Here is a 72,089-nt window from a genome sequence, read left to right as displayed (position 1 = left end):
ACTATCTTGCTTAGTAATGGAAATTCTGGTCCCCATTGTGGTTGGTTGTAAGCCAAGGACTGCCGACATGTGAGAAGATCTTTGAACAAGAACTAGCAAAATCTAATAGACCGTATACGGAAATTCAATACAAACCAGCTGACAAATTTCAAGTTAATTTTATATTTTTTAAAAAAATGAGGCTCCCATTCAGTCTTCCTACTGTTTAGCTTCTGATTTCTTTTATTCCCCTCTTCTCTGGTCTTTCTTTTTTTAAGGATAATTCTTTTACAGAACCAGTTGAATGGCATCAGATCCACAGGCATCACATGGTCTATGAAGGCATTGCCTTCATGTATGTATGTATGTATGTATGTATGTATGTATGTATGTATGTATGCATCAGGGGTGAGTTGCTGCCGGTTTTACTATCAATTCGCAACCCCTGCACGTGCCAGACACACTCTGCACATGTGTGCACTGTCCAATGTAAATTGTTCTTCGCATATGCACAGAACAATTTACAGTGAAATGTGCATGCGCAGTCACTAAAAAACAAAATGGCGGCACCCCAGTGGCAGAGAGGGAACCAGTCAGGGGGGTTGGCAGGCCTGGTTCGCAGAACCGGCAGTGAACCTAGGCCTGAATTCTACCATCGGTTCAGCCAAACCGGGCCAAACCGGGAGCAACCCACCTCTGGTATGTATGTATGTTTAGGCACTTCATTTTATCAAAACAAACAAACAAACAAACAAAACAAAACAAAACCCAACATGTCTACTAGTGGCAATACTAATAATATACATAGTGCTTATAACAATGATTACAGTTATTATTAACTTATTTGTAGTCATATAAACTATACTAGCATGCTTATAGTCATAAATAATATTCATCTTTTACATACAAATAACAATACTTTCTTCTTCTTCTAACTTCTTTCACTTTTCCTTCCGTGTCCAACTTTTTAATCTCAGCAAGAAGATTTCCTTCCAGCTCTCCTTGCCTGGAGGAAGTTCATCAGGGATTATTTTGGCTATGGCCAACTTGAAGACATCATCCAGATCAGTGACGTGCAGTGAGGTTTATAGCTGGTGAGGCAGCATTTTTTTTAGACTTGTGGACTTCAACTCCCAGAATTCCACAGTCAGGCATGCTCAGTTGCGACCTGCCGCCCTCCGCCCTGGGATTCGGCCACGGCACCGCCTGCCAGAGCTGCGCGGAATCCGGGGTGTGCTTGTCGGGCGAGGGCAGCTCAGATGGGGAGCGGACGGAGCGGAGGAAGCCTCTCTCCCCCCTCCCCGCTTCCTGCACCCGAAAGAACAAAGGGAACCTCTGCCGCCACCCGGGCAATCTGGCCAGCCTCTCTCGCGGCGGCTCTCTGGTGCCGAGCTTGGGAGTCCCTGGAGGAACTGGTGGGGGCTGCAAGCACCGCAGGCCGGACTGGAGCCTCGAGTCTAGGGCAGCGAGTCATTCGATAGGAAACTTGCCTCTTGGAAGGAATGACTCGGCTTGGCTCCTGCTTTGTCTCTCCTGCCTCTTCGCTTCTCCGTTCGGTCGTTGGGCGGCAGATCGAAAGCGGGAGCCAAGCTGGGTCATTCCTCCCAAAAGGCAAGTTTCCTATCGAATGACTCGCTGCCCTGATGATGAGAGGTTAGGCTGTGCCTCACTTGCCTCACGTGACTGCACGTCACTGATCCAGATGTTGCCTCCTAAATCAAGCTCTGGCTCATTCCTTCCCTTCATTCCAGAGACTTTTGGACCAATCTATTTAAGAAAAGAGTAAAGAGGATCTATGGCTCAGATGAAGCTAAAGATTAGAAATTGAATTATAAAGATTTGGAGACAATGTAAATAAGCCCAGGAACCAACCCAGATTGGTTCCACAGGGCAAAATAGAAGTAGGGGATGAAGGCTAATAAGGAAAAGAAAAGGAAAGTTAAATTCGAGACACACTCCCTTTGATGCTTATATTTTCCTTCTTGCCATTTGGTGGGCATTTCACGAGCTACCTGTAAATCTTGCTTCAAAACAGCATCTTTATTCAAAATAAGGCAGAGGAATATAAATTACACTCCCTGGATTGAATTGTTCACAGCATACATGCCAATCAACGGTGATGATATTCATTTAGCTGCTGGCAATTAATCTTTAGCAAAATGGAGTTCTGTAGTAAATCTTAATTATGACCAGATGTGTTTCAATGCAGACTTTCAACCCTTCAATTGCCCAATATGGCCTCACTTGCTTTTTGAATATAGATCATTAATTAACTCAGTAAATAATCACAGGCATGCTTTAAGCATAATGAGGGATCTATTAACTCCGCTCCAAATTCTGCGGCAGGAGAAATTGGTGGGAAAGCAAACAGTTCTTAGCACAGGAAGAGGCATCAGTGGGTCTCCTGTAGCTGTTTTCTAGTGGGTTTCAACAGTTGTGAGTCAGTGCATTGCAACTGCTGTTTCATTGCCAGGTCAAAGATACAACAATGGGTCAGGAATACTTTGTGTGAATTAGGACTTCTCATTTCAACCTCGAGATGCAAATATTTTCCATTTTTTAAAAATCTTTATGGATGCCCAGCACTTAAGAAAGTCTTATTGTCAAACAGAAGTCCATGTAAATGCATTTACAGATGGTAATTAGATCGGGACAAGGGGAAATAAGTGGGTTATCCTGGGAAGCCATGATCTGTAAGCCAAGCAGATGTCTGTGTTGTATAGACTTTTTCTCATATGGTTCTGTGGAGATTTTCCCTCACTGGACTTTTAAGAACCTCCAAGAAAATTTGAGGAAACATTTTAATGGTACACACATTGTATATTTCATTTACACAAGGAACTGATTCCATTTCATTATTTTTCATGTTGTTCTCAAAGGCCACGTTATTTCTTACATTATCACCACACTATTTTCCCCCTCCTCTCTCTAAAGTGATCTCACCTTCCAATGCTTTTTATGGTGTGACCTATAATTTCAGAGAGCTGCTAATCTCTCTAAATCTTTCCTGACAGACACAAAAGGCTTTCTAGAGAGTGTTTTCCACACCCAATAATTTCCCCTGTGGCCTTTCATGTGTTGCAAAGCCACAACCTCTAGGTTTTTCATTGACCATGTTTTCTGGGGTGGCTAGGAGCTGCTATTTCAGAGACCATGGAACTTAACCTTCCAGTGAGACACGTAAGTAGCCCTTTAGATCTGTTTCAGCAAGTCAGCTCTCTCTTCTATTTCATCTGAAGATTATGCAGAGGCCAGGTTATGTCTGGATGAAGCTCTGATTCTGGATATGTCCATCAAGCATTTATTAAAAATCTCATCACACAAGATAAAGTGATGAAGGTCAAAACTAAAATAAAGAAGGTGACGCTGACAATAAGTCTGTTGACCTCAGGGGTCAACGAGTTAAGAGGAAGATCAGATTAAACCCAGGTTTGGAAAACTGGAGGGAGGGGACCCGTTAGTGCAGTGCAAGCTGTCTCAAATGTACTAGAAAGGTTTTCAAGAAAGAGTTGCAAAATGGGACCAGTGAAGGTACAAAAGAAAAAACTAACATTGAGAAGAAAATTATTCCAAGTATGCAATCCACAGGGCTTACAGACCTTTGAAATGCTTTGCCCAAGTTTGCCTTTAGGCTTAGTTTAGCTCCCAAGTTTACCTCTTTATGAATTCTGATGGTCATAATTTGGTCACTGACAGATGAGGTTTCCAGGACTCTGGTCTGTTTCTTGCTTACAGTAAACACCTCTCATCATTTGTATCATATCCTGAACAAGAGACAGCAAAGTCCTCAGACTGGAAAAGGCCTTTGTGTCACCAGTGTAGCTCACTGGCACCAAAGAGATGAGTTTCCAACCTGATCGGCTCCTATTTGACAATATCTAATTTACCCTGACTCATTCCTCTGACATTCCATGTGGCTAGCTAATGTGACAGCCTGGTCCATATAATCACCATGAGTTGGACACAACTGATCATCATCATCATCATCATCATCATCATCATCATCATCATCATCATCATCATCATGAATATTCCACACTTGGAATACTGTATTCAGTTTTGGTCTCCACCATAGAAAAAAGATGTGGAGATGCTAGAAAGAAGAGCAACAAAGATGATTAGGGGACTGGAGGCTAAAATATATGAAGAACAGTTGCAGGAACTGAGTATTTCTAGTTTAATGAAAAGAAGGACTAGGGGAGACATGAAAAGAAGAAGGAGGAGGAGGAGGAGGAGGAGGAGGAGTCAAGCTATTCTTCAAAGCACCAGAAGGCAGGACAAGAAGCAATGGATGGAAACTAATCAAGGAAATAAGCAACCTAGAACAAAGGAGGAATGTCCTGACAGTTAAAACAATTAATCAATGGAATGACTTGCCTCCAGAAGTTGTGAATGCTCCAACACTGGAAATTTTTAAGAAGTTGGATCTGAAGTGGCGTAGGGTTTCCTGCCTAAGCAGTGTGTTGGATTAGAAGACCTCCAAGGTCCCTTCCAACTCTGTTATTCTATTCTATTCTATTCTATTCTATTCTATTCTACTCTACTCTACTCTACTCTACTATACTCTACTCCACTCTACTCTACTCTACTTTACTCTACTCTATCCTTTCCTATTCCATATTTCTATTCTATTCTATTCTATTCTATTCTACTCTACTCTACTCTACTCTACTCTATCCTTTCCTATTCCATATTTTTATTCTATTCTATTCTACTCTACTCTGCTATACTCTACTCTACTCTGTCCTTTCCTATTCCATATTTCTATTCTATTCTATTCTACTCTACTCTGTTCTATCACCATCTCTTTACAGAAATGTATAGATCATAATCCAGTTGAGCATACCTCTACTTGGTCTATTGGCCTCTTCCAAATTTGTATTTAAATAGACCTCTGGAATGACTCCTCTTTCCTTTGGCAATTGCCTGACAAGGAAGAAGCTGTGATACTACATTTAGTGCAAAATTGTGGGGCAGGTGTTAGCATCTTGTCAGAACTGATAGGCCACTGCTGTTCAGAACTGCTTCTTTAAAAAATTGGTGGTCTCATTCACTTTTCATTGCTAAAGGAGCCCCATTAGAATTTGTTCAGCATCTGAATTTTCATCTGGAGGCGAACCGTATATATTTTCAAAGAGGGCTAGCATATTACAATGGAAATCTGGCATGTCCATTAAATGTTAACATGCTATTAATTTTATCTGCAGCTCCCAGAAATGTCTGAATGTGGTTTGGATGAGTATGTTACAATGCTGTTGCTTTTTTAGACAAGTCTCCTTTTTTTATGGCCACATAATCATATTATGAAGTCACATTGTGAGGTTAATTCATTTATTTCTGGCAGGATATGTAAAGCAGGGGAAATGAGAATATTGCTGCTGGGAAGAAGAGACTGTGACAATGGGTATAAGGAAATCAGTGGATAATGAGAACGCCGAAACTTGGCTAATGATGGAAAGAAGTGAAACATATATATATATATATATATATATATATATATATATATATATATATATATATATATATATATATATATATATATATATATATATATATATATATATATATATATATATATATATATATATATATATATATATATATATAATATATATATATATATATATATATATATATATATATATATATATATATATATATATATATATATAGTGTGTGTGTGTGTGTGTGTGTGTGTGTGTGTGTGTGTTTACCGATGAATCCTGATAAAGGGGGAAAAAGGGTTGTGTGATGTATTAGACTCTGTGTGATGAACGTAAGAGATGGAGCTGAATGTACTGTAGGTGTAATGTTCCTTAGCTTTGAAATTTGGTCTTTTGCAGGTAGAAATCCACAACTGATGTACATGTTGAGGCAGGTACTAAAAGATAGTATCTGTATATTTACAAAGACATGTTCAATGCCTCCTCCAAGTCCATGGGTATCAACATCACCTCCTGGGAAACCCTTGCACAAGATTGATCAACTTGGTGCATGCTGATCCATCAAGGCTGACAGATATCTGAAGACAGAAGAACAACCACAGCACAAGAGAAGCAAGTATTCTGCAAAGCCAGAGCTGCAAATGCTGCAGCAATGGTGCCCACACATATCTGCCTGACATGTGGCAGAACATTTCATGCCTGGATAGGCCTTACCATGCGGACACATCATGGACAGCCCACAACCTGTTAGATGTCAAGGTCCTCTTTGAACACGATGGACGAGCATCAAAAAGATCTATGTATTACATCATTGGAAATTACCAATTGAGAAGATAAAGTCTCTAAATGGAGACTATGGAGATTCTCAGTCATCCAGGTCATAGTTGCCCCAAAAGGGCTTTTTCAAAAGACAACTGGACTTTGTTTTTCGTTGAAGACAGTTTGCTTCTCATCCAAGAAGCTTCTTCAGTTCTGAAGAAGCTCCTTGGATTGTCAGAACTGAAGAAGCTGCTTGAATGAGAAGTGAAATGTCTTCAAGCAGAAGCAAAGTCCAGTTGCCTTTTTGAAAATCACCTTTGAGATAAGGATTCTAACTTGGTCATGTCCAATTTAGGTAATAGGTAACATTGCAATCTAACACTGCAATTTAAAGCGATGCAACATAATCCCACGGGGTCATCACACAATGAAACCACATGGTTTGGCAAATATTATTTCCTTTTAAAATATGTGGATGAAATGCTATTAAAAGTAGGGCAGGTGGAAAGAGAAAGGGCTGGCTTTACCTTCTCATCACTGATTCCTCAGTGGGAAGACAGACGTTGCTCCCCTTTTGAACTGGTACCTGATTCTACCTAGTGACTCTCCCTCCACTGAGATACAATTTGATGTTTTCTTCAACAGGATTACTTGTCTTTGAAGCATTAACTTTTTACCTGAGTAACTTTCACCACATCAACTTTCAAATAGATTGTCTTTAAAGTGAAAGGGAGACAAAAATTGTCTTGAATCCAAGAGTTTCAGCTCCACGGTTTGTGTTGAAGTTGACCATTTCGCTAAAAGATGTGAAGGAACATTATTTCTATGATGTGCACTAAATTTTATTCTTGGCTCCTTATTAGAGAAATCTGATTTGCTTTGAGAGTGGAAAGGAGCTGCATTTTGTGCAAAATGGGTTAATCTGTTCTAAAAAACAGTGCTTTGCCAGCTGCCCTTTTAAACATTAATGAGGCAGTCTCTTTCTTTAATCTGGGGAGAAACTGAGCAGTTGGCTTTTGACCCCAAAAAACCCTGCATGGTTATTTTTAAGGGGGGAGGAGAAGTGTTGCAAACTTTCAACTTGCATGTTAGCCTCAGTTCATGGAGTTTTAAAAAAAGAAATGTAACTTAGCTTCCTTCTAGATATCACTATTAAGTAGAAATGGATTCTCAGGGCAAAATTGAGGGATTTGGTCTTTATAGGAAGTTTGAGTAAATATTTATAACTGCTTGAGCAATGTCCATGACTTACTTTGCAAAGTTTAGAAAGCTCTTATCTTTGTGAAATGCGAAGAAATCATTACAAGAAAGAAGAACAGATCAATGTTTACTGTGATAGCTAAACACCACATTCTCACAAGTACCTGTTCTTTTTTCAGTGGAAAAAAAAAAGGGACATGGGAGCCTTCCTTGGAAGTTTTTAATTAGTCCAGATTGGTTGCAGGTATTTTGACCTAGGCTTCTCAAGAGCATGAAGCAGACTCCTTGTCCTGACAAAAACCCCTTTTATTAATTTACTGTGAATTCTGCTCATTCACATCCAGCAAAGTCTTTCAAGGGAGGATTTACAGTCACAGACCTTATCTGGCTTGAACAGCTGCCAGGCCAATATCTGCAAAACTTGGCAAGGAATCTCGGGGAGTCACGAACCAATTAAGCCAACTAATTGTCTCCTGCAAACTGCACTCCCCTTTCGCTCCTCTTTTATTTCCTCTGGGAGGGGCCATTCATCATCCACCTACGGCCTTACTCCCAAGTCGACCCCTGTTCTTTAGTTGTTCCCTTCATCTGGCAACTGCACATATGCACACTGGGAACAGACTCCAGCTGTTCTTCTGTCCCACTGATGTCTGACTCTGAAGGCAGCTGATAACTGTTGGAGTCAGGTAAATTGGAGTTTTATTTCATTACTCCAATCTCTTTCCCTCCAAATAGAGAGTAATTGTTCTGGTAAATTTAAGCAATGTAAACCATGAGCTGACTCTGCCCCTGTGTCTTATTGTACAATTACTTTAATAACCTGTCTCATTTGTATTAAAGTGAAGTAGCAAAACCTCTACAAAAAGTACGAAATAAAACAAAAATATAGAGAACTCAGTAAAAACTGAGGTGCAAAAATAGCAAATTTCTGTCAGAGAATTAAAAATAAAATTCCCAAGATTGAATGACCACATATAAAACTATGATTTCTCCAGCCTGTGGACTACGGTGATGTCCAGTTCTACTTGCTGTATTTTGAAAAAAATATGTAATAGATCTTGAAAAAGAACAAAAAGGCAGCCAAAACAATCAACAATACCTTCCACAGAAGACAGCACAAAAAATAACCATCTGGGTTAATATTAGTGAGAGAATAACAAGTGTGTGTAAGTGAGTCATTTGATGAGGATTCATATAATGATGCTGAATAAAATGAATAAAATGAGTTTTAGGATGTCTATGGAGATTCTCAATTATCTGGGTCAGGGTTGGACTTTCTTCTTGTTATTTTCTTTGAAAATGTTTCGCTTCTTCATTTCTTACTGACCAAAGAAGTCCAGCTGCCTTTTGGAAAAAGCAAGTTTAGAAGTTTTAAGGTAGTCACAATAACTCTTCAGCTTTGAAATGGAAAGGAGCACCGGTGTTAGATATTAACATATATCGGAGGAAGTCTCCTCTCTGGTCCGCTGCTACAGCGGGAAACAGGTATCGTTCTGATTGGTCGAGGGGCGTACCCGATCCCTATAAAAGGGGAACCCTCCGACCACAGAGGAAGCTGGATCACTACTACTACTAATAAAGAGCTGTTAAGTCACTTCGTGTCCGCAGTCTGTTCTCTCGTTGCCCAGATCCAACATTGGCGACGAGGGTGGGATCGAGAGACAGATAGGACGAAGAAGCTACCTCCAGAATCTCCGGATTTGATCCAGCCTAGGAATTCGGCAGAAATTCCGGCAGCCATCTCAGGTCACCACAGCGCGGCAAATTCAAACGAGAGAAGATGGCAATGCACGCTCCCCCCGCTCCATTCGACCCAGCAAACAACGAATGGGAAGCCTTCATGATTCGTTTCGAGTGTTTTCTCGAAGCGAACGAATACACGGGGATCACCGACGCCCGGAAGAAAAAGATCTTCCTCGGCTACTGCAGAAAAGAAGTCTTCAACACGGCCAGAGACCTCACCGCGCCTACTCCAATACAGGCAGTATCATGGACGGCATTGCAACAGGCTCTACAGACTCATTACGCGCCAAAACCTTCCTGCCATGTTTGCTGCCAAGCATTCAACACGAGGAACCAGAAGGCGGGAGAATCTATCAACCAGTACGTTGCAGCTCTACGAAAAGCAGCCACACACTGTGCATTCAGAGACCTGGATGAGCAGATTATGGATCGACTCGTTAGCGGGCTGAGAGACATTTCCCTACAAAAACGGCTGTTAGCCAAAACCAATTTAAGCCTACAGATTGTACTTGACGAGGCAAGAGCTTCAGAAGCAGCAGACAGATCAGCGGAGACAATTCAACGTGGGTTCAACACAGGCCAGCCAGCGCCAAGACACACCAGAGTCCACTACGAGGACACCATTCCAGATTTCGAGGATCCCGAGCTCGAGGAAAGTCACCTGATGCGGAGCAGTCACGTGAGACCTGGGGGGAGGCCCGGATCCCATTTGCCGCCCTGCGCAAGCTGCGGAGGGAATCACCCCCGGTCTACCTGTCGGTTCAGGAACGTTGTTTGTTCGCACTGCGACAAACTTGGGCACATCGCACGAGTGTGCCGGAGCGAAGTCCCTGCCTCACGGCAGCCACCCATGTACCGCCAACAGAAGCCCAACCCAGGGGCTTGGCGAAATCAAAAAGGGCGCCCAGAGAGAAATTCACAAGTGTTTACCCAGAGAGAAAATCCCCAAAGAGCTGAGCGAGTGTATTCCCAGAGAGATTACTTGCAAAGAGCTGAGAGAGCGTTCTACCAAGACGCTCAACGAGAGTATCTTCAGGATACAAATGCGGAGATAGAGTTGACCCAGAGAGAGGAGTTGCGAACGTATCTCACCACAATAAGTCAGGTCCACACCAAGCGGCCTAAAAAGCTGAAAGTCACAGTCCTCTTGGAGGGCTCACCTTGCGAGCTAGAAGTTGACACAGGATCGTCCCTGACGATCATTTCATGGGCATCCATGAAACAGGCTATCCCTAGCCTCAAAAAGAGCCAACTATGCGTCCCTGACATCCTGCTTCGGGACTACCAGGGGAACCAAGTCCCCATCGTGGGCCAAGGCACATTCCAGATCCGTTTCAAGGACATCGTAGCCCAGCTGCCCGTGACCATCGCCACCGCACCATTACAGAACCTTCCAGGACTAGATTGGTTTGAAGCCTTGGGGCTAGAAGTCACCGGAATCAACACCGTGGAGAACAGCAGCGCTGAGCAGATCTTTAAGGAGTTCGAGGATGTGTTCAGCCCCGGTCTTGGTAAGTATGTGGGTAAACCAATCTCATTCAACTTAGACCCCAAAGTGGCGCCAATCCGACTTAAACCGAGACGAGTGCCTTTTGCACTCCGCCCAAAAATAGATAAGGAAATAGATAAGCTAGTGGAGCAAGGAATCCTTGAGCCGGTGGATCACGCGCGCTGGGAAACTCCCATTGTGACCCCAGTTAAGCCAGACGGGTCAGTCCGCATCTGCGCGGACTATAAATGCACAATGAATGTCGCGCTACAACAAAGCGCATATCCTGTGCCAGTAGTACAACATTTATTGCACTCGTTGGGGCCAGGAAAGATATTTGCAAAGTTAGACATGGCACAAGCTTACCAGCAATTGCCCGTGGATAGCGCCACAGCGGAGGCCCAAACTATAGTGACGCATAGAGGAGCATTCAAATGCAACCGGCTACAATTCGGCGTGAGCATTGCTCCAGGATTGTTCCAGAGCGTCATGGAACGACTTTTGCAAGGGATACCGGGAGTCGTCCCGTATTTCGACGACATCTTGGTGTCCGCTGCAAACGAGGAGCAATTAAATAAAAGGGTCAGAACTGTTTTGGCCAGAATCAGAGAGAAGGGTCTCCGCCTTAGAAAGGAAAAATGCCAAATTAACGTGCCTAGCGTAGAATTCCTGGGATATAGAATCGATGGTCAGGGAATACACCCCACTTCAAAGAAAATTAAGGCGATCCAGGACGCCCCCACACCACGTAATCAGACCGAGCTGCAGGCCTTCCTCGGACTACTTAATTTCTACAGCGTTTTTCTGAGACAGAAGGCGACCGTTGCTGAGCCATTACATCGACTACTCCAGAGGAACGCAACATGGAGATGGGGACGATCCGAAGCAGCAGCCTTCGCCGCAGTAAAGCGCCTGCTCACCACTGACTCGCTGTTAGTCCAATACAGCCAGACACTACCGCTGGTATTGACCTGCGACGCATCACCTTTTGGAGTTGGCGCAGTCCTCAGCCACAGGATGCCAAACGGGAACGAAGCACCCATCGCCTTCTACTCCAGGACTCTTTTATCGGCCGAGAGGAATTACAGCCAGATGGACAGGGAAGCGCTAGCTGCTGTAGCTGGAGTAAAACGTTTCCACGAATACCTCTACGGCCGCGATTTTGAACTGATTACAGATCACAAACCGCTGTTGGGACTTTTGGCGGGAAACCGCCCCACTCCAGTCTCCCTTTCTCCACGCATGACCAGGTGGACTGTTTTCCTGGCTGCGTTTTCCTGGCTGCGTTTTCCTGGCTGCGTACTCATACAAGTTAATTCATCGACCGGGCTCCACTCTAGGACACGCAGACGCACTCAGCCGTTGCCCACTACCGGACCTTTTGCCAGACCCCAAGGGATCTCCCGAAGTACCGGTGCTGCTCATTGATTGCTTGGACTCAGGACCGGTTTCTTCCTGCGATGTTGCAAGGTTTTCTTCTAAAGACAAGTTAATAAAGCAAGTTCAAACTTGGGCTTGGAGGGGGTGGCCGAAGGGAAACGTGGGCCCGGAATTCAAAGTGTTTTGGTCAAAACGGGATGAACTCTCAGTGTTACAAGGTTGTTTGTTGTGGGGGGATCGAGTTGTTATTCCGTATGCTTTACGTAGGAATGTATTAGATGCTTTACATGTTGGTCATCCGGGGATTGTTAGGATGAAGGCGTTAGCAAGAAGTTACGTTTGGTGGCCAAACATGGACAAAGAAATAGAGGAATGGGTGGCCACTTGCGACCCATGCCAGGAATCGAGACCAGCACCCCCGGAATCGCCCGCCACAGAATGGGAGAAGCCAAAAGCACCCTGGTCGTGAATACACATCGACTTCGCAGGGCCATTCCAAGGTCAGACTTTCCTTATAGTTGTGGATGCATACTCAAAATGGCTAGAAGTAGTCCTAATGACTTCAACCACGGCAGAGGCAGTCATTAAGGTTCTACGGCGACTTTTCGCCACCCATGGCCTGCCCGACCTCCTGGTCTCCGATAACGGGCCCCAGTTCATGGCCATGCAATTTGAGACATATCTAGCAGGTCAGGGAATTCGGCACGCCCTCGTCGCGCCATTCCATCCGGCATCAAATGGACAGGCGGAGAGAATGGTGCGATTCGCAAAAGAGGCCCTCGCTAGGATGGGTCCAGGTGATTGGCAAACACGCATTGACCATTACCTATTGATCCAACACATTACCCCCAGCGCAACGACGGGTAGGAGCCCCGCTGAACTACTCATGGGCCGCCGTCTACGGTCTCACCTGGACCGTCTTCACCCAAATTACTCTGCCACAGCTCCCCCAGACTCGACAAGCAAAATTCGGAGTTTTAGCATAGGGGATTCAGTATACGCCCACAACTATGCAGGGGGAACATTGTGGATGCCGGCAAAGGTTATTGGCATCACGGGTCCACGATCGTATCTGTTGGAACTAGAAGATGGGCGGAACTGGAAAAGGCACATCGATCAACTACGGGGTCGCCTGGCGCACTCAGATCTACGAACAGAGAACGAGAACTACCTGCCATTACAAAGCCAGCCACTCGAGTCAGATCTACGAACAGAGAACGAGAACTACCTGCCATTGCAAAGCCAGCCACTCGAGAGCCCCAACGCAGAGAACTACGACACCTGCGAGCCCAGGTCAGAATAAGGGACCGAGCACGAAGCAGAGCAAACCCCAAGCAACGTAAGCGAGCAGACCCCGGGACGCCCAAGCAACGAAAGCACGAAACCCCCCGAACGCGAAGCAGAGAAAGCACCCGATCCTGCAACTACTTCTAACCAACCCGAACTGCGACGCTCCTCCCGAGTAAGACAAACACCAACGTACCTAAAGGACTATGTTACTAACCGCAACGTTCCGTCTAGGAGGGGAGGGGTATTAGATATTAACATATATCGGAGGAAGTCTCCTCTCTGGTCCGCTGCTACAGCGGGAAACAGGTATCATTCTGATTGGTCGAGGGGCGTACCCGATCCCTATAAAAGGGGAACCCTCCGACCACAGAGGAAGCTGGATCACTACTACTACTAATAAAGAGCTGTTAAGTCACTTCGTGTCCGCAGTCTGTTCTCTCGTTGCCCAGATCCAACAACCACCCTCTAGAGTCAGGAATGACTAGCACATATGTCCGAGGGGAACCTTTACCTTTACCTATGGGTGCATGGATGAATTCCAACTTGGGACGTTTAATAAATTGTCTTGTTCAGTTGGTGTCTGCAATGGGGTTCATTATGCATTATAGCTTTAGAATATTATTCAAGGTCTAAATATACCCTGAGACCTCAATAAGTCAATCAATAGTCAGCACCACTACTCCATTTTCTTCACTGACAGAGATTTCCAGATCTCTCTCTCCCTCTCCCTCTCCCTCTCTCTCTCTCTCTCTCTGTGTGTGTGTGTGTGTGTGTGTGTGTGTGTGTGTGCTCTGTCTAATTTCCACCTTCATAGTTCTTTGCAACAGTAATCACTAGCTGAACTGTCTTCAGCATGGACTGTCTTTAACTATTTGCATTCTAAAAATTACACAATGCTTAATTAATTATTACAGTGTTATTTAATACTACTCAGAAGCAACCCCTGCTGCATCAAATGGGCTTTATGTCTACAGACCTAAGGATAGAATCATAATCTAAAGATTTTGCTTCTAAGTTGACATCTGATTAATTTGACCCTGCCAAAATGTGTATCACACTTTTTAGTTCTGCGTCGAAAATGCCACGGACCAAATCCATCGTGTTTACTTGCAAACATATTTGCCGCTCTCATCCAGTTAGAAAAGGCTCTTTGCTTTCAAATGATGCAGTTTATCAAAGTGGCTAATAGGTGTTGCGGATGTAGCACGCTGTTCACTACACAAAGGAAAGCAGATTTTCTTATAATGTATCACAACAACCATAAGAAAGCCTTGGGTGGGAAGGAAAGAGTAATTGTAGGATGGAATTGTGTTTTTCTCTTAGCTACCTATTTTTGAGATGGATGAAACTGTATTGCAAAATGAATGTGTCCCCAATCTCAAATATGAAAGAGAAGACACTGTTTAATGATATACAAAATGCATTCTTTAATAATGGGATGGTAAGCATTTTTCAGAGGTACCAAACATAATGTACAGTTCCTAGAAAGACTGGTTATGCTACCGTTCTGTATGTTTAGCTCAGTGGGCTGAAAAGGTGTAAATTTGCATTTAAGATCTAAGTGGTAATTATTAGGTGCTATTTTATATGAAATGCACTGAGCTTATGGCTCTATTTAAATACTTGAAAGTAGACTTTGTGAATATTAGAGCGTCTGATTGCTCCCCACAGGTTTCTGTTTGATGCCGGACCAATAATTTGGATGCAATCGCTAGGTTTTTTTTAATTGTAGCTATTAAGCCGCATTGAAATCCATTGGAAACTGTGCTACTATTGTCATTTACACAGTTATGTCCCAGCAAATGCTTTCAACACTTTTTGTTTAACTTCTGCCATTAAGCAATACCTGATTCAGTTCAGATGCTATGTCATTTTAAAAAGCACATCTATTAAGAAAGTAATTCAGCACCAAATAATACCAGACTAGGAATAGCTGGAGCACCGCTTGAACACCATTGGCCTTGACAAATGTGTCATCAGTCAATTGCAAAAGGCAGCTAATTTTTAAGAAGAGAATAGACAGTTACTTATCTGAAATGGTATAGGTTCTCCTGCTTGAGCAGGGGGCTGGATTAGAAGACCTCCAAGGTCACTTCCAGCTCTATTCTATTCTATTCTATTCTATTCTATTCTATTCTATTCTATTCTATTCTGTTCTATTCTAACTGCTTACAGGATGCCACAATGCCTTTAATATTATTAAATGTCAACATCTGCCTAGTGCAGATCATTGGGAAGAAGTCGATAGGTGGATAAAAATGTCAAATCCAGGCTGAACATCTGGCTGACTATACAACCAACCATAATGATGATGATGATGATGATGATGATGATGATGATGATGATGATGATGATAACAACAATAATAATAACAATAACAACAATAATAACAACAACAATAACAACAATAATAATAATAACAACAATAATAATAATAATATCTTGAAATCCACCTGGGAACAATATTGATTTTCAGATGATATTATATATGGCTTTATCAGTGAGCATGCTGTTTGAGGATGATAAAATGTGAAAAGTGCCTGGGAACTGAGTAGTAGCTGTTGAAATCAAATGCTGTCAACTACTCCTCTTGAACAATAACCTGGCTGCAGAATTATGTCCCAAATGAAGATTCCTCTAATACTTCTATTATAAGAGATCAGTTATTAGTTGGCTTGGAAATTCTGAGGCCTGAAATCCACACATCTTAAAGTTGCCAATCTGAAAAACATTATAATGGATCATAATAGAATAACAGAGTTGAAAAGGACCTTGTAGGTCATCTAGTCCAACCCCACACCCAGGCAGGAGACCCTACACCATTTCTGACAAATGGCAGTCCAATCTCTTCTTGAAAGCTTCCAGTGATAAAGCTCCCACAATTTATAAGTATAAGTATAAGTTTGAATTTATTAGCCGCTCCCTTTCCAAGTAGGACTCGGGGCGGCGTACAATGGGGCATATAAAACACAGAAAATATATAAAAACACATAGGCGTACATACAGAACATACATACAGATACACAAACACGGACTCGAACTCGGAGGAGGTAGACAATTTACATCATATAGACAGTTAAAAACCCGCATTAAGATACCCCAATTATAAAAACCCCATATAGAATTAAAATTTAACATTTAAAATACAATTTAAAACCAGTTAGGAGGAATAAGAATAATTACGATTGAGCCAGGCCAGATAATTGAAAGAGGTGGGTCTTCAGCTGTACACGGAAGGAGCGGAGATCGGAAGTAATCCTGATGTCACGGGGGAGGTCATTCCACAGGGCTGGGCCCACCACAGAGAAGGCTCTGCTCCTGGGTGTCGCCCCCCGGCACTGTTTGGCGGACGGCACCCGGAGAAGTCCCTCTCTGTGTGAGCGAATTGGTCGTAGGGATGTGTGAGGCAGGATGCGATCCTGCATATAACTAGGCCCTGTGCCATGGAGCGCTTTAAAGATCATAATCAAAACCTTGAAACGCACTCGGTAGACCACAGGAAGCCAGTGCAGCTCGCGCAGGAGAGGTGTTACAGGGGAGTATCTAGTCCTCCCCATAATCACCCGCGCGGCCGCGTTCTGGACCAACTGTAGTCTCCGAGTGCATCTCAAGGGAAGCCCCATGTAGAGAGCATTGCATCTTAAGGCAACTTCTGTTCCATTGGTTGATTGCTCTCACAGTCAGAAAGTCCCACCTTATTTCTAGGTTGAACTTCTCCTTGGTCTGTTTCCATCCATTATTCCATGTCTGGCCTTCAGATGCTTTGGAAACAGCTAATCTGATAAATGCTATCTTCATTGCTATCACCATTTGGGTCTCCATTAGCAAAACCAAATGCAAATTGTGAACCCGATCTTTAAGGAAGATTATAATCCCATCTAACATGGGTTGGCAATTCTTATCTCTATCAGATACTATATTACTATATTACCTTTGCTCTCTTTTGCTTGCCTTGCTTAAGTTGCATCCTCTTGTTCAACACAATTTCTTTAATTAATGTCAGATTTCTTAATCAGTTGCCTTAGAGAAAAGATTTAACTTTGCTCATCTTTGTGGGTGCTGGTCTAGGTTATTTTCTGTCTGACCAGCATTGATTTTTCAGCTTCTGAAAAATGCAAGAAAACCATTATTTTATGAAAGCATTGTCCATTCTCTATCCTTCCCTTCCACTAGAGGTGCTCTTTTAATGTGAACCTAGGACTGGATTGAGTTATAAAGTTCAGCAAAGAGATTGTGTCGTTTTCTACTTTGACATATCCCTTCATTCACAGGACACCCACAAAATGTTCTTCTTAAAAGTTTCAGGTTAGACTAGTTTCAGTACTTGCATACATTCAAATCAGGGCTTTGTGTGTGTTTGTGTGTGTGTGTGTGTGTGTGTGTGTGCATCATCTGATGTTAAGAAAATAGCTTGACTGAGCAGAGAATTCACTCAAACCCTCCTTGGCTCTTTGTAAAGGTGTTTTCTTGTTTTGGAAATTTTCAAAACTACTTGATGTGTAGTTTAATGCCCTTTTGCCTCCCGGTTGTTGCATCCCAGCCTGAGACTCCCCACCTCTTCCCGGAAATTGAATTTTTCTTGAGTGACAATCTTGATTGACCCTTTGATTGGGTGTCTGACAACATTGCCAATGAGTGACAAATGGTTCGGGTTTTTTGAGACTGGCACAGCTGCTGCAATTTGACTACAAATTAGACATGCAGGAGTTGTGGGGAATGCCTTGAGTTCACAAAAGTATCTGCTTTTTATGTAGAAAGGCTCATCATAAACTTGTCTGTGCCTTGAGTTAATGCCGATCTAAGAAATGGTAAAATTGCAGGAACTGCTAATAAAATTGCTGACATCTATGGATGAAATGCAGTAAACTACCACAAAGCAATCTGCACTTCCAAAAAAACAGTAATACTAATTTCAGATAGCAGATCTTGAGACTTTCAAGCTGTACCTTCCTAATGTGTTAAAGGAATAAATGATGTTTGAAGGGTTTTTAGAGGATTGAAAAAGATGAGTCAATCATATGACATAACAGTGATCCTAGGATGAACGATAGCTTCACCTATCACTTTAAACCAGAACTCTACTGCTCAAACTCAACCAGTTCCTGCTTGCCAACATTAAAGTTAGAAGCTATATTATTACAGCTCAGATAAAAAGCAAAGAAAAAGATAACAGAAGGGAGAGGATAACAAACTGAAATGCTGCAAAATAATTTTAGAAGATAATCCAAGCCATAGCTAGAAACCAGTGGTGAAATTCAATTTTTTTTTACTACTGGTTCTTGGTGGGTGTGGTGTGGCTTGGTGGGCATGGCTTGGTTGGCATGGCTTGGTGGGCGTGGCAGGGGAAAGATACTGCAAAATCTCCATTCCCACCCCACTCTGGGCCAGCCAGAGGTGGCATTTGCCGGTTCTCTGAACTACTCAAAATTTCTGCTACAGGTTCTCCAGAACCTGTCAGAACCTGCTGGATTTCACCTCTGCTAGAAACTCTTCTAAATATTCCAGTGACTCTGAAAAGCACTATGCAGATTCCTTGACTGTTGTATGGTGCCCCCATATGGTGGGAAGAACACAACTTCTGGATGTGAGTTAGCTGTTGTGAATGAATATCTACTGGGTTTTCCTCAATAGGGAGGGGTAGTGAAAGCTTTTCTTTTGGGGCTGTGGCTGGGTCAAATTCAGATGTCCTCTTTCTGGCTTTTGTTACAGCCCTTCACCAATAATCTTGTTACTTTCTGAGTATGAAATCTGAGGGTCTACAGATGAAAGTCTCTTCCTACTCTTGAGAGATCTATGTGCCCAATTTAAATGATGGACCAGAAGCAGAAGCAAGGGATGCCATGGCTCAGTGGTTAAGATGCTGAGTTTGTTGATCAGAAGGTCAGCAGTTTGGCGGTTCAAATCCCTAGTGCCACATAACCGAGTGAGCTTCCATTACTTCTCCCAGCTTCTGCCAACCTAGCAGTTCAAAAGCACGTAAAAATGCAAGTAGAAAAAAATAGGGACTACTTTTGGTGGGAAGGTAACAGCTTTCCATGTGCCTTTGGTGTTTAGTCATGCTGGCCACATGACCATGGAGACGTCTTTGGACAGCGCTGGCTCTTCGGCTTTGAAGCGAATATGAGCACCAGCCCCTAGAGTTGGGAACGGCCAGCACATATGTGCAAGGGGAACCTTTACCTTTACCTTACCAGAAACAGTGGGAATGATAAAGCCTATAAATTAATTTCAGGTTCATGGTGATGTTCTTTTTATTTTCCATACATCTTGGCACTTGGCTGATTATCTGGCTCAAAAACTAAACAAGGTCAAACCTGCTTGATACTCAGATGGGGGGGGGGTCTCTACAGAAAAACAGGTTTGTTGACTAAAGTAGAGTGGGAATCCATCCTGAAAGGATACAATGCAAAGAGATTTCCACCATGTTGCCAAGAAAACTGTGGAGCTGTGCCTATGTAATCATGAAGAACTCAGCTCAAATTAAACCTCAAGCATTTCTAAAGCCAGAATTTGAGGACAGAAGGCCAATGCTAAGGTATGAATTTAGAGATGATGATGAAGATGATGGTGATTCAGTCTGATAGCACATGAAATTAAAAGATTATCCAGAGAAATTGGCATAATAGCCTTAAGACATTCTGTGATTTCCTAATGCTTTCTTTTTTTCTTACAATGCACTTTATACATAGATCCCCGATCCCCTCTATTTCATGTAGCAGAAATGCTGTTTTTCTGTATTTTTTGGAGAAAGAGAGGGAGAGAGAGAGAGAAGGGGAGGAGGAGGAGGAAAAAGAAGAGGAGGAGAAGAAGGAGGAGGAGGAGGAGGAGGAGGAGGAAGAAGAAGAAGAAGAAGAAGAAGAAGAAGAAGAAGAAGAAGAAGAAGAAGAAGAAGAAGAAGAAGAAGAAGAAGAAGAAGAAGAAAATTTTATTTGTTAGCCGCACCCTCTCCCGAAGGACTCGGGGCGGCGTACAATAAAAACATATAAAATACAAATATGGACAATACAAACACAAAATAGACATATACGTGGAGGAGGTAGACAGATGGATGGAAACAATTAAAATCACAGTTTAAAATCCCCTAAATACAATCACAAAATTAAAAAATACAATCACAAAATTAAAAAAAGAAGAAGAAGAAGGAGTCAAGCTATTCTTCAAAGCACCAGAAGGCAGGACAAGAAGCAATGGATGGAAACTAATCAAGGAAATAAGCAACCTAGAACAAAGGAGGAATGTCCTGACAGTTAGAACAATTAATCAATGGAATGACTTGCCTCCAGAAGTTGTGAATGCTCCAACACTGGAAATTTTTAAGAAGTTGGATCTGAAGTGGCGTAGGGTTTCCTGCCTAAGCAGTGTGTTGGATTAGAAGACCTCCAAGGTCCCTTCCAACTCTGTTATTCTATTCTATTCTATTCTATTCTATTCTATTCTATTCTATTCTACTCTACTCTACTCTATCCTTTCCTATTCCATATTTTTATTCTATTCTACTCTACTCTACTCTGCTATACTCTACTCTACTCTACTCTACTCTACTCTACTCTACTCTACTCTAGCCTTTCCTATTCCATATTTCTATTCTATTCTATTCTATTCTACTCTACTCTATCCTTTCCTATTCCATATTTTTATTCTATTCTACTCTACTCTACTCTGCTATACTATACTCTACTCTGTCCTTTCCTATTCCATATTTCTATTCTATTCTACTCTGTTCTATCACCATCTCTTTACACCGCCCCGAGTCCTGCCTAGGAAAGGGTGTGGCCTAGAAATAAAAGTTGTTGTTGTTGTTGTTGTTATTATTATTATTATTATTATTATTATTATTATTATTATTATTATTATTTACAGAAATGTATAGATCATAATCCAGTTGAGCATACCTCTACTTGGTCTATTGGCCTCTTCCAAATTTGTATTTAAATAGACCTCTGGAATGACTCCTCTTTCCTTTGGCAATTGCCTGACAAGGAGGAAGCTGTGATACTACATTTAGTGCAAAATTGTGGGGCAGGTGTTAGCATCTTGTCAGAACTGATAGGCCACTGCTGTTCAGAACTGCTTCTTTAAAAAATTGGTGGTCTCATTCACTTTTCATTGCTAAAGGAGCCCCATTAGAATTTGTTCAGCATCTGAATTTTCATCTGGAGGCGAACCGTATATATTTTTAAAGAGGGTTAGCATATTACAATGGAAATCTGGCATGTCCATTAAACGTTAACATGCTATTAATTTTATCTGCAGCTCCCAGAAATGTCTGAATGTGGTTTGGATGAGTATGTTACAATGCTGTTGCTTTTTTAGACAAGTCTCCTTTTTTTATGGCCACATAATCATATTATGAAGTCACATTGGAGAAAGAGAGGGAGAGAGAGAGAGAAGGGGAGGCGGAGGAGGAGGAGGAGGAGGAGGAGGAGGAGGAGGAGGAGGAGGAGGAGGAGGAGGAGGAGGAGGAGGCAATAGAGAATGGAGAACTACAAAGGCTAAACATGAATGCCGAAACAGAAGGCTGTATAACTTTTATATTGTTATGTTTGTGTTGTTTTGTCTTTTTGTTTTTTTTCTGTTTTTAAAAGTAAAAATATTTAATAAAAACTATTTAAATGTATGTATGTATGTATCTATGTATATATACACATACTAAGCCTGTTCTAACCCAGGCTTCCTTAGAAAGCAAGAAGCAAAACCTTTTTTATTTACATGACTGTGAATTCCTTTCATTCACAGTCAGCAAGGCTTAGCAAACAGTCTTTCAGAGGAATGTTTATCCACATGCACCTTATCTCATTTGGAGCACTGCCAGATAACTAATTTCCAAACGCAGGGCAAGGCAAACTTGGCACAGAGCCTCTTAAAGTCACACACAGAACTTTCCACTCTTGAACTGACCAAATGAACAAATTATTTCCTGCAAAAGCCTACTCCCTGTTCGTTCCTCTTTTGTTTCCTGTGGGAGGGGCCAATCACCTCCAACATGTGGTTCTACTCCTAAGTTGACCCTGCTTTCTTAGTTGTTCTTGTCTTCTGGCAGCTCTGCGCTTGCACACACTGGGAACAGGCTCCAGTTGTTCCTCTGTCTCACTGCTGTCTAGCTCCCTCTCTACCTCCGATGCAGAGCATTCGTCAGAGCCTTACTCAGCCTCCAGGACTGGCCCATGTTCCTCCTCAACCTCCTCACTGTCCAACTCTGCTGCCAGCTCCACTGGCCCCTGCTGGGCCACAACAGCTCCATTACAGTACTTTATGCAGATTTATCATTGAATAGACTGCACACAGATACAATAAGATCCAGAGGTACTCTGAACAAATCGGGTGGCTTCTGCCCTTTGCGTTTGTGATGACAAGCAGATAACAACACATATGTATACCTGTCCTTTGTGTTCTGATCAGTGTGCACTTCAGGACCTCATGGCAGCATCACGGAATGAAATTAATGTTGCTACTTCCAGGGCAGGTTCTGTTGAGCTTGTCCGTGTTTTAATCTTGTATTTTATATTTTAAATGTTAGGCTGTATAGGATGCCTTATTTTAATTGTGATGCTTCTGACAAGAATATTTACTTTATTTTTAATATAGTAAACATTCTTTATTCATGTCGGAAGCATCACAGTTAAAATTGGCACTTTGTGGTAAAGAAAAAAAACCAATAGTTAATAAGTAAATAGTTAATTCTGGGCAAACTTCAAGTTTGAGTCTTGACTTTCTAAGTATTAAGGAGATGATTTGAACATCTGTGTTGAGGTTTTAAGCCTTTTGCATGGCCTAGCTTTGCTGCCTTAATGTAGAATAAAAAGTGTTATATTAATATTCTGTCAATTTATTTATTATAGAACATCGGTTAGAGTGTTAATATTATATTCATGTCGGAACCTTCATAGTTAAAATGGTCAGTTTGTGATAAAGAAAAAAATAGTTAATAAGTAAATAGTTAATAGTTAATTCTATGCAAACTTTTTTTTAAAAAAACATGTTTGATGCCCTTGACTTTTAAATTTGTAACTTTTAAACAGGGTTTCCAGCTTTACACAAGTCAGAAGGGCATATGACTGTGTTTGTTAGGGCTGACCCTTAGTTAAGTGGGTCTCAGCTGATGCCTTTGCTGACACAAGTTTTTATCACTTCAAATTTGGCTATCAGTTTTAATAATGTATGACTTAGGGCTGTTTAAAGTGTTTAAAAGGCTGCAAAATCTTTGTTAACCTTGAATCATTTCAGTTTGTGCTTCAGTATTAAGCAGGAGTTCGTGTGGAGGTATCTCACTTCAGAACACTGTAAAGCAAGTACCAAAATGCTTCATTTCACAACTAGAAGTGAATCAAAATGACTAACTAGACATTTTCACTCTGTCTCTGCTAACACCTCTGGTCCACTAAAACTTCAGTGCAAATCTCACACTAGCTACTTTTGCAGTGATAAATATTCACAGAATTGATTCCCATAGCAGTTAAGATCGCCTTATGATATTAATTTAGTTTTCCTTTGAAAATTCTCTGTAATTTAATTTTACACCACTTATAAATCAGTGTTTATGTTTTCTAATGATAATGAGGCAGTAAAGTTTCGCCCAGCTTTATATCTGTCTGTCTTACCTTAATAAAACTACTGAAAGCCTAATTTATTGTAACATATTCTCATAAAAATTATACTGCAATAGCAAAAACCAAATGTTTGAGATGGTTTTGTTTCAGCAAAATTGAGTTGGGAGAAAAGATCTAGAACAGCGATGGCAAACCATTTTTGGCTCATGTGTCATAAGGGGGGAGCGCAGGGGGGTCATGTTGCAATGTGCGACACACACACCCAGTGTGCATGCGTGCATGAGAGGTGCTTGCCTCCCATTTTTTGCATGCTTTTTTCACCCTCCCCAGGCTCCAGAGGGTGAAAAAGGCTCTCCCCGGAGGCCCTCTGGAGGCTTCAGGGACCTTCAGGAGGCTCATACGGCCGTTTTTAGTCCCCTGGAGGCTTCAGGGAAGCCTCCTGAAGGTTCCTGAAGCCTCCGGAGGCCTTAAACCGACCATACGAGCAAATCGGAAGTCCGTTCCCGAACTTCCAGTTTGCCCATAGGGCTGTTTTTTTTGCGCTCTGAAAGCTTCAGGGAAGCTCCTGAAGCCTCCAGAGGGCCTCTGGGGAGGGGGAGGCTCTTTTGCCCTCCCCAGGCTCCTATAAAGCCTCTGGAGCCTGGGGAGGGTGAAAAATGGCTTTACAAAAGGCTGAACTCAGCTGGCCAGAGCTCGCATGCACACTGGCCAGCTGACAGGGCAATGCCTTGCGTGCCCTGACAAATGGCTCTGCGGCACGTGTGCCCTAGGTTCACCATCTCGGATCTAGGAAGAGCAAAATTTTCAAGGCCACAAATGACAAAGAATTTTGATAATAAAGTTGACAATTAAGATATGGAAAAGAATCCATACGGCCCTTGAAATATGGCTTAAAATAACAGGCAGTGCATATAACTATAAGCAATGTGTCAATGAAGATTTTCAGTCATCCAGGTAAAGTTTATTTTATTTTATTTGTCAAACATGTACTAGATAAGAGATATATGGACATGAACAAAGAATGAGTACAAGTAAATGGGGAGAGAAGGACAGGGACGGTAGGCATGCTGATGCACTTAAGCACGTCCCCTTTTATGGACCTCTTAGGAATGGGGTGAGGTCCACAGAAGGCAGTTTAAGGTTGAAGCTGTGGGGGTTTGAGGATGTAACAATGGAGTCAAGTAGAGCATTCCAGGCGTTGATCACTCTGTTGCTGAAGTCGTATTTTCTGCAATTGAGTTTGGGGTGGTTTACCTTGAGTTTGTATCTACTGTTTACCTTTGTATTATTGAGGTTGAAGTTGAAGAAGTCATCGACAGGTAAGACATTGCAGCAGACAATTGTCTGGACTTCCTTTCTTTTATGGTTTGAAATGTTTTACTGCTTACCCAAGTAACTTCTTCAATCTAAGCACATCAGTTAGGGGGACACCATATATCTCCCCCAGGGTAGTTTCAATTCTTACCTAGTCTGAATAGGCTCATTAGGTGAGTAGGCAGAGAGTTGTTAAGGATTGTGGCTCCTAAATCCCTCTAACCAATTTGCTCAAACTAAAAAAGCTACTTGGATAAGCAGTGAAATGTTTTAAACCAAAAAAGAAGTCCAGCTGACATGACTTGACTTCCAAACAACTACAAGCAACCTGTAAAGCCAAGCCAAACATTTTTTTTTGATAGTAAGGTAAAAGTAAACGTTTCCCTTGCACATATGTGCTAGTCATTCCCGACTCTAGGGGGCAGTGCTCATCTCCGTTTCAAAGCCGAAGAGCCAGCACTGTCTGAAGACATCTCTATAGTCATGTGGCCGGCATGACTAAATGCCAAAGGTGCACGGAATGTTGTTACCTTCCCACCAAAGGTGGTTCCTATTTTTCTACTTGCATTTTTACGTGCTTTCGAACTGCTAAGTTGGCAGACGCTGGGACAAGTAACAGGAGCTTATTCCATTATGCGATGTTAGGGATTTGAACCGCTATACTGCCAACCTTCTGATGGACAATCTCAGCATCTTAGCCACTGAGCCACCACGTCCCCTCTTGGGAACCTACTAAATGAATCTCATCTTCACAAATTAGCGCTGGGCAAGTGCTTCTCACCATGGTAGCTTTGCTTTTTTGAAGAGGTGCCTTGATTAATACAGAGAAGCAGTTTTTAAATCTAACCAGAGATGGAGTGAAGAGCTGCCTATGAAAATCAAACTCCAAATCCCACATTTAAAAAAAAAAAAATCTGAGGCTGGGCACATTATTCACCTTAAAAATACCCAGAAATATCCAGCAAAGTTCTGATGGACCACAATGTGGACGGACTGTTGAGAGGACAAGAATGGGAAGGTGGGGATGAAAATGTAGATAGACCAATTGGAGCTTTTACATTGCAGTATGCCTGCTGCCAGTAGAGAAAGCAATTCTTGCAATATATTGCTGCACAAGGTAGGGTTTTTTCCCTTTTTCTTTTCCCAATTAGACAGATATCTAAATCATAAGGGCTCAGTGGCTAAGACGCTGAGCTTGTCAATCAGAAAGGTCAGCAGTTCGGTGATTCAAATCCCTAACACCGCATAATGAAGTGAGCTCCCGTTGCTTGTCCCAGCTTCTGTGAACCTAGCAGTTTGAAAACATGTAAAAAATACAAGTAGAATAACAGGGACCACCTTTGGTTGGAAGGTAACAGCGTTCCATGCGCCTTCGGCGTTTAGTCATGCCAGCCACATGATCACGGAGACTTCTTTAGACAGCGCTGCTCTTTGGCTTTTAAATGGAGATAACCACCTCCCCCTAGTGTCAGGAATAACTAGCACATATGTGCAAGGGGAACCTTTACCTTTATCTTTACACAATCATAGCTAAGCAAAACCATCTTGAATCAAGGAGACAACTGGGGTCTGTAAGAATACATATTTAAAATAATTTCACTATGCGCAGGATTCTTGTAGAAACACAAGAAGGCTGCTTCTTGTTTTTTAAAAGTTGCTCAAATAAATGTTAGTTCCTTTAAAACCTCCCCTTTCATCCCGTTTTCCTTCATGTGGGTGCCAATGAAGCCCTATCACCAGCAGTCGGATTCACTTTTGTTTACCACTGGTTTGCCACTGTGAGCATATGCACGCACGCTTGCATCACATGTGCAGCTTTGTGTGTATGTGTGCGGCTTTCCATACATGCACTTTGCCTGCATGCATGTGTGTGGCATAAAAAACGAGGCTACATAGGACATTTTGGAACCAGGGTTCGCCGCTACCAGTTTGAGTTAACTGGTTTGAAACAGCTGAATATTACCACTTTGCATCATTATCTTTGGCTACCTACAGTTTAGTCAATGCCAGTTAAATTCACAGATCAGTCCAACTACAAATAATTTGAAAACCAGATACAGACCAAGATGTGAAACCTTCATTTCCAGATCAAGAAAGAAGTTATTACTGTGTACTGAAAAATAATGACTGGCCTTTCTGTTCCTCATGAATAAGGCTACCTTATTTGGACTTCAAAAATATGAGTGGCCCATGGATGATTGCAAAGAGGTAGAAAAATAGCCTAACAGAGAGGAAGAGAGGATTAATATTTGAGGAAAATGAGTATATTTGGGGCTTTGTTTCCTGCCCCTCATTAAACAGGTTTGTTGCTTTTATGTAGTCTCGGTTAAATAAATTATGTTATGTATTGTTTCACACACAATTCCTGCTTACTGTATGAGACTGATGGCTTGTGTAACATTTATTCATTTCAGAAATACTTGCCAGTATTTATGTCTGGCATTTGTCAGAGAAGCGATTAAGCTTAGAGATTTCAGAGAACTATTATACGGTGAGAAATTGACTTGTACCACAAGGAATTGCAGCCTTGCAGATGCCATCATTACAGCTGTTTTTATCCAGAAGAAAAAATGTGTTTAAGGGAGAAAACATGTCTGGAAAGGAACCTACCTCACAGTTTCTCCAACAAGCTGGTTGCTTCTCTTATCCAGCTGTATTTCCTGGATGGAAAGTAAGGAAAATCACTCCAAAATTGTAATTTAAAATTTAAGGACTGACTCCTTTCAATCTGAACCCTTTTCTATTCCATTTTAACTCCAGGAGCGCAAGTCTTCTTTTGTGAAATCTCCCTTCAAAAGGATGAGGTAACTGCTCCAATGTCAGGCAGAGAACATCCATGGCTGAAGATGAATATGGCGTCCAACATTTATACCTCTATAGTATATAGGGCCAGAAGCCCCACATTGGCAAGTTCTCCCTCAGCCTAAACAGTGGGTTTTTAACCAGAGGTGGCATTTAGCCAGTTCTGACCGGTTCTGGAGAACCGGTAGTGCAACTTTTCAGTAGTTCGGAGAACCGTCAAATAGGCAGGCCCCGCCCCCGCTGCCTCCCAGCCTCCCAGCTGATCTTCTTCTGTTGCCCTGAACATGAGAACGGATGTGGAAAGCAGGTTAGTGGGGTGGGGAGGGAATGGGGATTTTGCAGTATCCTTCCCCTGCCACGCCCACAAAGCCACTCTTACAAAGTCACACCCACAGAACTGGTAGTAATTTTTTTTTGAATCCCACCACTGTTTTAACCCAAATTTCTGAGTGTATAGCTGCAATGCACATTCTGCCATTTGTATAAGGACTTATTCCAAACCCATTGTTAAACCGATGCTGATTTTGACTGTTGAGAAAAAACTGCCCACAAAAATCTCTAGCATTCGCTTAGTTTTGAAGCAATTACCATTTTGTAGCTTTAGGGGTGACCCAAGAGGATGATAAAATGAGATCTGCAAAGATTTATTACCAGGAGTCAAACATGTCAATTAATATGGCTGGTAACATTCATCATGTAGTATGAAAATCCAGAAACTCTTACAAATTTCAAAATGGGCAGATGTGGCCACTAAATGTTCCCAGAAATGTAGCCTCCTGTAAAATAGAAAACCCAAAGAGAAAAATGTATGCGGTTAAGCTTGGCTGAAGACTTGAAGAAGTGTTTTGGCACAACAACACTTCAGAAGAAAGCCACACACACACACACCACTCCAGACACACACAAATCCCTTAAGAAAAGCACATGCCTTCCTCATCTTAAAAAGCAAAGCAAAATGTAGCTTGGTGTTTTCTATAGCCCCTCTCAAACTTCTCCTGCAGTGATCATGCATCTGGGACAGAAAGTTCAACACACTTTCTTCACCAAACAACCACACCTGCAAAAGAAGGTTTTTTCCACAACATAGCTTCCAGAGCTGAAGCCTAGGACTTTGATGGTGAACCTATGGCACACGTGCCAGAGGTGGCATGCAGAACCCTCTCTGTGGGCATGCGTGCCAGCCAGCTGGTCTTCACAGGCATTGGAAAATGGCCCCAAAATGCCCAAAATCCAGGCTGTTTTGGGGGCAATTTTGCAGGCCATTTTCAGGCTGTTTTTCGATCCATTTTCAGACTGTTTTTCAGGTCGTTTTGGGACTGCATTTTTCAGTCGGTTTTCAAGCTGTTGTTAGGCCATTTTTCAGGTAAAAAACAGCCCTGAAAATGTCCTGAAAAACAGCCCCAAAATGTCCAAAACCAGCCAAAAAATGTGCATACTGGCCAGCCGTTTTTTAGGTTTCCAGCACTCCAGCACACATGCGCGAACATGCATGCGGGTTCCGGTTTGGGCACTCGGTGCCAAAAAGGTTTGCCATCACTGGCCTAGGAGGAACCTCAAAGCTTAGCATAACCCAGCTTCTGAAAGCTTTGGATACAAGCTTTGTGTCCTTGGCAAGTAAGGAGACACCCTAAAGAAACTATTCAGCAACAAGAACATCTGCTTCTTTCTGAAAGAGAAGACATGAAGAAGAAATGCAAGGTTGTTCATCCTTGATTCTGTTGCACATAAAGATGATGGACCTTTCAAGGTTCTGTTACTGTATCATATAATGATAAAGCAGAATTACAGTAGCTTCTATGATGTCTTCAGAGAGATAACATTTGTTTACTCCCCACTTCAGTTGCAGTGTTGACTTTTACCACCACAATTCTGAGTTGTATCGTTTGCTGTGCATCCACTCAAGGAAGGTGGACAATGTAGAATAAAGTTAAGAAGTGAGGAATTGTGTGCCCATCCTGATGTGGTAAGCTTTGCCTATGGCTACCGGGGAACCTAAGTCAGAGGTTCACCATCCTGCCTTCCTAGCCAGAGGATACTCTACAGAGTAGGCAAAATTCTAACAATCCACCACACCTTGCTGGAACCTAAGTTGGTGAGACAGCCAGTATGCCTGATGGTGAACTTCCAACTCCTGGAGTATTCCCAAGCTGAATCCTCAGATAGGAAAACCTCTCATCTTGTGCTGACTGCTGCTATTATTATGGTATATATCAGGGGTGGGTCCTGGCTGGTGTTATTGCCAGTTTGCTCGTGGGTGCACTTTGCGCACATGCACACTTCAATGGAAATTGTTCTGCGCATGCACAGAACTCCAAAAAAAGATGGTGACAGTGGCAACTAGGGAACCAGTTCAGGGCATGGCCAGCCTGGGTTGCTGCCGGTTTTGCGACCCAGGCCAGCATACCTTTACCAGTTTGGCTGAACCGGGCCAAACTGGTAGGAACTCACCTCTGGTGTATATGCTGTTATTATCACTGTTCATTGCAAGTCTTTGCAGGCTATAAATTGGTGTGGGTCAAAGTTGGCTTAGAAGTTCTTCCACCTTTAATGCTTGGCTACCACATGGCCTAACTTAGGCTTCCTCAACAATATCTCAAATTCAGTTTGATTTAAAGGGGCAGGGAGGCCTGTCCCCCAAATTATCTTGTTCTGGAAACGTGGAGGAGAATTTATTTGGATTTTGCCACATTGGCAGATTTCTTCTAATGCAATTTCTGGATGTCCTACTTCTCTATCTTAAAAAGAGGCTTTTAAAAAAGCTATAAAAAGTTTTATCTTTGGTTTTCCTTAGACAAATAGAGAATCAGATCTCAGGGCAGAGTGAATGGAATGGTTAGAGACAAATCTGTATTGCTGCTGTTAAGCAGGATGGAGATTTAAGTGAGGAGTGAATAGATCTTAATTGCTAATGTTTTCCTTCCTTTTACCTAGCGCCTGACAATCAGTCTTCTCTCTCCCTGTATGCTATATTTAGGATAGGGATGGAATAATGGGACTCATCAAGCTGCTTCTGCTTTTATGAAGGTGAAAGGTGTTGCTTAAAAAAAAGTAGATGGTGGCCTGGGTTGTGGATGCAAATGCTAAGATTGTGTCACCTCTGGAACAAAACAAAGCTTCCTGTTGTTTAGCTAAGTTGGACAAACTCAAAATAGGCTTTGGGAGAAAAGAAGTGAAGATTCCCCTCCTCTTTATGATGATATCTATTCATTCCCTATGGAAATAGAACTGCATTAAGTCTCTGCAGAGCTAGGTGAGGAGAAGATATAATTACTATATACCAGTGATGGTGAACCTTTTAGACACCGAGTGCCCAAACTCTGTGTGTGTGCATGCCCAAATTGAAAGGTACACATGTGCACAAACATGCATATGGAGATATGTGTGAACATGTGCATGCGTGGATATGTGGGAACATGCACATGTGTGGACATGCATGCATGCGCAGCAGAGATCCAAAGACCAGCTAGCCAGAGGGAGGCAGGGTATCCCAACACCGGCAGCACAGCAAGAGATAAGATCTTTTTCTTTCGTGAGCTTCTGTTTTGTTGTTTGCAGGGAAACAGAAGCTGATGAAAGAAACCCCACGGAGATCTGACCTGGGGTGACAGCACGTGTGCCAGCAGAGGGGGTTCACATGTGCCATAGGTTCACCATCACGGCTATATACTACAATGAGCCCTGGTAGCATAGTGGTTAGAGTACAGTACTGCAGGCTACTTCTACTGACTGCCGGCTGCCTGCAATTTGGCAATTCAAATCTCACCAGGCTCAAGATTGACTCAGCCTTCCATCCTTCTGAGATCTGTAAAATGAGGACCCAAATTGTTGGGGGCAAGAGGCTAATTCTGTAAACCTAATTCTGTAAGCTTAGAGAGGGCTTTAAAGCAGTATATAAATCTAAGTGCTATTGCTAGTGTAGCTTGGAAGAGTAGCTGTGGAAGTTTAAGATTCGGCTTTGGAATGCAAACATTATTTTTCTCTTTTCTATATAGAAATGGACAGTGTTTTCTATTTCATGAAGACAATGCCTGGAAGATCGTACTGTGATCCCTCGGTACTCATTGTTAATTGGTTCTTGGAGGTGCAATGAGTAGCAAACAATGAGCACCAAACAACTAATTACAATGAATTCATTTGGCACAATGTAGATATTTTAAATTCTTTCATCATCATGCCTTAGCAATTTCTCTTACAACGCTGCCTGATACCAAAAGAGCTGGGCTGCCTTTTTGCATTTCAATGCCCGAAACAAGACCAGATGCCACTATTAGAGACAGTAATGACGATGAGAAAACTTTTAATCAAATTCTGCATAAAGAACGGCTGCTGGAATTAGGTACGTATGTCTAGTCTAATGAAGGGAGTATACCATAGGTGGCTCAGTGGCGAAGATACTGAGCTTGTCGATCAAAAAGGTCTTGACAAGCAAAGTCAATGAGGAAGTCAGATCCGTTTAACAACTGCACTACTAACTTAACAACCACTGTGATTCATTTAACAACCATAACAAGAAAGATGATAAAATTGTGCAAAGCTCAGTTAACGATTGTCTTGCTCAATCATTGGAAATTTTGGGCTCAATTGTAGTCATAGGTTGAGGACTACCTACCGTATATATCCTTATATATAGGGATATCCGTTGCTGTATAGTCAATGGAATCTCTATAATCTTTTTTCCAAGTTATGGTTGAATATCATTTACTTAGTCCCTTTTCTTTCCCATTTATGAACATTTTGGGCCTTCAAAGTTCCTCAGCAAAATTAATTGTGATAGAGGGTAATGTGTCTAAATGTCATCTGAAGTCCAGAAAGACTCACACGGTAGCCAATTGTGAAAAGAAAATGTTTGCAAATGTGCAATGGAGATTCACGGGCATCAAATAGGAGAAATATGGTGATGGGTCCGAAGTGAAAGGTCATACCAGCTCTGGTAGCTGTCTAAATCTCCAGGGACATATAAAAAAAATAAGAAATGGTTTTTTGTTCCTTTGTTGGCAGATTTCATTTCCTGCACTCAGCAGAGCACAGACAGGGAGAGAGGCCGATTTTTCTAGATGTGGAAAGACTCCAGTTATGATTACTGGGCAAATCTTTGAAAGAGTTGCTTTGTAATGTTCTCTCACTATCATGCTGGCAGTTCCACCCATCCAATTCCAGTCAGGTGCAGAGGTGCAAAGACAAAAGATGACCTTGGCTTTCTAGAAAGAATTTTGTTATGGCTACATAGCATCTAACTCCGTACAATCCCCTCTCCCTTTTTCCCACAATAGAAAATACATAGTAGAATAGAATATTAGTGTGGCAGGCCAAAGATCCCAAAAGGAACTGGCTGCAGGCCTGACACTATAAGTAAATCATTCCTGTAAATTAGACTAAAAAAAGAAAAGATAATGCACTACAATTCTGAGGGGGGGGGGAACAGAGCAGAGATATGATCTCCTCCTCCTCCTCCTCCTCCTCCTCCTCCTCCTCCTCCTCCTCCTCCTCCTCCTCCTCCTCCTCCTCCTCCTCCTCCTCCTCCTCCTCCATCACTACCACCATCATTACCACTACCACTTTATATCATTGCTTGTAATACTCTAGTATTTCTTCTGTCTGGATAGGGCTAATACAGTGGCATGATCCTACCGGTTTAACAACCTGTTTGGTGATTGCACGCTTTGCTCAAAGCCAAGCATGCATGCAGTTTTGAGAAAACTGTACATGCGCATTACTGCTTGGGAGGAAAACAGCTGGGGCATGGCAATCCGCTCTGCTGCGTGACTCAGCTGAGAAGATATAGGTGAGTTAAGCGAGGAGCGGGCGGGTGGGTCCACTTCATCGTTGAATGAACTGGTTCACTCCCAGGTGATGGTCGGACCTATTGGTTTGCCCAAACAGGTGTGAATTGGTAGAATCCCACCACTGGGCTAATCCCCCAGATGAGAAACTATCATCACAACAAAATGGCAAGTATGAGCTAACTCACCATCAAGACCCAAGAGCATGAAACCATGGGGGGAGGGGAAAACGGCATGAAAAGCTGGTGAGGGGCAAGGCTGCCCTCCAGCAAATTGAATGCTTAGGCTTGGAGATGCTCCACAGGGCCACCCACTTAAAAATAGTCTCACCACACATTCTCAGGGTGATTGATCCCCCTGCATATAGTAGATTCCTCGGATTCATTTACTTCTCTTGTTTGGCTTCTGGGAATACTGGATGTAGTGGGCTTCAGTAGGCAAGAATCAGACCAGCATAGTTACAACAGCATTTATTGACTCAAAACTAAACTGAGGCACAGCAGGCCAATGCCTGTAATTTATACTCTGGACCCACAGGGTCTTATCCAATCATAGTACTTAAAAAACCCACCTAAATATGAATGTTCTAAGTTTCCCTTCAAAACAGTTAGAGTTAACAGTTAGGGTCATCTAAAACCGTGGTGGGATTCAGCCGGTTCGCACCTATTTGGGAGAACCGGTTGTTAACTTTCTAAGCAGTTCAGAGAACCCGTTGTTGGAAGAAATCTCCTTTTGTTTTTTCCCCATTTTACAGGGCTAATCCTGTAACGAAGGCAGGAAGGAAACATTCTGATGTTGTTTCTAGCCAAATCTTTATTGCCCTGCTTACAGAAACTGTTTTTCTGGTTAACCCTTATTACACTGTACCAGCTAAGGCAAAGTGCCAATTGTTGTGAGTGACATTGAGTTGGCCATGCACACCCAGTCACATGACCACTGAGCTATGCCTACTCAGCTAGTCATTAGGGCAGAGAACTGGTTGTTAAATTATTTAAATCCCACCAATGATCTAAAGGTTAGTTTCACTTTAGCAGAGCTTAACACAATATATTCAATACATAACAACAGGCATAACCCACCATCCTGGGCCCAAAGTTTGGGAAGCCAGGCTCTGCCTGTCACAAGCCAGGACAAAGGGTGAATGATGGAGGAGTAACACCTCCTTAAAAATCCAGCTGGCCCGGCTGGGAGTACCTCGTAAGGGCCCCTTTCCAGGATTACAGGAGAAGACGGTCAACGGTTTTGAAGGTGGAAGAGGGCTCTACGCCCCAATGGCAGATAAAGTGGCAGAACCATCTTCTAGGGGAAGGGAAACTCTGATTACAAACTCCACTGCCTTGTGGCTATATCCACTCCTGGAAAAGGCTTCAGGAGTCAACCTGCAGGCAAAATCCAGAGCCGGAGCCCCAGAAGCAGTTCATGACTGTGTACAACCATGTCCTGGTACCTCCTCTGACGCAGCTGGAACCAATTGTATCAGCTCTGCCATTCCATTGGACTATTTCAGTGCCATGGAGAGTGGGGATCTGCTGCTTGGGTAACAGTCTATCCTCCATATTAATTTACCCAGGCCTCGTGCTCTGGAGAGGACACTCCAGCTTTGACCTCTTTCCAGAGCATGATACCATAGTTTTTTGAGACTGAAGGATGTCAATGCAATGCAATGTAAACAACTGGCACACCTCAAATTACTACCCATGGATGCTTGGGACCTGCCCTTGGAAAGAACTGGGTGCCATCCACCAAGGAACAGCTGTGGGGATCAGGCAGAAGATACTTCTTTATTACATAACAACTCTGTCTGCATCCCAACTTTTCCATTTGGACAAAAGATTCCTGCTCCCCCCCCCCAAATATACCATGTTTCCCCCAAAATAAGACAGGGTCTTATTTTCTTTTGACCCCCAAAATAAACGCTTGGCCTTATTTTCGGGGAGGTCATATTATTTTTAAGGTGCAGGAGGTGGTGAGCATGGTCACCTCATGGCTGCTGCTGTGCTGCAATATTTTCAGGGAGGGCTTATTTTCGGGGGAAGGATTATTTTAGTGCATGCGCTCAAAAGCCCGATTGGGCTAATTATCTGGGGAGGGCTTATTTTCGGGGAAACAGGGTACATCTTTTCTTCTCTTTGTCCTTTCCACATACACCCTCTTTATTTTGCTCAGAACACTTTGAGCAGCTGACATGAAGGAAATAAATTGGCAACAATGCCTACCCACTAGCATTGTCCATATATTGACAACCGTATGCTGTTTGAATAGGTATGAGTACATGTCTTCTCTGTTTGCTCATTCATCTATCTTTGTTTCCCTGTCAATACAAACTCTGTGAGAGTTCCTCGCTTTTTGCTCCCAACCATCCTGTACTTCCTTCATAAATCTCTCCCACAACAATGAAGCATCCCTGTATTTATACAGTGCCGGTAATGCAGAAATGCATCATAGTGCAGAGAAGGGGCTCATAACTCCTCTTCTGTTGTTTAACAAAGTGCTCAGAATGCGTGGGAAGAATGCATCAATATTGTTAAAGTTAATGACTGAATGGTTCATAACAAAAGAAAAAGAAACAGAAAGAGGATGTTTACAGGAAATGAAATTGGTGTGATAGAGAGGGCAGGTGAGGCTTCTATTTCTAAAACCCCCAGTCGTCCTGGCTAAAGAGTGGCTGGGGATTATGGAAGAAGAAGTCCAATTAATACCACTTGATAAAGCCTTGGTAAGACCACACCTAGAGTACTGCATCCAGTTTTGGTCACCACACTATAAAAAAGATGTTGGGACACTAGAAAAAAGCGCAGAGAAGAGCAACCAGGATGATTAGGGGACTGAAGACTAAAACATACGATGAACAGTTGCAGGAACTGGGCATGGCTAGTCTAGACAAGAGAAGGACCAGGGGAGACGGGATAGCAGTCTTCCAATATTTGAGGGGCTGCAACAGAGAGGAGGGGGTCAAGCTATTTTCCAAGGCACCTGAAGCCCAGAGAAGGAATAATGGATGGAAATTGACCAAAGAGAGATTCAACCTAAAAATAAAGAGAAATTTCCTGACAGTGAGAACAATCAATCAATGGAACAGAATTTGCCTTCCAAAGCTTGTGGGAAGCTTCATCACTTGAAATCAATGGAACAGAAGTTGCCTTCAGAAGTTGTGAGAGCTTCATCACTTTAAACTTTCAAGAAGAGATTGGACTGTCAGAAATCTGTTAATCTGTTGTGTCTCACAGACATAAAGTCAGGGATGGTTGGTACACCGTCACAAAAATTATAAAAGGCATTATATAATTATAATAGGTATCATAGTGAAAGGCTTCTGAAAATAGTAGCAGCTTTAACCTCTAGATATAAAGTATGCTAAAATTCTCAGTATTTTAAGGAATGGTAGTTCCATGGAGAAACAAAAAATGGATCAATTTTTGATCCACCTATTTCATGTTTGTGGTTGTGTCTGCAGAGAGATGAATTATGCCCATCATCAGTTTCAAAAAAAGGATCAGATTTCCCTGGTGTGATTTAATAATTTTTTGAGCTACCTGAATATGACATTCCGTTGATCCTTTCTGAAAGTGTCCCAATAAAGGTATTAAACAACTCTTATCAATAACATAAGTGAAAAGTTTCATATGGTGACTCATGCACCCTTACTCTAACTTAAGCTAACTAAGAGCGTAGAGAAGAGCAACAAAGATTAGGGGACTGGAGACTAAAACATATGAAGAACGGTTGCAGGAACTGGATTCTAGATTAATGAAAACAAGGACTAGGGAAAATATTGTAACAGTGTTCCAATGTCTCAGGGGTTGCCACAAAGAAGAAGGAGTCAAGCTGTTTTCCAAAGCACCTGAGGGTACGACAAGAAGCAATGGGTAGAAACTAATCAAGGAGAGAAGCAACCTAGAACTAAGGAGAAATTTCACGACAGTGGGAACAAATAATCAGTGGAACTGCTTGCCTCCAGAAGTTGTAAATGTTCCAACACTGGAAGTTTTAAAGGAGATGTTGGATAACCATTTGTTTGAAAAGGTGTAGGGTTTCCTGCTTAGGCAGGGGTTTGGACTAGAAGACCTCCAAAGTCAATTATTCTATTCTATGCTAAGCTAGCCTCTCTGTTATTCTGTCTCTTTCTTTGCTTTAAATACCTGCCCCTCTTTGTAGTTTTGGATTATCTCAAACATAGCACTCACACAGTGTCACTGATGTTTTCAATTTTAGCCATGGCCAGCACAATACAACATGCTGAATTATCTTAAATGTCTTATATTGTTTGTGAGGAAGGGCAAAAAAAAAAGGATGAAAAGAATCTCCCCCCAAATAGCAACCTTAATTATGTCCTATTGGCCTTTGATGTTCCCACCCCTCTCAAAAAACACTTCCGGATTCCTTGCACAGAGGAGAGTGAGAAATAGGCGAGTGCTCTTAGTTGTCCACTAAGTGGTATGAACACCGGGCAGTCTTCATGTATTATTCCTCTGATATGCTTCTCCAGTGAATCAGGATAGATTACCGAGGTAGGTGGGGATACCAAAGTTTAGTGTTCATGATGGTTTAAAAGAGTCCTGCAGAACTTCATCCTACTCCTCTGAGGCTATGGGAGTTAAAGCACCTTAAAATGTATTCATTATTTGTCCTTGTTTTACCTGTTCAGTCATGTCCGACTCTTGGTGACTTTATAAGCAAATACTCTAAAGCAGGAGTAGATTGCTGCTGGCATTACTGCCGGTTTGATGCACAAAAAAATGTGTGCACGTGTTAAACACGCACTCTGTACACATGCACATTTGCAATTAAAAAGGTCCACGCATGCGCAAAAAGGAAAAAAATTACATTTCTGCAGTGAAAATCAAGATGGTGGCACTGTAGGAGAACCGGTTCGGGGGGGGTGGCAGGCCTGGGTCGCTGCTGGTTTCAGCCCACCTAGGCCGCCAAGTTACTACAGGTTCAGCTGAACCGGTCTGAACCGGTAGAAACCCACCTTTGCTCTCATGCTACCAAGTCAAGCACAGCTTCTTTCAGATGTTCGTCTTTGCATCACTTTTGATGGTATCAAGCCAGTGTGTTCTTTGTTGTCCCTTCTTCTTTGCCATTAACCATTCCAAGCATCACTGATTTCTCCACTGAATTTGCATGCATGACACGGCCAAGGTATATCAAATGAAGTCTTATGATTTTAGCTTCTAGTAGTGTGTCTGATTTTCATCGTTAATGGTGATTACACGTGCTTAAGCTTCGAACAGTTAAATACATCTTCAGTCCATAAGAAATACCATGCACTGTGTACATCAGAGGTGTTAAATTCAAGGTGCAGGGGCCGGATCCAGCCTGCAAGGTGCTTAGATCTGGCCTGCAGGGCTGCCTGGAAATAGCAAAGAATGGGCCGATGGTGCCTCTGCTAGTGAAAGCAGAGCTGCGGGTGGCCTTCTCCAGCTCTATTTTCGATAGCAAGGGTTGCAGGAAGCCATCACAGCTGAAAATGGCGCTCAGGAGCCTGCTTTCGCAGGCAGAGCGCTCAGGCCATCACAGACACCCCCAACACGAGTGACATTGACTGCCCATGCCCACCCTGGCCCCCCAAGGTCAAACAACCCTGATGCAGCCTTCAATGAAATCGAGTTTGATATACCTGGTGTGTCAGCCCTGCAGCCATCTTTTCTTTTGAATCTTTGGCCTGCCACTCTTTCTATTATTCTACTATGCATTTTCTATTGTGGGAAAATGGGAGGGGGGGTTGTATGGAGTTAGATGATATGTAGCCATAACAAAATTCTTTCTACAAAGCCAAGGTCATCCTTTGTCTTCGCACCTTTGCACCTGACCGGAACTGGATGGGTGGAACTGCCAGCATGGCAGTGGGAGATTGGACCATGGGATGGACTTGTTGGTGTGGGGGAAAGATCTTGAACTTTCAACTGGGTGGGGAAAACCAGGAGGCTTTCAGATTTGGGTTTTCCCAGATGTGCCAAAATGGCTCTCTTAATAAATTGGAATTTTGAGGAATGCTTTGCCTCTGACTCTGATTTAATTTTGGATGCTATTTGGAATCCTGACATGGTGTACATTCCAGTCCCAGTTGGTCTCTTCACATCTATGCATATTCCAACAATGGCCTAAGGGGAATAATGATAATATTTGCACCTGCCATCATCCTTCTTCCTCTGTATATTGTTTCATCCCACCTTCCTCTTGATGGACCTTCACAAAGAATCAACATTTCAGTGTATTCGCTATTATGCTTTGCCTAATAATTAACATTGGACTGATGGTGACACGGTGGCATTTGGGGGGGCTAATGATCCAATAGGTTATAACAAAGGAGACATTTGGTGTCAGCTTGTTCCTATTAAATACTTGGAGGGAAACAATGCAAGATGCCATCGATTCCATAGCCGTTCAGCCTCTGAAAGAAGTGTTTTTTTCACACATTGCTTAAATGAACAATCAATGCCTATGTCCTGCAGTTAATTAGCACTTAGGATAACACTGGGTGCGAGATAAAATATTAAAGGGGGAAAACAGATTTCCAGCCAAGCAGTGATATGTCTGCACTCATAAAAAATTTGGAAGATTGACTACAGTCGGGAGTGCAGGAAAGAAAAGTCTTGAGAGGAGGGAGGAGAGAAAGGAAGTGACAGTCCTGGGAATAAGGAAAGATAGCTCTTCCTTGCATTTCTTTTCCTTTATTCATGGACAAAGTCAAGAGAGAACACTGCTAGGAAGCTGCAATAGATGCAGAGCAACAGATGGTCCTTGAGGGATTTGAAGAATTTTCTCTAACATGGTGACCCTGACTCTCGTTTTCCTAGGAAGTCTGGGACAAAAATGTTCACTTTCAGAGAGAGAGAAAGAAATAAAGAGAGAGAGAGAACAGAGAGAGGGAGAGGGAGACATAGAGGGGGGAGAGGGAGAGAAGTGAGAGGGAGGGAGAGAGGCAGGGAAAGAGAGAGGGAGAGAGGGGGAGAGAGAGAAGAGAGAGGGAAGGGAGATGGATAAGAGAGACGGAGAGAGAGGGAAGCAGGGAGAGAGGGGGGAGAGAGATAGGGAGAGAGAAGAGAGAGGAGGAGAGAGAGAAGAGAGAGAGAACAGAGAGGGAGAGAGAGAAGAGAGAGAGAACAGAGAGGGAGGGGAGAGGCAGGGAAAGAGAGAGGGAGAGAGAGAGAAAAGGGGAGAGGGGAGAGAGAGGGGGAGAGATGGATAAGAGATGGAGGGGGAAAGGAGGCAGGGAGAGAGAGGGGGAGAGAGAGAGGAGAGAGAGGAAAGGGAGGGAGAGAGGGAAGAGAGAGAGAAGAGAGAGGGAGAGAGGCAGGGAGAGAGAGAGGGAGAGAGAGAGAAGAGTGAGGTGGAGAGATGGATAAGAGGGAGGGGGAGGGAGGCAGGGAGAGAGAGGGGGAGAGAGAGGAGAGGGAGGGAGAGAGAGGAGAGAGGGAGAAGGAGAGAAGAGAGAGAGAGAAGAGAGAGAGAAGACAGAGGGAGAGAGAGAGAAGGGAGAGAGAAAGAAGAGAGAGAGAGAGAAGAGAGAAAGAGAAGAGAGAGAGGGAGAGAGAGAGAGAGAGATTATAACAGTTGCTCTAATAATCTTGGATCTATTTACCAGCAATGGGTGTCTGTATGTCTGTGATTGCTGGGAAGCATAAGGTTTGCACCCTATGGTCCCTTTGGGAGTCATGTGACAAGGAGGTAAGGATGCTTGGAATATTCTGTGTGATTTCTCTTAGGATGCACTAGGGGGATTTTTCAGGAATTAGTCCTTGACTTGCCACCACAATTGAGCCCAACATTTCTGTTGCTAAGTGAGAGAATTGTTAAGTGAGTTTTGCTCCATTTTGTGACTTTTCCTGCCACACTTGTTAAGTGAAGGGTTGCAGTTAAGTTGGTGACACAGTTGTAAAGTGAATCTGGCTTTCCCGTTGCTTTTGCTTTTGGGGAGTTTTCAAAATGTGATCACATGACCTAGAGACACTGCAACCGTCATAAATATGAGGCAGTTGCCAAGTGGTTTTTGATCACATGACCATGGGGATGTTGCAATGGCCCTGTGAAAAACAATCGTAAGTCACTTTTTTTCAGTGCCGTTGTAACATCAAACGGTCACTAAGTGAAAGATTGTAAGTCAAGGATTAACTGTAATCCTCTGCAGCCCAGGGGTGGGTTCTGGCAGAGACTACTGCCAGTTCGCTCAGGGATGCCGCGCACATGCACGCTTGATTCACACTGTGCACTCACATGCAATACAACTAAAATTGCGCTGCACATGCACAGAAGCAAAAACCAGGATGGTGGCGCCTAAGGTACCACCGGAAGAACCGGTTTGGGAGCGTGGCAGGCCTGGGTCGCTGCTGGTTCCAGCAACCCAGGCCACCAAGTTACTACCAGTTAGGCCAAACCAGTCTGAACCGGTAGGAACCCACCACGCTGAGCCTGCTTCCAACTCAGTCTTCCTCTGCCAGCTTCTCCCCATACCCCAGATTTTGTCCTCTTCTGTTCCTGTTCAGCTTTTTTGGACAGTTCTGCTGCTGGTGTCTATATAAAGTCCCAAGTCCTTTACATAATTTATCTCCAACATTTTCATTGGGTTGAAAAGTTCAGAAAGAGAGCAAGAGTCATTTCTGTGACCAGTTGTCACCCTATAATTTCCTCTCACGCCTTTTTTCACAGCTAGATTCCTTTCCAAAAATATACCAAACAGCAAAGAAGAACAAGTGAAAGAAAGGTGAAGCAAACTTCAAATGGGAAGCTATGATCATATATTCAGACAAACACTCCAAGGGAAGTTTGCCTTGTTAGGGGCCTGTCTGTCTGTGTGTGTGTGTGTGTGTGTGTGTGTGTGTGTGTGTAAATAAGCTTGTGCTACAGTGCTAAAACTTTAGTGCTTTAGCTTGTGCTAAAATTTTTTAGAACCTATTCTGTAGGTGTGGCCTGTTTTGTCGGAGTGGCTTGGCGGTCATGTGACCGGGTGGGAGTGGCTTGGTGGTCATGTGACCGGGTGGGAGTGGTTTGGCAGTCATGTGACTGGGTGGCCATGACCAACTTATAAAATGTGGTGAAACTCACTTAACAACGCTCTTGCTTAGCAACCAAAATGTTGGCTCAGGAACTCTGGCACTGAAGTGTGCAAGTCTTAAAGCTGTCAAGTTACAAGACCCTTGCACCCCTAACCCTTTAGAAAAAAATAACCCAGGGATGTTCAAACTTGACAGCTTTAAGACTTGTGGACTTCAACTCCCAGAATTCCTCAACTAGCATGGCTGGTTGGGGAATTCTGGGAGTTGACGTCTGTACATCTTAAAGTTGCCAAGGTTGAGAAACACTGCTCTAGAGGTAGCCACTTTAACTGTGAATGTTTGGAGATGGGACCTAGGTACTTGCGGGATCGCATCCTACCACACACTTCCCTGCGACCGATTCGCTCTCACAGGGAGGGGCTCCTCCGGGTGCCGTCCACTAGGCAGTGCCAACGGGCGACACCTAGGAGTAGAACCTTCTCTGTGATGGGCCCAACCCTCTGGAATGACCTCCCCCCCGATATCAGAACCACCACCGACTTTCTCTCCTTTCGACGAAAACTGAAGACTCACCTGTTCCGTTTAGCCAGCCTGGACCATTCATAACCTCATTATACCTCTTGGCAGATATATTTTAACTGGGTAATTTTAATTGGGTATTTTTTAAGATTGTTTATATACTGTTTTTATCTGCTTTACCTGTACAGTGTTGTATTGCCTCCTCTTCTATGTTTTTATGTTTGTATGTTTGTAGTCCATTTTATCTATTTCATTTGACTGTACACCGCCCCGAGTCCCTTTGGGGAGAGGGGGCGGTATAAAAATCAAAATAAAGGTAAAGGTAAAGGAGGGATAACTCCTCTGCTATCCCCTCAATCTACTCTTACAAAAGCCTCCAGGTTAAGATAATCTTTGTTGTCATGTCTTTACGGTGAGCACACTGGCTGGCATCCATTAAAAATGAAATGGTGTTGTTTGCTGTCAAGAGAAAATATACATCTACTTTGAAAGAACCAGAGCCAGGGACATTTCCACCTTGCTTAAGAGTGAACACACTAATTGTGGAGCCTGACAAAAGAAGCCGCTCACGCAGGTAAACAAGGAGCGGAGTTAATGAAGGCAGCGAGAAGGCGCAGCCACCAGAACTGAGAAACAGGGAAAGTGGGGAGGGATATAAACAAATGAAAAGGCTTCTTATTTGCCGTTCACCTTTTCTTCTCAGCCCTCAAGGGGCTTCCATCAAGCCAAGGGGGTGCCCTAAAGATAGGAACCTGACAAAAGACTCTCATCATTTACACATCCACGTCACACATCCATGGTCACTTCCAGGAGGCTGCGCCCAAGTGAGCCAGAAGGAAAAGCCACACGTACCCTCAGGCACCCTTGACTCCCACTCCCCCCCACTCCCCCCAAGGTTTTCGCATCTGCCGCCCCAAGGAAAAAGTTTCAGCTCTGGCCACTGGTGAGCCCACAGGGGACAGGGCACTGAGGCCCCTTCACCTCACTTCATAACTCAGACGAAGCGGCGGGGGGGCTCCCTCCTGGCCGGGCTCTTCCCTCTCACCCTTCATCTTGATGATGTTGCTGCAGCTGCGAGGCACAGCCAGCCAGAGGTAGCAGAAGCCGCACCGAGGCGGTGTGGCAGGTGAGCGAGCGAGGAAGGATCAGGCAAGGCACTGAGGCCCCTTTGCCTCGTTTCACTCCCACTTCGTCTTGGTGACGTCACCACAGCTGCCGGGTGCGGATGGACAGAGGTAGCCAGAACGATGCCAAGGCTGCCCAGGCGGGCGAAAGAGTGAGTGATGGAGGATCACACGACACAGGAAGAAGGCGATGCCGAGATCCAGGAGCTACATGAGCCTGAGCAGTAGTTCAGCCAGTGGAAGTGGCAGTGCTTGGCTGAGGCCGAGCAGGACAACCGTGGCAGCATAGGTAGCGGCGGTGACAGCTTTTTGCCACCCAAACTGCAGGACAACGATGAGGCAGCCGCCGCCGTGCCACCAAGCTGCCATCTCGCACCTGGAGCCCAAGCAGCAGAAGCTCTGGCACCTCTTCCAGAACTTGGCCACCACCGTGGTACAGCTCTACAAGGGTGAGCCGAGAGCCTCCGCCACACGTGTGGAAGCCCTGGCATGTGTCGACGCTGGGTGGGAGACCCCCAACAGGAGTCGCACGTATCCCCAGGACCCAGGCACCCTCGGCTCCCACCCACCAAGACCCTTCACCTCACTTCACAACTCAGACAAAGCGGCAGCGGGGCCCTCTCTCCCAGATGGGCTCCAGCTGGCTTGCTGACACCACCCCCTGCTTATTGACGGCCATGTGGCCCTGCGCTATAAGTGAGCCCAGGATCCTTGCAAAGGCCGCAAAGGTTCACCGGAGTGGCTTATAGTGCAGGGCTGCGGCAGGCCGCTCCAGCTGGCCTGCCGCCACTCCTCCTTGCCCCACGCTTAGATGCAGCTTAGTTACTTACCTGAGGGAGGCAGGCAGCAATAGCAGCAGGGAAGACAAGTGGCGATGTGAGAGCCAAAAAGGTAAGTGAGTTGTCCGCACTGCAGTTTAAAAAGGGCTCTTAGAGGCAGGCAGGGCAATTGGTTAGCTAGCCAATAAGGGAGCAGTGGGAGGGGCAAGCATAGTGCGGACGGTGGGGGAGTGAGTGAGCAAGCAGCGACAGAACGGGCGAGGGGAGTGTTCCGGTACTGTCCCACTGGAGGAAGGGGTTCTAAAAGGTACAGTAAATTTCAGGAACCTCTTCTACTGTACTGGTTAGAACCGGGAGCAACTCACCTTGTTGTGCTATAAAGGGAGGTTTTGACTACTAAGCTACCATATTTTTGGAGTATAAGATGCATTTCCCCATCCCCCAAAAGAGTGTGGAAATGTTTGTGTGTCTTATACAATGAATACAGCCATTTTTGGCCTCCCGAACAATGTTCCCTCTAAGGTGCGCAGGCCACGCACGTGGCAACAAAACACAGTGGAGCAGTTTCCAACTGCTGCACAGTGGTTTTTGTGAGACACCTTCCACGATAATAGGAGAGGAGAGCCAGCCTGGAGACAGCAATCAGTTCTAGGTTCACAAGGCAGAAAGTAGCTGAGAGAAGGGGTGTGGAGGTTGGGAGAAGGTATGGGACGGGCTCCCAGCAGCGGCTGCTCGGATTTGCCATTTGCCACAGAGAGAGAGAGAGAGAGAGAGAGAGAGAGAGTGAGTGTTGGTGGACAGACTTAGCACTTTGTTAAGTTTGTTTCTCTGTGTCTTGTGTATATACATGTCTCCATGGGTGCAATTGAGCAAGCATTTTTTTCCTCTTTAAAAGAATTTTTGGATTTCTCCTCACCAAACCTTTAAGACTGAAAGAGTTAGAGTTGAAATATAAAGAGATTGTCAATTGTCATACTGTTAGATTGATTAGCAATTATGGACTACCTTGATTATATCCTCCTTAGAAAGAATATGCTACTGTATGGTTGAAAAAAAGATCAAACTTCATTCCATGGAAACCCAACAAATTTCATAGGGAGGGTTTCTTTCTTCGATAGGCTTCTTGGGTCAACAGTGAATATCAGTTATCAAAAATGTAGGTAGAAAATTAAGCAGACAATAGGCAATTACAAAAAGGGAAGCCAACTTTCTGAATTCTGTTTCTTTGCACTTAGTGACTTATAAATAGTAGACTAATGTTCTGAAAACCTGACCTAAATTACTATATATTTTAAATAGCTGTAAAGCTATGCTGAAAAAGTTGTTCTCAAGGTATTGTGATAAATTCAATAAAAAGAAGGGAATTCTTGATGAACAAGGAGAAATGAGAGTATTGGATAGTAAATGGACAAATAGAATTGCCAATCAAAGAGAATATTTGCACCTCAGGGTTGAAATGAGATGTTCTCTCTTACTCTTTCCTTTTCCTCTCTTCTCTCTCTGTCTCTCTCATCCTCTGTCTCTTTGTCTCTCTTCTCTTTCTCTCTCCTTCTTTCCCACTCTTCTGTCACTTTCTCCTTCTCTGTCTCTTTCTGTCTCTCTTCCCTCTTGTTTCTTCCTCTCTTCCTCTCTCCCACTCTTTTATCACTTTCTCTCTACCCCCCAACCTGTTCCCATACTTATCTTCGACTGATCATGTTTGCAATAATTTACCTTCTTTTCTAAATAGGCGCAGTTCCCTTACCGGATCTCTCACTCACACACACACACACACACACTCAAGCACAAAACCATTTTTCTCCATTCCAATTCGGATCCTATAAATCAATTGCTCTGTGAAACATCTGTGAAAAAAATTCAGGTGCTCAGGCATGAAAATGTGCCGCTCAAACACTACACTTTTCCGCACACACTGAAAAAAATTTAGAGGGAACATTGGTCCCGAAATCCCAAAACAGAGGCTTTTTTGCCTTCCCTCAGCCCCCAGCACTTTGCAGGCTTCAGCAGGGCTGGGGCAAGGCAAAAATGGCTTGCCCCTGCCCTGCTGAAGCCTGCAGAGTGCTGATGGGGACTGAGGGAAGGCAAAAATGTTTTTTTTTTCTTACTTACCTCTTTGAAATCTTGGTGCGTCTTATACACCGGTGCGTCTTACAGTCTGAAAAAATACGGTAATCTATGCATCTAAGTGGAAAGTTAGTAAGACTATTTGAAAGATGCAGAAGTTAAAATGCAGACATACATTCAGTGCGTAGGCCTTGAAGACATGGTTTATGCAGCCCTTTTTGTAAACAAAGTCACAGAAACAATAAGCACGGGAAGGTACTTGTGCGAATGGAAGCAGGAACATCACTTTAGCATAGAAAGTTCAGTCCGTGTCAATGAATGCAATCTGCTCATAGCAGAACTGCAATCTGGAGGGAGATTTTTGAGTTTCTAAAACAAATGAAGAACAAGAGAAGATCTTGTGCATCTAGAAATGTTGAGAAGGAATCCAAGCTGTTAAATATGAATAAATATATAAACAGGCAGGCAATACAGTGGCAGGAAAAAAACTGTTGGTTACATTTGAAAGTTTTGACTAACTAAAACTTTTAAGGGAAATAACTGAAGTGCTGGACCAATTGCTATTAGAATGGCTCTTAGTGAATGAACAAAGCACAATGAAATCATAGGGAATTTTAACTCAAGAAGAAATGTTGCATTTGTATGTGTGCAAAGGAACAATGGATATTCAAAAAAGATGTCACTAAGAGAGGCGCTCAGCTAGAACCAATAACCACAGTAGATATTCTGGTTTTCTTGGGCTGAGTAACCAAAAGGAAAAGAGGAAAGGAGCAGAGAATTGTTTATTTATTATTTATTTATTTATTTATTTTATTGAACTTATTAGTCGCCCCCTCTCCCCACAGGGACTCGGGGCGACGTACAGAGCAATAATCAAGATAGCACCATATATCGTGCAGAGGAGGTAAAAATAAGTCCATAAATAAACATACTTACAAAATTTAGAACCCCAAAAAATATTAAACTCTAAAAACTTTAAAAAACAAAATTTCCCATTATAAAATGACCTGGGGTGGCAAGATTGTAACGTTATGCCAGGCCGGCTTGACAAAACAGGTAGGTCTTCAGCTTCATACGGAAGGAGCGAAGGTCGGTTGTTGTCCGGATGTCTGGGGGGAGGTCATTCCAAAGGGTAGGGCCCACCACAGAGAAGGCCCTACTCCTGGGCACCGCCCTCTGGCACTCTCTAGAGGACGGCACCCGGAGTAGCCCCTCTCTGTGTGAGCGAATGGGTCGCAGGGATGTATGGGGTTGGTTCTGACCAAGGCTTCCCAAGAGCATGAAGCAAACTCCTTGTCCCGACGAAAAACCCTTTTATTAATTTGTTGTGAATTCTGCTCATTCACATCCAACAAAGTCTTTAAAGGGATGATTTACAGTCACAGATCTTATCTGGCTTGGAGAACTGACAGGGCAATATCTGCAAAACTTGGCAAGGAGTCAAACCATATAAGCAAACTAATTGTCTCCTGCAAACTCCACTCCCTTTTCACTCCTCTTCTATTTCCTCTGGGAGGGGCCATTCATCATCCATCTCCCAAGTTGACCCCTGTTCTTTAGCTGTTCCCTTCGTCTGGCAACTCTGCGCATGTGCACACTGGGAACAGGCTCCAGCTGTTCATCTGCTTCACTGATGTCTGACTCTGAAGGCAGCTGATAACTGTTGGATGGCTTTGGCCCCCTCTCTACCTCCAACACAGAGTCCTCATCAGACCCTTCCCCAGACTCCAGGACTGGCCCATGTTCCTCCCCAACCTCCTCACTATCCGAATCTTCTGCCAGCTCCCATGGTCGCTGGTGGGCCACAACAAGAATAAATGAGTGCTTGATTCTCTCAGAGCTTGGATTTTCTTGGAGACCATTCAATACCCAAACTATGTAACATCATCAGACTGATGGTACACCAAGGGCCCCTCATTTCAAATATCATCCTTTAGTAGAGAATAAAGGATAAGAATATTTCAATGACAAGAAAGGTTGGGGAGCTCAAAAGGATATATTTTCATTGGCAATCTAGAGCTATGAAAATTAAACCCTGAGAAAATACAAGAGAAATAGGATAAACACCTTCAAACTGTGGGCATGGAGTAAGGCGAAGAGAAGCTTGGATTGTGGAAAGAGACAATGAAATGATCTTAGAGAAAACAGAAGCTGACTGCTCCTTTGAGATAACAGCAGCAAGCCAAAACCTTACATTCTTTAGTCATATGATATGAGTGAATGTAGGGTTAGAAATGACCATGGTTAGCAATGTTGAAAGAATAGAAAGGAAAATCCATGGACAAAATAGACTGATAGAATAAAATAAACCTCGAGAATGTCTTTGGAAGAGCTGCAGACAACTATCAAGAAGAAAGCCATTTCTTCAAGTAGCCACCATAATGCAAGTCCAACTCAGAGGCCTCTGACTAAATTACCTGAGAATTTAATTACTTCCATTTAGTTTTCTCTCATCTCTCCCATAATTTTCACGCTGGGAAGTTTTAGGTTCACTTTAGCAGCTCTTCCTTCTTCCTGTGTTATATCAGAGGATCTAGGATTGTTAGTGAATTACCCTCAACAGCATTTGGCTGAGAAATGGCGCTCTGGATCATTCTGATATATGAGTAATTTTGATTAAATGCATCGCTTCATTATTATTCTCCTCCATCGCACCAAGGCTGATAAAGGCAGCATAGTGAACTTGTGAACACCTGTATATAGGAAACACTTGGAGATAAACCATTATTATACATCACAGCAAGGGTGAAATCCAGCAGGTTCTGGAGAACTGATAGTGGAAATTTTGAGTAGTTCAAAGAACTGGTAGCAGAAATTTTGAGTAGTTTGGAGAACCGGAAAATGTCACCTCTGGCTGGTCCCATAGTCAGGTGGGAATGGGGATTTTGCAGCATCCTTTCCCTGCCATGCCCAACAAGCCATGCCCAACAAGCCACGCCATGCCCACCAAGCCACGCCCACAGAACCGGTAGTTAAAAAATGTGAATTTCACTGCTGTATCACAGTCACTTCGATTGTAAATAGCAATAGCACTTAGATTTATATACCGCTTCACAGTGCTTTACAGATCTGTCTAAGCAGTTTACAGTGTCAGCATATTGTCCTCAACAATCTGGGTCCTCATTTGACCCACCTCGGAAGGATGGAAGGCTGAGTCAACCTTGAGCCTGGTGAGACTCAAACTACCGAATTGCTGGCAGCTGGAAATCAGCAGAAGTAGCCAGCAGTACTGCACTCTAACCACTGCGCCACCATGGCTCTTATGGTGTTTCCCAATGTTTCCAGTGATGTAAAGGAAACTATAGAAATAATGTGATTGCAATTTTTTTTTACTGTGTTCACCTCTCTTATTAGATTTCCCAACTGCACTCAGTCTGATGATGCATATGTCAAAAAACAACATTGTTTTTGCTTCTGATTTCCTGCAAAATATAAAAGACACTTCATATTTCACACAAAACAAAATAAACTTTTCAGCTGCTTTTAAAATAGGTGGGAGAGAATCAACTGAGTACAATAGCAAGAGTTTCACATCCATAATCTGCCAATCGGCATAAGGGATAATTTTCTCAAGCACTTTGAAACTAAATCTGCTACCTAGTATTTTCACATTGGTTTTGGATCTCTAGATCAACTGGCATAAAAATCCATCTGAAAATCAGGGGGCAAAATCAGGAAGCACAGAATATTAGAAAATATTCAGAAACAAGAGAAAAAAACAATTTAAAAGTTTGTTTATCAATGCTTAAAATATGACTTTTTGGTAACATCAAACACATAATCCTGTAAATACCTGTATTTGGCTTACAGCATTCATATTGTGCCACAACACAAAATTTAAGGCACCTATCCCGACTCTTGCAAAGAAATTAGAAGTCATTAAAGAAATCCTTCCGATTACAATTTCAGCAGCGGATAAATGACTACCTTGTGAGATTTCTTCAGTTAGTTACAGTAGGATCAAGCAGTGATTTATTGCAATACAACATTGAAGGTTATTAAGCTCCAGTTTCTCTTTCCAAAGTATTTTTTTCTGGACAAGCTCTAGCTAAGAATATCAGTATATTCCCAAGCATTGACAAGGCCAACTTTCTCTGCTTCCTGTAGCACTCAGAAGAAAACCAGATAGCCAGTTGCAATGAGTACTGATTGATAAGATTCACTGCCATGAATATTCAGTATAATTAACAAACCTACAGCCATTCTAGATAAGTGAAGCAGCAATGATATGTTAGATTACCACAATACAGTAATTGAATGTAAGTTGGTTGAAGCCATCAGAAATCCATCTTAGTTGAATCCTAACAGCACACATAGGTGGTGGAATGAGAATACATGTGTGTGTGTGTGTGTGTGTGTGTGTGTGTGTATGTATGTATTTGTGTTACAACCCCTGGTATATGCCCTTGAAATAGATCTATACTAGTCTCCCTTTATTTATTTATCAGCACAAATACAACATATATGTATGTATGTATGTATGTATGTATGTATGTATGTATGTGTGTATATATATATATATATATATATATATATATATATATATATATATATATATATATATATATATATATATACACATACATACATACATACATACATACATACATACATACATATACATACATACCCGAAATACAACATATATATATCGTCACGTTTATCGTCACGTTTATTCATGTTGTGGGGGTGTTTCTCTATTTCGATGGCTTCCATAATTATTCTCTTATTGAAGTGTTCTGTTTTGGAGATTAATTTGGTTCCTTCAAAATCAATTTCATGTCCTGTAGCTTTAAGATGCTGGAAAAGGGAGGAAGTTTTTTTCTTTTTTTCTGACTGCGTTCTTGTGTTCTGCGATGCGTGCATTTATTCTCCTATTATTTTGTCCAATGTATGTGGCAGGGCAAAATCTGCCCTGCCACATACATTGGACAAACTAATAGGAGAATAAATGTGTATATATAAATAGGAGAATAAATGTGTATATATAAAGCCAAGTACCACACACTCATCATGAAATCTCCAGAACTGTAAAGCCTACAAACTTGAAATTTGGCATGTTATGGTCCTCTTGGCTTCTAGGTGCTCGCTAAGAAAGGATTTTTCAAAATGACCATCAGAGCATTACTATTTTTTATACAGTAATTAACAGGCTCTGATGCTAAGGAGTTCTACTCCCCCTCCCCACCTGAAAATAACTCTGTTCCAACTGCCAGGTTGCCTCACATTCCGTTACCTCAGTTCAAAGTGGCAGACTTTCCACTCCTTCACTCAGGAGTGGTCTGGGGATCCTTACAGTACTAAACATCGGTACCTCACCAAAATATCTATGCCTGCCACCTATGGAACTGCTTCCGGACTCAAGGTGGCAGGAGCAATATTCCCTTATGTGTTTCAATCACCGACCACCACTGAGCCAACGGATTGAACTGGAGTGAACCAGATTCCTCCTGCATTGCTCAATCATTTAGTTTTGTTGCAAAGCATGGTTATCTAGCTAGTATGTTTATAGATAGCAAAAGCAAGCTTTGCATTGTACAACATAGTTAAGTCTCAGCACAGGAGAAAAATGTACAAGATGATTGAATCATGTAGATGTTTGCACCAGTGAACACCAATATTTTCATCATTGATTTGCATTTTTTCATCTCTTAGATTGTGACAGTCTTGAAATGAAGGCGAATCAAATATTGCGAGCCCTCGTTCAATTTTGCATTTGCAGTTATACTATTAATGAGAAATCACTGTTTTTACCTCCTTATTTACATTTACCCCTAGTGTGCACTGGAGTTGGATGGGCAATGCATTTAAATAAATATTTATTCCTGCTCTAAAAATAACCTGCAATGATTTTAAAAAAACAAACCAATTATTTGATCTGTGCTAATTGTACTAGTTTTGATCAATATGTAATTGTGGATTTTAAATGTCAGCAACAGGACTAAACTAAATTGTTTCCTTCTGGGTCTGTTTCTCCTCTGTTATAAGATGGCATTCAGAGCTATAGGACCCAAATACCAATGACAGCACATGGGTGCCCATGTAGGACAGGGGATATCAAGTGATATCATGACATTTGATGTTATCATCCCGATGGAGCAAATTCTGAACAGGCTTCACATGAGCATGGAATTTTGTCTTTGGGGTGATGACATCATCATGCATGCAATGACCTTTTAACATTCTTGTGGTGTCTACCTGATCTCTGCAGCTACAGCACACACACAATCCTTTAACAACCTATACAGTCCCCTATCAAACTGCTGATAAAATTAATGTTGTCCCCTGCAGTTTCTGTACATCTTGAGGTCTGAATAATAGCTTCTTTCAGTCTGATTAGAGAGACAGAGAGAGAGAGAGCTGGGTATTGTGATAACTGGGAGGAATCATTTGTTAAATAACAATAGGGCTGCACCTGCATTGGGTTGAAGAAAAGTGTCCTCATTCTACCTCCAAATACTCTCCCCACAGGAGTAGGTTGCTGCCGGTGTTACTGCCAGTTTGCAACCTGTGCACAGCAGTGATCCAGGCTTACTACACCCCCAAACCAGTTCCCATGCTGCTGCTTGGCCACCGCCATTTTGGATTTTAGTGACTGTACATGTGCAGTTTACTGTAAAATTTCTTGCGCAGTCACTAAAATCCAAAATGGCAGCAGCCAAGCAGCAGCGAGGGAACTGGGTTGGGGGCATGGCAGGCCTGGGTCGCTGCCGGTTCTGTGACCCAGACCTGAATTCCACTACCGGTTCGGCCGAACCAGCAGCAACCTACCTCTGCCCCCCCCCCCCCCTGAAGCAGGACAGCGGTCTGAATTGCGCTGTGGACAAATGCATCAACTCTGACCATTATCTTTGTTCATTTCAAAGATAGATGGATCCCAAAGCAGGGTTCAACTATGCTGACTTTAACATTTTGCAAAACATCCATTTCAAATAATAGTTTCAACACCTCATTTTGTAAGACCCAATTTAAAGTTCATCTACAGCAGGGGTGTCAATCTGAATTTCATTGAGGCTGCATCAAGATTGTGTTTGACCTTGGGGGGCTGGGACAGGCGTGGCCAGGTTGACGTCACTCGTGTCGGGGGTGCCTCTGGTGGCTCAAGTGCTCTGCTAGTGAAAACGAGCTCTCAAGCTCTGTTTCAGTTGCAATGACCTCCTTTGCCTGTGAAAACGGAGCTCGGGAGGGTCATACACACACCCCTCCCAACCTCCATTTTTGCTGGCAGAAGCACTGTGGCCACAGTCCTTTACTGTTTCCTGCAGGCCAGATCTAAGCACCCCACAGGCCAGTTTTGGCCCCCAGGCCTTTAGTTTGATGCCCTTGATCTACAACAAGGTTTAGAGCAGGGGTGGCGAACAAGTTCGACAAAAAGAGCCAAAATTTTAAACTGTGAGAGTCAGAGAGCCACACCACGCAGTGACCTGCCAAAACAGACCCGGAAGCAATGTTCCCTCTAATTTTTTTCCGATGTGAGCAGAAAAGTATAGTGTTTGAGCGGCACATTTTCATGCCTGAGCACCCGAATTTTTTTCACAGATGTCACCTAAGACAACAACGAAATCAGTATTATTTGAAACTCAAAGTTATGTTTCTTCAAGGTACCCGCTTAATTCAAAGTGTTATATAATATCAGTATCACTTAACAACGCTCCTGCTTAGCAACCAAAATGTTGGCTCAGAAACTCTGGCATTTGAAGCACGCAACTCTTAAAGCTGTCAAGTTACAAGACCCTTGCACCCCTAACCCTTTAGGGAAAAAAAACCCCAGGGGTCTTCAAACCTGACAGCTTTAACACTTGTGGACTTCAACTCCCAGAATTCCTCCTCCAGTCATGTTGCAGTGACGTCATCTGCGTGGATCTGCTCCATCTTTGCTTTCTTCATTGTGGGCAGGGCTTCTGCTGAAGATGCCGACGAGTACGAGTTGCCACCAGAATAACTGCTGCTACCTCCTCCTCCTCCTCCTCCAACAGAATCACCAGATTTGCTCCTGAGCTCAGCGCTGGGTTACCTCTGCCCCCTCCCCCTCCTCCATGCTTTTGACGAGCCATGAGGCTTTTTTTTCCCTGCTCCCCCCCCCCCGCCTTCCTACTGGCTCCTCAAAAGCACGGCAGAGGAGGAGGAGGGGGCAGGGGTAACCCAGCGCTGACTGAGCTCAGCTGCTCCGAGCGGAGGGGAGGCGCCGCTGCCACGCGCGGAGATGCCGGCTGGAGCTTTGGCGGCTTCATTTCAGCCGCAGCGCCGGGCAGCAAATCCGGCAGTGCTGCCTGTTAGAGGAGGATGAGGAGGAGGTGGCAGCAGTTCTTCCGGTAGCGATGGGGGCTTTGGGGCTTCACAACTAGCCTCAGTCGCCCTGTGCTCCTCAAAGCAAGTCTGGGGAAGTCCTTTGCAGGCGGCCCGTTCTAGCTGCCTGCAAAGGACCTCCCCAGCTTCCGAAAGGGAGCGCGCGATCCGAGCCACAGTATACTGAATAATGACAAGAGGCAAAGAGCCTCATTTATTTTGGCCGGGAGCCGCATGTGGCTGGCGAGCCGCGTGTTCGCCACCCCTGGTTTAGAGGGAGTCTTTAAAATCCAGGCTGTTCTGTATGCCCAACCAGCTCTTGTGATCATCATAGCTTCTACACCATCTCTATTGAATGACTTGTAAGGCTGCTCTAAGAGACTAAGTAGGCTGGGCCAGTTTCACCCAGCCCAACATATAAGCAATTTTTGAAACTATTAAAGAACCATACAAAACTGTTCTGTCATTTTATATAGTCTTGAATACCAGGTGAGTTTTAAGAAATGAAAACAACATGCTCTTCACCCTGGTCTTTTCGGAGCCAAGCAAAGCTTTCTTTTTTTCTCAAGTTCTTAAAACAGCTTTAATCTTTGAACTGATTGGGTTTTATATGATTTAATCTGTCTTTTAAAAATCTCTGCACAGACTCAGATCTCTTTAAGCTCCCATTGGCTGACTTAGTTGCTATGCCTATTCATTGGCTGACCTTGTTCCCATGTCTCTCCCAGTCATGAATATTTTAACAGAGTAATTCTCACCCAACTCTAGGAAAAAAGAACTAGCAAGCCATTTTTGAATATGTTGCCAAGAAAATGGACTTCTCCATGTAGTTGCCAAAAATTACTTGAAAGCAAATAAATAATAATGACTGCATTGTGTATGCTGCCTTGAGTTTCAGAATGAAAGGTAGGGTATAAATCAAATAAAGAAATATATCTCGTCACCAGTTTTTTGATGTTAGATGAAAATAAGATTATTAACTGCAAAGTACATCAACTAAAGTTACCGTATTTTTGGAGTATAAGATGCACCGGAGTATAAGACGCACTAAGTTTTGAAGAGGCAAAAGTAGGTAGGTAGATAGAGGGATAGAGAGTGAAAGAAAGAGAGAGAAATACAGTAGGTAGGTAGGTAGGTAGGGAGGGAGGGAGGGAGGGAGGGAGAGAGAGAGAGAGAGAGAGAGAGAGAGAGAGAGAGAGAGAGAGAGAGAGAAGTTAGGTAGGTAGATAAAGGGAGGGAGAGAGAGGGGGGAGGGAGGGAGGGAGGGAGAGAGAGAGAGAGAGAGAGAGAGAGAGAGAGAGAAATAGAGAAATAGAGAAATAGAGAAATACAGTAGGCAGGTAGGGAGAGAGAGGGGGTAGGTAGTAGATGTTACCAGGCATATTTATCCATGTGCTGGACAAAGAAATCACTGACAATCTGCAGTACCTAAGACTTTGTTTCTGCTGGTACAACACTTGATTAATCTAATTCTCATCAATTACTTTAACTAAAGAGCTTCCTGAAAGGATTTTTTTTTTGCACTCTGCAAACCTCCCAAAAATGGCCCGTTTTTCATGAAAACAGGCCAGTTTTTTTTAAAAAGGCATGACTAGCCGGGGCGGGGGCCTTGTAGAGTGCTCCTGCAGGGTGGGGGGCCAAAAATGAGCAGAAAACAGTCTGTTTTTCACAAAAACGGGGCAGTTTTTTCATCAAAACAATTGCATGCATAGCCTTATGGAGGGTTATAGAGTGCTGCTGGGGCAAGAAACAGCCCGTTTTTTGCTCATTTCTGCCCTCCCCAGCCTCCATAAGGCTATGCACAGCTATTTTGGTCAAGGGGGTGGGGCTTCGGGAGGCAAAAAATGCTGTATTTGATGTACAAGACGCATCCAGATTTTCAGCCTCTTTTTTGACCTGCACTTATACTCTAAAAAATACGGTAATTGATTCACTTTAATTACAATTAAATGAAGCTAAGTCAAATGTAGTTTTGGTCCTGGCACTACTTATGAGTCCTGGGACACCTGGGACGCACCTCTTATGAAGCCTAGGATGGTCTTTGACCTGAAAAAATCGTTCCTCCCTCCTCTACTAAGGTGAGATATATTAGAGATTCATTCCCAGGTACAATGATATAGGCTTGAAGGGCTCAACTTTCTTTTCTCTCAAACACCTTGGCTGAGAGTAACTGCAGAAAAAAATGGCAGAACAATCTGGACAAAATCTTTGTGGACCATAGCTGGTAGAGCTTCTGATTTTCTCATAATCAAGGAGGTCGTCTATAGAAAGAAGGAAGCGGGTGATCATTTATTTCTATATCAAATTTATATAGCCCCATCTCAAACTAAGTGACCTTATGTGGCATGGAACAACGTTAAAAGTAGTTAATTAAGCCACCCTAAATCATCATTATTGTACTTAAACTTCCAAAACTAAAAAATCAAAATTAAAAAAGAAGGAATATTAGGTGGAGAGATGTTAATAGCAGTGTAGCAGTGATGTATCATCATGAAAAGAAAAAAAATGTAAAAGGAAAAAAATGAGCTAGTTGCTGCCTCACTGTGAATGACTCTGCTTAACTGTTAAAAAAAGGCCTCTAAAAAGTGCCATCTACTATGAGGCAGGAGAACTGCATGCCTCATCTAGTCTGACTTTTTAGGCATTTTATGATCACTCAAGCAGAGTTAAGCAAGAGTTAAAAGCCTTAAAATTCCTGACATAGGTACGCAGTTCTCCTGCCTCATAGTAGAGGGCGCTTTTTAGAGGCTTTTTTTAACAGTTAAGCAGAGTCATCCACAGAAGCCAGGCAAAGAGCCATGCTATAGCACGCATACTTTCCCCCAGCCTCTTTCTTTTGGAAGGCTCAGATCAGCTCCCCTCCAGCTTCTCTGCCTCTCCTCTCACCACAGTCTGCCAGCAAGAGGTGAGTGGGTGGGCTTTATTGTGTTCCATGCATTTCCCACCCAGACAGCAGGCTGCATTTGCAATGGTGGAGGTGTTTGGGGAAGGCAGCAGGGGAATGGGGAGAGGGCAGAGGAGCTGCTTTCAAGCCACTAGAAAAGATATCCAATCCAACTTGTGTGTGTGTGTGTGTGTGTGTGTGTGTGTGTGTGTGTGTGTGTGTTTGAGAGTGAGTGAGAGAGGGAAGGGGGTAGGAGAGATAGTCCAATCCAACTTTTGTGTGTGTGTGTGTGTGTGTGTGTGTTTGAGAGAAGGGGAGGAAGGGAGGAAGGGAGGAAGGAGGGGAAGGGAGAAGAAAAAGAAAAGGAAAGAAGGAGCAAAGGAGAAAAACAAATGATGTCGCTTTAAATCAGAACTGAGCATGCCTGGCTGTGGAATTCTGGGAGTTGAAGTCCACAAGTCTAAAAATATTTGAAACCCACCCTGTGTCAGTGCCTCACCAGCCATAAACCTCACCGCACATCACTGCAGTGTAGCCACCTTAACAATTCACCAAACTCCTGGGGTCCTTGTGATGTCTCCCGTGGACGATGGCTCCTCCATAGATCATTCCTGGCAACATCAGGAATTATTGACCCTAAACTGCCAGCAAAACAGGCCTCGGCTGGGGAGATCTTAGAGGCCAGGGAGGAAGAGGGGGAGGAGCTGCATGCTGTGTGGATCCCAAAGTACACAGGACAGAGAGGCAGAGGTCTGCCAGATTGCTTAGGAAAAGGCCCAGCCTATTTGATGGGCTGAACTGGGAGTTATTTTGCAGGCAGAGGGAGACCTTGCTAGAAGCAACATCTGTGAGACGTGGCCAGATCTTTGTTTGAGTTTCCAAGATTCTGAAGTTTGTGACCTACATAGATTTAGTTTAAGTTGCCGGGAGACTCTGTGTTCATATTTTGGACCCTGTTTGAGCAGCTGGTTATCTGTTTGATAGCCTAATTGGCCAATGTCTGGATGTGATCAATGGTGAAATTCATTTTTTTTTACTATGGGTTCTGTGGGCGTGGCTTGGTGGGTGTGGCAGGGGAAGGATACTGCAGAATCTCCATTCCCACCCCACTCTGGGGCCAGGCAGAGGTGGTATTTGCCGGTTCTCTGAACTACTCAAAATTTCTACTACCTGTTCTCCAGAACCTGCTGAATTTCACTCCTGGATGTGATCATCCCTCATTACCCCAGTTATTGAGGTCTTTTGACAACTGAACTTTATCAACATCTGGATGGAAAGATTTCCTTCCCTCTAGGAAAGAGAAACCATTAAATGTTTTGGAATGGGATGAGAACAGAGGTGGTATTCAGCCAGTTCTCTCTGGTTCAGACAAATCGGTAGAGGCGGCTGCAGGAGGCTCCGTCCACCCACCCCGACACAATGCCCGAGCACTGCACATGGGCAGAAGGTAAGTGAATCCCACCTCTGGATGAGAACCATTGGTTTTCATTGTGAGCTTCACGTCTGGCCTGCCCTTAACTACCTTATCCATCTACACATAGTTGTTTCTTCATTAAGAATTTGATTTTCTACCTTTACCATTTTGCAGTCTGTTTCCCCCCCCCCCTGTCCCCGCTTTTATGGATTTATTACTGTTTTACTTGTGTCACGTTAATTGTTTCTATAAATCCGCTCTAGAGCCTAATGTTGGCTAAAGAAAGGGACATTCTTAAGGTAAGTAAATATCTGTGATCTTCCTCTGTCAGTTAAAGTGTGACATAATTATGGCCCTGCACTATCCATTAAATCAGAAATAATTGCATATTTGGCTGCCTACTCTGGGATTATAATTGCTATAGCAATTTGGTCTTCCACTTTTCTTCTGCAAATCCTTCACTAGTAAAGGACAAAGTCCAAGCTTCTACAGACAGGAATCAAGATTTTCTTGCTATCTTTTTTAAGTATAAGCTTCAGCTATGATCAATTATCCTTCTTTAGATGATGAGCTCTCTGATTGCCATTATATTTTGCCATTATACTTTGATGCGTGATTCTTTCCATTTGCTCCTTCTAGTGTGATCTTGGCTTCGTGTACTACAGCCTTTTATTTTTCATGGAAATTAGCAAGAATCATTTGTATTCTAAACTTGCTTGGAAACACCTTATCTTTTTACACCTGTCTTGGTACCACGGTTGATAGCATTACATCTGTTTCCAAATCTTCTCCCAGCACATTTCTCATAACTAATAACACGGGACACCATGCATTTATCATCTTCAGAGGCGATATTATTATCTGTTCCAAATTGCACTGTGTGTATCAGTTAGCAAAGCCTGTGGACTTGAGAATATGGTATGCCTGGGGGTTGTATCATGGCTTGAATTCCAGGATTTTATTACACGTCATGTTCTCAAATCATGTCTTCCCCAAGTGATGTACCGTGTTTAATATCCACGTCTGAGAAACTATCACATCTAAGACAACTGGAAGGGAGAACCATTTCCTTTAGTCTTGATAATCAATACATAAATCAGACACATGGGTTGGTTTTCAAATTGGGATAAATTTTGCTTCTTGATCTCACTTTCTTTGTTCCTGCATCCTGAAATCTTTTGTGCCAAGTATTTTAATGAGATGAAGACTGAGTTTAGAGTCTTACAACAGGTTATCTGGCTATCACGAGAACCTTCACTCCATAGCGAGAAATTTGACAATGCCCCTGTACAATAGGAAAATTATTGTACAGAAAACTGAATCCAAATGAGTTCTACAAAAGATAAGGCATCATTTCTTCCATTCAGGAACAAAGACTTATATTATTTATTAAATCAGCTTATTATCGTCACTACCAACTCCCTCCTTTCCTGCCCATAAGGCACTCAGAAATATGCAACAATGGAAATAAATGAACATCTCTACATCCTTTCCTGCCAATTACATCCCTGCTTTGCTAATGAGGAGGGGTATTAAAGTTTCCCCCACATTTCTTCCAAGCCTCCAGTATAAAACGGCTGAAAATTTTATGTTTAATAATGAAAGTGAAAATAAAAGAATCTAGTGCGTTTGTCAATTTACTGATGAATTTGGACTCTGCGGTAGCTATTTCTATGGTCAAAGCTGTCGAATATAACTTATACATTTGATCATTTTCAAGAGAAGGATACTTCCGAAATGAATGGCACTGAGATATTACAATTAAAATGTATTATATTCAGTGGGTCATGTTTTTTTTATTTAAAAATTTTCTATAAGATAGATGTTCCCACTCAGTCTATAAAGCTGAAATCTCACGTCTAAAAATAATTAATTACACCTGCACTTTATTGCTAATGCATAATCTGTTCTCCCTATCTTTTCGTATTTATTGAAAAAATGTTTTATTATCCTATCTTTTTTAATGGTAAGATTCAAATGTTGTTCCCCAGTACAAAATAAAGGGGAGGGGGATGAATAAAATTTGAATATAATTAAAAGGTAAAATAGAACAGAATAGAATAGAAAGTCCCACTCTCCTTATCAAAGCATTTCTAAATTTTATTTCCATCCTCCTGTGAGGGTTCCAAATAGCATCCAAAAGTAAATCAGAATCCAAGGCAAAGTATTGCTCAAAGTTCCAATTTATTAAGAGAGCCATGTTGGCACATCTGGGAAAACCCGAATCTGAAAGCTTCCTGGTTTTCCCCACCCAGTTGAAAGTCCAAGATCTTTCCCCCATACCCACAAGTCCATCACATGGTCCAATCTCCCACTGCCATGCTGGCAGTTCCACCCATCCAATTCCAGTCAGGTGCAGAGGTGCAAAGAGAAAGTATGACCTTGGCTTTCTAGAAAGAATTTTGTTATGGCTATATATCCTCTTACTCCTACAATTCCCCCTCCCATTTTTCCACAATAGAAAATGCATAGTAGAATAATAGAAAGTGTGGCAAACCTGAGATCCACAAGAAAATATGGCTGAGGCCTAACTCCTCCCCTTGTCCAACTCCAATCCAGCTATGCCTAGATTCAATCAAGGGTACATTTGATGTATATGAATTGCAGTTGAGCCATTTCTTTATATCTCTATTTTAACACATCCTGGCAGCTCAATTTAATTCCATAAGACTTCTCTATATATTCCAGCCTTCTCTGCCACTTTTAAAACTCTTGAAGTGTCTCCAATCCTGTTGTTATACAGAATCAAGTACAGACTTTTAAAACAAGGACAAATCTTGCTTTTCCAGTTGCAGTCAATAAATTACCTTCCTTATGCATTTGCAGTTTGCTTGCCTCTCCTTCCTTCCTTCCTTCCTGTTTTTACAGCAGATTGGATTTCATTGGAATTTAAGTCTTATCTCCAGAGATAACTAACAGTTGTTTTTACCCCACAGCTACACAACCTGAGGTCCTTTGAAGAGCTATATTTTAAGTTGCTGCCCTTATCCATTTTGTAAGCATTTCCTTTTAGCTGGGTCTGTTCCCCAAAAAGAAATGATTCTGGAACAAAGCCTATTGCACAGGGACAAAGATTTTGCAGAAGTGCTGACACCTCCGCATCCAAGTAATCTATCTGCTTAATTAAAGCTACACATTTATGCTTCTTATCTGAGAGAGGATATTGCATCCAGATGTTTGAACTGCATTCGCATTCCTAAAATGTTACCAAAAACAAAACACACAACTCTACAACAGCTTTAAGCCAAGGTATACTTAGTTGTCAGGACTACAGCCATCTTTTCTTTGGGATCTTTGGCCTGCCACACTTTCTATTATTCTGCTATTCATTTTCTATTGTGGGAAAATGGGAAGGGGAAATTATAAGGAGTTACATACTATGTTCTGTATTTTTCAGAATATAAGGCAGGTTTCAAGAGGAAAAAAATGCTGTATTCAGTGTATAAGACACATCCAGATTTTCAGTCTCTTTTTTGAGGAAAAAAGGTGCGTCTTATCCTCCAAAAAATACGGTAGCTGTTGTGGCCCAGCAGCGATCGGCTGAGCTGTTGGTGGACTCTGACAGTGACAAACACTATGGGACTACCCTGGAGGCTGAGGAAGACTCTGGGGGGTGTTCAGAGCCAGAGCAGGGACTAGAGAGGCCTGTTAGCCACCAGACAGCATCTGAGTCAGGGAGCAATGAGGAGGAACAGAGGGAGGATGTCCCTGATGTGCGTATGCATAGGGCTGAGAAGAGGAGGGAGCAGCTTCGGAAAAAGGCTGATAGAAGGAAATAGGAAACAGGTGGCTACTGATTGGCCCCTCCCAGAGAGCTTATAGGTGGCGAGACGGGAGGGGAATATTGCAGGAAACAACAGTTTGCTAATCCAGGTGTAGCGAAAGTTTGCAGAATTCCGTGAGTTCAGGCCTTGTTTTCCTAGAGATAATTTTCTGGGCTCCTAGCCAAGGGGTTGCTTATCTCCCACTTTAGTTGTGGCAGACAGCCAAGCTGGCATCAGTATAAATTAGAGGCTTGGGACAGAACAGTTTGTTTCCTGCCTTTTAAAACAGATTTACATATAATCTATAATAGAGCAACTTTGTGCCAAAAACGCGCAGCTCACGCAACAGGCAGCTGTGCTGGTTTCCCAGGTGGCTCAGCTCCAAGTTCACACTGCTTCATCACCACCTCAGAGGAAATGCCCAGTTGCAGGCCTGATAAGTTCAATGGCAACTAAGCCATGTTTCCGGCTTTTTTGGGACAATGCCAGGTGTTCATCAGTTTGAAAGCAGAGGATTTTCCCACTGACCGAGATAAAGTGGGGTTTATGATTAGACTGCTCTCCGTTCCCACAGCTCATTGGGCTACCCCACTGTTGGTCCAGGCTAGCCCTCTGCTGGATGACTTCAGGGGGTTCTGTGACCACCTCAGACTAATGTATGAGGACCCCATTAAGTCGGAGACGGCTACCCGACGTCTGAAGAAGCAGGGCCAGGGTTCCTTGCAGGAATACATCAGTGAGTTTAGGCTACTTAGCCAGGATTCGGATTGGAATGAGGCAGCCCTCATGGACACATTTCAGGATGGGTTGTCGGAAGAATTGCAGGATGAGCTGGTGTGTGTGGATAGGCCACCGACTTTCAACACACTGGTCCACCTGCGTCTCCGGATTGATGCTCAGTTGCAGAGGCGGGGAAGTTGCCGCACATCCCAGGAGAACAGGGTGGTTCCGGCCATGTGTGAGACTCCAACTCCACAGGAGGAGCCCATGGAATTAGGTGCAGCCAAACCCCGCTCATTGATAATGGAGAAAGACGCTTAGGGGGGTTGTGTTTTTATTGTGGGGAACCTGGGCACATGGCAGCCTTTTGCCCCAAGAAGAGACGAGGGGCGTCAGTTACTGGATCTACATCCCAGCCCCAGAACGCTTTGTCGGGAAACACCCCCAAACCCGATCTAAGGGAGACCTTGGGTCGGGCGCACACCAATTCAGAGCCATGCTCAGAGACAGTGACTTGCAGGCCTCCCTGACACCTGATCCTGGCATCACAAATAGTCCTGTCCAGTAGTCTGCAGGAGATTCCAGCCCATGCTTTGGTCGACTCTGTGGCTACCACGAACTTCATGAACGAGGCGTTTGCAACCAAGTATGCAGTCCCTCTGTGTCTGGTAGATCCTCCTATGCTTGTGGAGACCATTGATGGCTGGGTGCTTCTGTCTGGGTTTATCAAGGCTGCCACACAACCCTTGTGCCTGGTCATTGGGGCTCATGAGCAAGCCATCCAGTTCTACGTTACCTCTGGCCTGCATTTCCCCGTGGTCTTGGGCTTGGCTTGGCTTCGGGTGCACGATCCACAGATCTACTGGTCCCAGAATGTTGTCACTGTTCCAGCCTTGCAATATGTAGACCACACCCGTCATGTCTGTGCAGGCCAGCTGCTGAGTCCACCCAGGTTGTCCTTGCCTTCCGACATAGCAGATTTTGCAGACGTGTTCAGTGAACAAGAAGCAGACCAATTGCCACCGCACTGGCCATATGATTGCCCCATCGATTTGATTCCAGATGCGCCGTTCCCCGTGGGTCATTTGTATTCGATGTCAGACCTGGAATTGGCTGCATTGTGGGACTTTGTGGACAAAAATCTAGCTCAGGGTTTTATCCGTCCCTCGTCTTCACCACTGTCTGCCCTGGTCTTGCTCGTCAAAAAGAAGACCGGAGATTTGAGACTCTGTTGTGACTACCATAAACTTAATTCTATCATGATGTGCAATCGCTATCCTCTGCCCCTTATTCCTGAACTGTTGGAGTGGCTCAGAGAGGCTACGGTTTTCACAAAATTGGATCTGCGTGGAGCCTACAATCTTGTCCGGATCCATCCCTGCCGTCTTCCAACATTTTATGAATGACATCTTCTGGGACCTTTTGGACCAGTGTGTCGTTATTTATCTCGATGACATTTTAATTTACTCATCCTCCTGGCATAGTCATCGGCAGCACCTATGTCTGGTCCTACAACGGCTCCATGAGAATCACTTGTATGCGAAACTGTAGAAGTGCCAGTTTTGGCAGTCCACCATTGAGTTCCTGGGATGTTGTATCTCTCCCGAAGGCATTGCAGTGGAGCCAGACAAGGTGGAGTCTTTGCGTAGTTGGCAACCTCCTTGGCAAGTTAAGGATGTCCAGTGACTCCTCGAGTTTGCTACTATTGGACCTTTATCCCTGGCTTTGCTTCCCTGACTGCGCCCCTCACTCGGCTCCTGCAGAAAAATGTTTTGTTTCACTGGAATGCTCCTAAACACGCCTTCCAGGCCTTGAAGCAGGCCTTCATGAAAGAGCCCATTTTGAAGCATCCTGATCCCCACCGTCCGTTTGTAGTGGAGGCAGATACATCAGATATCGATATGGGAGTGGTATTACTTTAGGCTCACGCCTCCGGTGGTACCTTTTCCCTTGCGCTTATTTATTCACGGAAACTCAATTCTTCCGAGCGCAATTATACCATTTGGGAGAAGGAGTTACTAGCAATTAAGGTGGCATTTGAAGCCTAGAGGCATCATTTAGAGAGGGCCAGACATCAAATTGAAGTCCAGACAGACCATAGGAATTTGGAATTTTGAAGACCGCATGAAAATTGAACCAGATCCAATGGTCCCTTTTCTTTGCACGGTTCAATTTTCATGTGACGTACATCCCCAGTGCTGAATATTACTGAATATGTCATTCATTCATTCATTCATTCATTCATTCATTCATTCATTCATTCATTCTCTCATTCAATTTATATAGCTACCCATCTCACTCACCTGACCCTAGGTAGCTTATACAATACAAAAAAATAAAACACATAGCAGTCAAGCATTGTAAAAAAAAACCATCAACAGAGCCTTCAGATGGATTAGTCTTGACTATATATTGAAATAGTCAGCAGAGCACATTCTATCCTAAAGACAAATACCTACTATCAAAATTAACTACAATATTCAAAAGTTATAACTGATATCTGGAAAGATTTGCTAATAATTGCTAGCATACTTTCTGTCTGCATAGTTTGAGTTTCTCTGGATGTCGAAGAGCTGCTGTTTGCAGCTAACTAAAGAAAAAATAGCAACTTCATCAATATTGCCTTTATTTCAGCAATAAATTCCCAGTTATAACTGCACAGAAAAAGGAATCCCAGATCAGCTTTAGTATCTGGGGAGACCATTATCTGTTATGACAGCCTTCCAGATGAACTCAAAGCTAATCCTTTTTCACTAAGTGTGAATAAACCTCTTGTAAATTCAACAGAGGACATCCCTCTGAGGGAATGCTTTTCTGCTGTATACTATGAATTACCTGTGATGCTACTGTAACTACAAGAATCACAAATGGTATCTATCATGAAATGGAAATCTTGCTTGCCCTCTGGAATAACATCTGTTCCTGAGATTCCTCTGGTTCTCACCCTAGCTGTATTGAGCCCTCCAGGCCTGGCTGCTCCCCTGCCCCCCCCCCCCCAAGTTGGAAGGGGCCTTGGAAATTGTCAAGTCCAACTTATTTTTCAGGCAGGAAACCTTGTACCATTTTAGACAAGTGGTGGTCCAATTTCTTCTTAAAAGACTCCAGTAATGAAGCACCCACAACTTCTAGAGGTAAGATGTTCCACTGATTAATTTTTCTCTCTGTTAGGAAATTTCCCCTTAGTTCTCTCTTTGATTTATTTCCATCCATTTTTGGTCAGAGGGAATGACCATATCCTGTCTAGCATTGCGGTTTTTGGTTGTTGTTATTTCTCAGGACTCTTCATTTTTAGGTTTGGTTCCAGTAGTGGGATTCAGCCAGTTCACACCTATTGGGAAGAACCAGTTGTTAACTTTCTAAGCAGTTCGGAGAACCAGTTGTTGAAAATCTCCTTTTGTTTTTTCCACTTTATAGGGCTAATCCTGTAAGGAAGGCAGGAAGGAAACATTCTGGTGTTGTTTCTAGCCTAATCTTTATTGCCCTGCTTACCGAAACTGCTTTTCCAGTTAACCCTTATTACATTGTAACATCTAAAGCAAAGTGCCCATCAACCTGAGTGATGTTGAGTTGGCCACGGCCACACTGTCACATGACCACTGAGCCACACCTACCTAGCTGGTCATTAGGGCAGAGAACCAGTTGTTAAATTATTTGAATCCCATCAATGTTTTGTTCCCTTACAATTTCTATTTTTGGCTGTGGTTGTAGGCCACTCAGAATGACCATCCATGATTGAATGGGACAAAGTACCTCTCAAACAACTAAAAAAATTATCAATCCTTACTCAAGGAGAAATATAATGCGGTGAAGTAGCATCTCCGTCAAGAATCAATTTTCATCTTTACATCTTTCTTATTTTCCAGTTTTATTACCCTTTCCGTGCATTTAGCTTATACTTATCTCTACATTTACTTCTGCGCTGTTATCCACTTGTCAGAGTTTCATTTTAATTTTATTCCTTATTTTTATTTTATCCCTCCCCTGTTGGGAAACCGAGGCTGATCTCTCAAGCAGCAGGAAGGAGAGACTGCACAGTTTTTTATTTTTAATTGCAATTGTTTTTAACCATCCCGTGGAGCAGTGTCCACTGTCTCTGTGACAACGGCTCATCTGCCATTGCCAAGGGGACATAACAGCAAGCAAAAGTCATCCAAACTTAAGTCAAGGAAGTGTAAGAGAAAACCCAACAATATATCTATGCAGAAAGAGTTCTGAGATAAAGAAGAGCACTAAAAACCTTCTAGGTAACCCACTACAGAAGAGTAGGTGCAGCATGCCCCTCCTCAAGTGAGTTACATTCACACACAATAAATATACAAGGCTTGACCAGGAGAGCTAAAAGCTAGTATCTATTGAGGACAGAGTACAATTAGATATAGGGAGACACAAAAATCTGAACCTCCTCTCTCCTATCTCAGATATGGAGTTACTGAGGCTAAAGATTGTTTACTAGTTATAATAAACATATAGTAATCTCCATTTATGACCAATTAACAGAGGTGTGGTGGCTCAGCCGGTTAAAGTTACTGGATTTGTTGTCAGCTCCAGAGGTGGATTGCTCTCGGTTCGACCCAGTAGTAGTGGGTTTTTTTGCCTGGGTCGCAGAACTGGAAGCAACCTAGCCTTGCCACACCCCCAAACTGGTTCCCTCGCTGCCGCTGATGTCGCCGCCATGTTGTTTTGTAGTGACTGTGCATGCGCAGTTCACTGTAAATTGTTCTGCGCATGCGCAATGAACAATTTACATTGAACTGTGCATGCAAGCATAGCAAAACACTCACAAAGCGAGCCAGTAGTAAAACCGGCAGCAACAGAGGTGGGTTCCTACTGGTTTGGACAGGTTTGGCTGAGTAGGTAGTAACTCGTCCAGACACACACTTGAACCGTTCTATGCTCGGCTGCGCCATTTTGATTTTCTGTTCTGCATATGCATAGAACAATCATTGAAAAAATGTAATTTCCCCCCTTTTCTAATGTTGTGCGCATGTGCAGACCTTTTAAGGTGCAAATGTGCACACATTGCAAAATTTGTGCAATTTTTTTTGCATGCCAAACTGGTAGTAACGCCAGCAGGAACCCACTCCTGGGCAGCTCTCTGAACTCCAGCAGTTCAAGTCCTAGCACCATGTGATGGAGTGAGTTCCCGACACTTGCCTCAGCTTCTGCCAATCTAACAGTTCGAAAGCATGTGAAATGCAAGTAGATAAATAAGTACCATCCCAGTGAGACTAAGGGGGAAGCAAGAAACTAACCAGTGCCAGACTGAACCAAATGCGAGGCAAAATACCAGTGGAGAAAAAGCTCTGGACAATGCTGACACACTCACAGAATGCTGTTAGGTGTTCTGTATGCAGAGCTCGGTCACCTTCTTTGGTGCACCCTGGATAGCATGCAAACGTGAATTGAACAAACTAGCAATCTTAGTCAACCAAACTGCTACTCTGTAATAACATTGTAGTCTCCTGGTTTTCATATACCAGCACCATATGCTAAATAAATAAAACAAATTAACAGAAGCTAACGAGGAAGTATGTAAGTTAAACCTCCTCTTGAAACACTATATAATACAATCATGGGAAGGAACCCCTAAGCAGGTAGCATGGAAGTGATTCATCAATGCATCCAATTCTTGTTCAACTCTGGAAAAGAATAATCAAGATTGTGGTGGGCCTGATGGAGAATAATGTGTCATTTTTAACATGACTGTAGGTTAATGATTGTGTGTTAAAGACATGCATATTTGTTATGATACCCATTGATTGGTAATTCTTCATTAGATTTTTGTCAACAAGGAGGCAAATGGGAACTTTTGAGCTATGAGGTCCAAGATCTTGAAGGCATTCTTACTATGTTCATGCATTTTTTTTCTTTCTTTTTATACTTATCAATCTACAGCTTGTGCTTAATTAGAGAGAAACTATTATGGGCTGTATGTCTCCTTTTTAACAGGCTGTTCATGTGGGCATGTGTGTGGCCCCAGTTCTTTTATGTTTTTAAGTTCTTTTCTTTGTTGCTATTGCTGAGGGTGATGCTTTTATTGTTATTTTTAACTTGTTATCTGGAGTTGTTGAATTAAAAAATAATAATTAATTTTTAAATTAAAGATTTTTTTACTTTAAAAATTAAAAATAAAAAGGGAAATAAAAGCATGTTGACCATCTACCAGATGTATTTGAAGCTTCTAAGTCATTCTTCTTGGATGAATGCAGCTAACTTTTAAAAAGTCTATATAAAAGGTTTATTCCTGAATCCAGAAAAGGAATCATTTTATCGAAATCAGCACTCTCATGCGCAATTACTTCCTACCACAACAGGAAAGGAGTAAGAAGAAACTACAACACTTATCACCTCTCTCTCCCTTAATATTCAGAAGGCCTGAGGCTACCACTAAAAATTCCATCAAAAACAGTTGCTTCACAAAATATAGATATTTATCATTCATATCTTTACTTATTGAATCTCTAGAGGCTATCTGGGCTGCTTATATTTAGCCTAACCTCTTGGCTATTTAGTTTTTGTCTGTCAACATTCATTGTGTGTCAACCTTCGTTGTCGTCTATCGAAGGCAAAAACTAACTTTTTAAACAGATTTCAAATGCAGATTCCCATGCTGTAGATTCTCTTTCTTTATTTTCCTCCTCCTTTCCTTGCATTGGCCATGCATTTCTTGACCATTGATCTCAACAAGAGCATCTTTCATCTTCCTTCACTTGTGCAGTTGCCTTTATTCAAAGAGCAAGCATCATTGGGAGGTGCTGATGAACAGAGAAGATAGAGATTTATGCAGAAGGTTTCTCCTTCTGCCGCCTCTATTTCTGAAGGTAATCTGGCAAAAATGATTTATTCATCAAATGTATATGGCCACCATATCATAAGAAGTTAGTCTGGGTAGCATAAATCAGGTACTTGGTGCCATCTCTGGGCCTTCTCTACATTTGAGATGTGGAGAATCTGTTACTCCTTAAAATGTCAGGATTTTTATTAAGTTTCATTATAAAATATACATACAGGGGGAAAAAGTTAGAAAACTAAGAAAAAGAAAAAAATTAAAGAAAAAGAGAAAAGAATTGGTGACTTCCGACATTTTCCAGTGCAGTAAAATACAGGAAAATTGTAACCTCAAATCTTTGGCTTTACATTTTGCAACGTTTCAAGCCATTTCTATAATAACAAAATCATAACCTAAAATTTAAAAAAAACGTTTTCCCCCAATTTTGAGCAAAAAGTTCAGGAGCAGTTTCCAAGCAGAAACAAAACTAGACGAGGAGTCCTCTCTGAGCTTGGCTGCTTTCTGGAAAGATTTTACCCAAACTAGGTAACATCATCAGTGCAAATATTCTCCTTTATCGGTATCACACAACTGAATAAATTCTTCTCTTTAATTAAAGCAATCAATCCCACATCTCTACAAATTCCATCACCTTTATCATTTACTCTTCCATTGTGGGAATTACCGTATTTTTCAGAGTATAAGACACACTCCCCCCCCACCCTAACATTGGGTGAAAATTTCAGTGTGTCTTATAGACCAAATACGGGCTTGTTCTTGGCCTCCCAAACCCACCGTGCATCATGTTTTTGCCCTCCCCTGCCCCAGAAGCACTCTGCACTGCTCCATATGTCCATTTTTGCCAAAAACAGGCCCATTTTTTGCCTCCTGAACTCTCCATGCATTGTATTTTTTCCCTCCCCAGCCCCCACAAGTACTCTGTAGGCCAAAAATGGGCCTGTTTTTGGTCTGCAGAGTGCTTCCGGCAGCTGGGGGGGGGGGGGTGAAAACAGGATACGCGGAGGCCAAAATCTATTTTTTTT

This window comes from Natrix helvetica (genome assembly GCF_964273705.1).
Source record: "Natrix helvetica genome assembly, chromosome: 5".
Taxonomy (NCBI): domain Eukaryota; kingdom Metazoa; phylum Chordata; class Lepidosauria; order Squamata; family Natricidae; genus Natrix; species Natrix helvetica.
This window is presented reverse-complemented; position numbering follows the sequence as displayed.